Genomic DNA, 72,089 nt, shown 5'->3' on the forward strand with positions numbered 1-72,089 from the left:
ATGGCCAAATTTAGCCACAAAAATGAGAAATAACATTGTTTTTCTAGCATTTGACACAACAGTTGGGGATGCTCTTATCCAAGTACCGTTTTGTGATATCAAAGGATAATACTCGCAAAACCACAAACCATTGTGATATGTTATTTGCGGTGTTTATACAGACTATAAACAATTCCCCCTGGCGCCTCTGAGATATTGACATTTATCCTTGTTTGCAATTATGGGATGAACGCCTAATAATTTTCAAAATAACTTGTAAAGTAATTACAACACATAAATTGTATATAAAAATTCCGGCGATATCAATCTCAAACATACCGCTTCTTAAGCTCATTTACACCATCAATATGGGAAAGAGCATCAATCACGCCAACAATGAAATCATTCCCTGAACATTGTTTGAAATAGCTATTCAATTTTTAACAATATATTCAACACATAGGAAAATTATCTCTGAATTTGCTATAAAGACTATAGGAATTGCAATAGAAGGCTTTCAACATATAGATAAAGGAGAATCTGCACCAGGACTTTTGTCACGGAAAAAAGACGCTGAATCCATGGACGCCACTACTAATAAGATAGGCTTGGGCTGTCCCGATGTAATACTAATTGGCGGGAGTGAAGACAAGACACTACCCTTCAGATGTCAGAAACAGGCAACTGAAGGTTATAAGTCAAAAAAACAATGGAATGGTCCTTCAACAAACAATACTTCATAGCATGTAATATTACAGACGATATAGAAACTAAAATGTTCAGGTCATGACCAACATTAAGAAACATTGGCTTATACACCAGAAAACATGAAGGTATGGGAAAATTCCAATTGCAACAAATCTGTATCAATGAGAAATATTAGGAACTAGAGAGACAGTGAGTAAAACCATCCCATATGTCAATATTTTGGCAAATCAAGATATCCACCATTGAAAAAATCGTACTAAGTCCAGACAGAGTAAACTTCAATTCACATAATGTTACACATATAGCTTAAGCATTATACTTTCTTCTCCTCTAAAGATTCTTCATATTTTTCAGAAAACAGAACACATAAAATCTCCATCAACATAAAATCTTGAAATATTTCAAAATCACTAAATCATGTCAATCGCGTTGCCTCTTACTTAAACTAAGTGTGGCCTAAATTTATTATGAACCTCCCAAAATCATAATATCTCTCGAGATTTTGGAACTTTCTTTATTCTCAAATATGGATAAAAAATTGAAACATTTTTAACAGCAAACAAGGTTTTCATGTAGTATTTCTATTATCGCCATTTGAATTGAAAATCAACCCCATTATATATCTCATTATAATCTCAATTAAACTCCTATTTGTAACACATGCACAGAGAGAGATAGAGAGTACGATTTCTCACCTGTAGCCACCCAAAGGCAAACAAGACTGCTGCCTTTGACAAGATTCTAAATCATGGGTTCCCGCCTTCGTTGTCTAGTTAAAGATATCAAATTTAATGTGGATTGTTAAAGTTGAAGGACCTTATATAAAGCTTCCACCTAAAGTTATCAATATAAGAGTAAACATTTTACCCTGATCACAAGATCGAACTCATTCACATCTACACTATATGCTCGCTTGTTCTTCTCATTCTTACCAAAGAATCTGAAAATTTATAAGGAATTTCATTAGATGAGAATCTGAAATACAAGCAAGAATAGATGCCAATCAACATAATCTAGACACTTTCATTCCATAGATTGTGAGCAAAGAAAATCACTCTCCGGTGGGCATGCATGTGCCAAGAACAAGAATTTGAGGTCTTTACATTATTAGTTTATACACAATGGTTCAAAGATCAAAATGACCATTAAAGGTCTTTTTCTCGAGTTTAATGTTTCACAAACTTAGGTAACACCGTAACACAATAATTGGACTACTTATATACAAATACTTATATAACTGTGTTGGTCCTAATACTAAACTCGTACATTCTTCAATGTTGAGCATTAACTTATTAAATTGTGGGGAAATATACTAATCTATTCCCATTGGGAAAACTCAAAGTTGTAGGATATAGAAGAGATCTTGATGAATATAATTTTTCTATGCAAACACTAAATGAGGCGTCTTTAGAAAGATACCAGCAAGATCTTCCTAAAGATACCGTATCTCGAATGCTATTTTCGATACTCACCAAACTTGAAAGTTGAGATAACTAAGGCCCTTTGGAAAAGACCGATACATGGGTGAAGTTTTGTACTTAACATTAGCTTGGTAACGGTACATAAATATGACTCTAGATTCTAGAAACATTCAGTGCTTTATTATAAACACTCCATTGTGATACTTCAATAAGATCCCAAGATGTTGTTATGGGAATCAAAAGTCGCAAACCAAATTTGCTATTTTTACAGTCGGCCACCTTGGCTATTTTTACAGCTTACGGCATTACCTCTTGCAGGGTTACTGTACTATCCTGGGATAGAAGGAATACAGGAAAGTCATATTTGTTCCACATAATATTTGATCCCTGAAAAAATTGACAAGCTCCATCATTTCACCTTTCTAGAAGTTGGTGGAAAGGAGTGAATAGCTAAAAATATAGAAAGAAGGAACCCATTTAGGGATTCACCTCCCTATTTCTCATGCACTTCATGACTTACAGCTGGATTCCATATATAATCAACGTTCTTGTAAGGTGCAAATTTGACTTGTGGAAATTTTTCAACAGGCGAAAATCCTATGAAGAGAAAGTTTGAAAACTATTAACCTGTTTTGTTCAAAACAGAAAGAAAATTGAAAATAAGGATAAAAAACTACAGAGCTAACCTCTTTCCGTGGTTGGGACTTCAGTTCCAGATTCAACCAAAACACCAGCTACTTTCTTCGCAAAGTGATGATCGTTTAATACACTGAAATAACAACATATATTACTTAACATTGATAAGTGCAAAGAATTTGTTCAAATCAAACATCAGCAATATTGAGCACCATGAATAATATCTATTGGTAGCTTAGAAGTTATAACAAGAAGTAACATTGTCGAGATGGTTATGCAATTGTAAAAGTCCCACTGAGAAGTGCATTTGCTATTTCATCGTTTTGCACAACAACATCAATGTGAAGCATGAACTACTATAATAATAATAATAAATAAATAAAACGAGAACATCCATACCTGTTAAAGAAGTTCTCCATTTCATGGGCAAAGTAGATAGATATTGCCCATGAAGCTGCATGAAATATACACAATTCATGAATCAAATACCACACAAGCTGGAAGAACTGCATATATATATATATGTTTCCAAAGAAGATAATACTTACAAGCATACACCAATCGCATGTAGGGATCTTCAGATTTGTCCGCTAGATCTAATAAGTAGGAGTACTCCATTAACTGCACAATACATGAACAATATGGGTATAAGCAGCAGTAAATAAACCAAGCAATTTGGCTTCCTTCTTTATAATCATCACAGGCAAGCCTTGGAGAATACTAAGATGGCATACCTCAGCCATTTTCTGGATCATGGTCATTGGTTCAAATATGAGAACAGGAAGTGTGACCATGGAGGTGATATATGCGCCAACATAGTTTTGCATCATCCTCCAGTAACTATCACGATCCTGGAAAAATAAATATGGGTCAAACATAGTTCATAGTATCTTTTTGTGTGGAAAAAAAACTCTTGCTTCCATCTTCCTTTATGAGCTTCTTTTTCTGCATCTTCTGTTCCTCCGTCAGGGTTTATAACTTCTAGGCCTTCATAACCAATCAATCTGGAAGGAACAAAGATGACAAAATTATACCTTTAAACTATAGATGCACAATTGAGTTGAATTTTCACCATACCCATTAACAGATTTAAACCGGGTGCATCGAAAAACAGACCCATCCTCAATTCAACGAAATCAAGGGTAGAGCTAGTGGCTGTGACCAAAGTTTGAAAGATTTGGAAGAAACTCGGGCCTTTAACAAAGCCAATATTGACCCATTTGCTACCAATTACCTCCAGATGAACATATAGAACAACCATGCAACTTGACAGCTCCAGAAAAATGAGCATTCAATGCTATAATTGTCCAATCAAACGCGTGTTTCATCATACCCTGATGCTATCACTATCTAATAACATCAAATCATACATTCAAATTTTCAACAACATTAAACTCAAATTACATAGAATAACAAGATATTAAACCTGTTTTTACAGGGCTACAAGCTTTTCTCGTGAATATTCGATAATCGATATTCTCATTGTGAGCTTCAACCAGATGTGTATTAATTCTTCTAGGTCTTATATAAAAACTTGAAAATTTGATTTCATTGAGTTCCATTCAATCACAAAATTTGATTTGCAATTCAGAAAAAAAAAAAAAAAAAAAAAAAAAAAAGGTTATAAATAATATTTTAACTAACATTACTTGAACAAATAGGTAAATTGACACCTTCTTTCTATGGGGAGACACCTTCGTTTCATTAATGAAGATCTCTTTTTGTTTGGCTTCCCGATTCATTGATTTCAATATAGGGTGTAGAGGAGCTTGTAGCTGCAACTTCTCATCGGCTTTTGCCGATGCTTGCTCAGAAGACAATTGAATTTGGATGACCTTTAAAGTTAACCACATTTTTTCAATAAAGCGGTCAAACAATGAACCCGGACCGAGAAGTGGAAGAGTTCATGGAGAATTAAATGTGCAACAATTGGGATATGATAACAAAGAAACAGGTTTGGAGAACATCTAAGCTAGACATATTGGTTTGTAAAGTTTCATGCCTTTATGCGCAAAAGCTCAAGCCCGGCCGGACACGGCTGAACTTTATGAGAGCCATGTGGTTGAGCGTAAGTAGAGGGGCCGCTTATAAGCGGGGAAAGATTCTAGATACACTTGATGTCTTGACCGCATTCAAACTCGCAAATTTAAAATCGGGAGGTGTATTGATGAAAATTTCAAGGAAGAAAAACAGCAAAGAGTGAGTTTATATGAACCTTGGGACATCGGTTGCACATGCTTTCCACAACCAAAACTAATCCGAAGCAGCGGTTTTAGCGGCACTCTCCCCGCTAGTCTGGCGATCCATTCTCGCAAGCATGTAAGTATAACCGGAAAGGCGCCGAGTGGAGCATAAACCCTATTTGTCGAATTCCCATGCTCTGCGACTATCAAGTAAAAGAGACCTCATTTCGCAGCAGCTTCTCTTAGCTCTCTCTCAAGTTTCTCTATTTTACACTCTAATTCTCAAGCTTTACCATCGGTGAAGCTATTTCTTATCTTCACGACCAACTAGAGTGTCTTTCTTTTCAAAATTCACGAAGGTATTAGCACCACTACAAAAGTCAATCAAGACATCAATTTCCTTTATTTCTTCATTGCATGGACTGTTTTAGTTGACTCATTGCTTGTAGGTGAGTCCAAGCGTGTTTGAATAGACTTTGGATGCCTCGGTTTCTTCCTGGAAGGTACCACTTGCTGCAATACTTCCTTCATTACAACACGGAAGTGTAGCTTTGGAAGATGTTATGAACTTTTGGGTAGCATCCGGTGAAAATTTAGCGGATCCCCTTGTCTTACGTAGAATCATTTTCCTTTTCGCTTTGTTCTTCTTGTCCTTTCTCATGCCACCTCTCACCATTTTGCTCTCTATAGGAGCGGGCGCTATAAAAGAACTTCTTACTTCCTTTCCGTGCCAATTAATGCTTTCATCCCAAGCTCTGTTGTCCTCTGTTGAATGGCCAGAGTCATCGAGCTTCACAAGGGCTGTCTTCTCACTGCGTGAGGATCTTGCTCTGAGCTTGCATGTTTGGCTACAAGAGAATTGGTGTTGAAACCCTTTACAAGTTGTTGAGCATTTTCTTTAAACTTGTTTACGCCTTTGACAATCTTTTCATGAACCGGCCGAACCAAACCAGATACGTCCAAACTTCTCCTGGCATTTGTTGGATATCACATCCGCATCTGTACCTTCAAAACCAACAATGGGGGAAAAATTGAGGACTTACTTTTTCTTATAAGCTAAATGATGTTAATCTTTCTTCATGGTTCTTAACAAAGAAATATGCTTCTTTTTAGCTACTACACAATCTGAGACTATATATCCATAGGTGATGAAAAAGGACTTTCATAACGAAGTTTGTAACTGAAGTCACATGCTTCACCTCCAATCTTTCAGGCTCGGTTCACGAGGCAAAGATCCTATCCCATTACCCCTTCCGCGCTCACCGTTGTTGGTTACGATGCATCCTGCAAGTGAATATGAAAGCTGATTATGATCCCCATTGCACCTTCAATATTGGAGCTAGAAAGTATTCATCGGGTTTATTTCAGTTGACAATATAGTATGGGCACAACCAGCACACATTAAGACTAAGTGATAGGTGTCATTATTTGATCATCCAAATAACTTCTTTCAAGATGTAATGCTATATTTTGTGTGACGATCGAAAATTTTGCATTGGCTCACTACCGTTATAGATAGAATCTAAAAAATAGTGGATTCAGCATTACCAAGGGGATAATATCTAATTATGAAAACTGATCTGGCAGCATTATTTGCCTTTGTACCACGATCTCTTCATCATCCACGTCATATCTTTGGATTCCAAAGACATCTGAACAGTCTCCTATGCTATGCCGCCACAGATTATATAACAACGCGTCACATAGTAATAACAATTTTCTAATAGCTAAGTGTGAAATATCTTTGTCTTCATAAGAGTGGCAAGTTCTTTTCTACTTGGCAGTGTAAAATTTTGACTAAATTTTAGTTAATAGAATGCAACACTCTGTAGGAACTTGGCAACCTACATAATAAAAGGGCAAGGGTAGTTTTTCTTTCCTGTAGGAAGGTAGATGTGAAGAATAATTGGACATACCTAAGTGATTGCAGGAGTTCGATAAGAAAGTGCTCTTGGTGAATCCTCATCAGAAGAGCTATCAGAACTGCTTGCATCTTCATAAACATCAGAGTATGTGACTCAACATCACTTCGAGGGCCATTACCGTCTGTCTTAGATTGATGTTGAATGTCTTCTTGCAATTGCAGAAGCTGGGAAGCCCCTGGATCATTTTTTTAATCGTGAGTAAGCAAAATTCTATGAGTAAAGACCAATGAGAATAGAGCGGTAGAATGAAAATGAGATACCTTTTCTTTCTTTGTGACTTGTGACTTCGGATGTGCCCTTTATTCGAACCCGGGTTAGTCAAAAAGGCACACCTAAATATATAGCTTTCTTCCTAGCTCTTGTCTTTGCTGTCTCACATATATGTAACCAATGGTGTGTAGAATATCAACTCCAAAAGCTGTATTTTCAACACATAAGAAAAGAAATCATCTATCATACTCTGACCATTTTAGTCCCATGATTAGCTGGTTTGTGGTTGCAACCTTACTTTGTGGGCACAAGTCTAAAAAAGCGAGGGGTAAGCGGTAAGCCTCAACTCAATTTGAGGGGCCTCAGGGTGTGTGTGTTTCTCATTAAATATCACAATTCGGGCAGAAACACATACTATGCAGAAAGGCAATAGAGACAGATAGTACTTGTGCCTTGTAATCACTTGTTTCAGGAGCAAATGTTGCATTCCTTTCTCTTGCATCCTCACCCTCCACAGCATTTAACTTTTCTTCCAAGCGGTCAGAATTTTGCACTTTGGTATTTAAGCCCTCTATTTTGTCTATCAAAGTCGGACTTCTCTTGGACATCATATACTGTGAACCACCGGGAATAGGAAAATCTTCTTGCTTCTTGATAGAATATCCTTACGGTTTGCCTTGTGCGTGTCCCCCACGTAAACTCTCACACCAATTTGGTATTTCAAAGCATCCTCCTTGGTGTCGTCGGTGATTGAGATGAAGTTTCTCCATACCCGGCATTTTTGCGGTAACAACCTGTTCATCATTTTATGCGGTCTACTTGAAAGCCATCCTCTCCAAGAACCCCGACCACTTCCCTCTTTCAAGATATGGCGTATGGCTCACTAGAAGCGTCTTTGAATCTTTGTGAGTTGGCTAAAGGCCTAGCTGAATGCTGAGGATGAGGGATGATGATAGTAACCATATGATTCATGTGGATAACCACCCGGGGACGACCGGGGGTCCATAAGGAGGCATACTAGGCGGTCCCCTGTACCAAAGTCCATCGGGGAGGATTATGAGAAGGAATCATGTGATAGGGTCAAAATCTTTGAGGAGGCATATTGTGATTGGGATCTGGTGGGGTTCTCTCGCCACTTATCGCCGACCGGTGGCACTCCTTCTCAATATATGGAAAGTCATCTCTTTTCCAAGTATTAACAGATCCTTTATCGGTGGTTGCATCCGCAGATTCAACTTCGAAAATACAAGGCGAAACCAAAATCGTTCAATTAAAAATCTCAATTCTATCATTTAGAACTTCAAATTCTAAAATTTCAAGCGGATGACAATGGACCACGATCTCTTGTGTCATTGTAATTCTTTATAAAGAACTCCAAAATTTCAAATGAAGGATATCGGTCGCGGTGCACGGATAGAATAGTTAAGCATAAGCATACCCACCGATTCTGAAACTTGGATCTCCCTTTCGGTGTTCCTAGTCTGCTTTGAGGCTGAAGCGGAGTTGACCCACAGATCGAGACACGGAACATGTGATTACAATAATTAACAACTAATGGAATATGTAGTGAGAAACCCCGGGGCAGGGCCGCGATATGAATAGAGAAAAATCTATGAATAGAGAAAGTGACCACTGGAAAACCAACAACTTGTTGCATGATATGCGATCATATTAAACAACCGAGGAACATTAGGCGTGCAATATACCCATGCTTCATGAGAGCGGAAGTAAAAATCTGGACTCTGAGCTAAACGAGCTAGATATCGAGGTTTCTAAATTTAAAATACAAAAGGGATTCCGAAGGAGTCCGATTTTGATGGGTTTTGAGTTGGTATGATGAACACCCTATGTTTTGTTTTTTATAAGGTCAATGATTAACAATATTAGCTTTGATGGTAATTATAAATCTTAAATTGTTTCCCTTAACAATTTTTCAGAAAGAGGCAACAAACCCTAAAACTGAAAAAATGTCAAGAAAATTAATACTCTGCTGTTCAAGTATGGACTAATTTCTTATACGAAAAAAACTGGAAATTACCACATTACATTAAATATTAAAACATAAACTTAATGAGGTAAATATGCAAACCTTGTTGATCATGCGACTCGGTATTCTTTTTTCGATTACCAAGTGTTGGGAAATCTCGAACTCAAATCAAACCCATCAATCTTGGAGGATGGCACTCCCTATAGGCAATGTAATTATCGAAAATAATTAGACTAAGCATGATGAAATCAGACTTTCTAATTGCAGCATTGACAGAATCATATATTAAACAGCAAAAGCAAGCCATAATGTTCCAGCAAACCGCGATAGGTGAGAGCTCCTGTGTCTTGTTTACGCACTATGAGGGCGTCTTTGCCGCCATTGATGTTTTCGATTGTTTACAATTCAACGGATCAAACTCATCATCACAAATCATCATATGAGTAATGTAGAATCACCAAAGGCTTGCTATTTTAGACAATTAGTAGAATTCATATGATTATCTTAGTTGTTAGCACTTGATATAAGAGAAGCCGCAAGCTTTTCAAGCAATACACACACACAAGAAAGTGATGAAAAGAGTTCGAGATGTTCTCGTGGTACCTTAGTGGCTTAGCATAAGTCACCACGGACAACATTTTCCAACAATATGAACCTCGCATGCATCAAACAATTACACATTTATTAGTGATATAAATGAAAATAAGAACTTCATATTAAAATAGCTAATAGAAAGAAGAAGAAAATAAACAAAACTAACGGGGTTTACGCATCCCCTACTGACTACTAATTGCTCAAAATATCTCAACATCGCCATCCGCACTGCGGAAACTTAAATACATAAAAGGCCTTGGTTTGTTTACAACAAAGGCAAGTCCGACATAAAACCAATAAAAGATTTGATGACTAAAAGAGTTCATTATATTATTACAACTAGACAAGACTAACCACATAAAATTTCAAGGCATGACAACACACCCAAAAAGTTCCAAGTCATGGCAACCACAACCACATAAAAATATGTCTTGAGCTTCAACTAAAGCAGGAAGAGCAAAAAGTAGAGAAATCCAAAAAAGGTCTAAAACCTACAAACATCAATCATACTTCAATCGCCCATCAAGCCAAGCTATATACCCTCCTTCAAGCCAAGCATTCAAAGTTTCATTACCATCTTGTGGACCATCATAAACAGTATCATCGGGAACCAATACTTCATTAATATACACTCTTCTCTCTCCACCAACCAGAATTCTGCCATGACAAATTTTTGCACTTAAATCAATAGACCCTTTAGCAACTTCTGTACCAAACTTATCTAGTAATGTGACTCTAGGCTGTTCAAGCGACCCAAAAGCAGGAGTCAAGTTTTGAGGGGTTGCTAGAGAATGGCGTTGAGCGGAACTTGAACCAACTTCAGTTCTGGGTGTAGTCACACCCATATGTGCTTTGGCATTGGCATCACATTATTGCCCTGTCGTAGTATTGCCTAGTTGTTGTTGAAGGAGAACCTATGCGGGTATAGATGAAGACATGATAATTTTAAAGTGTGGTTCACATATTACTAACTCTAACCATTAACCGTAATTGCCAAGAAAAAACTGACCTTGAGCATTGATTTGACCTCAGACATATGCATCTCGACCTTTGATTTAAATGTAGCCACATCGGCCTCAACCTTTGCAACTGATGTAGCAGCCATTTGGTTGAGTAAAGTGCTTGCGACAGTAGCATGTTGTAGCTGCTTCCTAGAAACATTAGAACCAACTCCACGAACACGGTTCTTCTTATCCTTGCCAAGTACTTGATCAATGCATCGAGTCGATGTCTCCGTGTCGATCTCTCCGGATGCTAGTCTTCTTTCTTTAACTGCTTTCACTTGATCCTGCATTTATTTGTTTTTTTTTTTTTTAAAAAAAAAGCAATCAAATAGCCCAAAATATACCCGGTAGCAATCAAAAACTGAAGTTACAAAATAGAAGCGATAAAACTTCTACTCACATATTTTTTCGAGCACTTTCCAAAAGCTGTTCCATCACTGCGTTCGACCCTTAAGCCAATCATCAACTCGAGTTATTTTTTGCTTGAGGGTTTTGTTGTTACTTCTGAGGCAAATAATCAATGCTTAGTAATAGTGCTTCAAAAGGGCGACAATAGTATTCATATCTATATACATAATCAAAAGGGTTAATAATTTAAAAAATATCGTACCAAATCGTTATGCCTTTGGGAGAAGGTTCTCCTACCATTAGTACTACCAATAGTATTCATGGCCCTATTTGCCGCATTTTTAGCATTCCTTTCTTTTACTTTTAGTCGAAGCTCATAGTCGACAAAATCTACCCCAAAGAGCGGGATTAATAGCGGTGGGCAGTTTTCCTTAATTTCGCTTCAATGCTTTTCGACTTTCTCCAAAACTTTGCCTGTATGTATGTCACTTTCTATGTCCTAAGTTTTTTGAGAATAATTTGTCTCGACCAAGCGGACGAGCTTCAAAGTTTTCGACATTAAATTCAAATTCCTCCTATCATGAGTACAGTTTTGATAAGAAACAATATATTAAGACATAGCTTAGCTTAATGGTAAAGTTGATTATTTAATTAACACATTAAATAAATAAATAAAAATAATTACCGTCAAGGCTTTCCAAATTGCATCCTTAAAGCCACCATCCACTAGTCTCCAATCCTTGGTGTTGATAGGGATATTAAGCCTCACTTGGTTCCCTATTGCAGTTTTGAACTTGCTTGCATTTTGTCCAACAATTTGGCCATTAGGCCATAACTCAACAAGCACTTTCCCGGAGGGACCCATTAATTGTGTCTTCTTGGATGACTGAGAAGTACATTAAACTGTGGGAGAAGAGGCATCTGATGCAGTACGGTGTGCAGTTGTACCACCTGATTCCATTATTTAAAAATAGCCTAACAATTTCCAACAACATTTGAAAACAAATTATTAAGGATTTCATAACACTTAAAATATGACATAACCAATTATTCAAAAAGAACGAAAAGAAATAAAAGAATATGCACTATCAAATTAACCATAATATCCTAAATTAATTTTCCTAACTACTAGAAAATCTTAAGATGATCATAAAAAAAGGAAGGCAGGCATTTGAACATATTTTCAAAATTATTGCACACTACAATCAACGGCGTGGTTCTAGCGATTGATCTCAAATGAGGTTGCTCTGCAAAGTAGATTGGAAGTCTTCCGGTTACGGTGCTTCTAGCTTGTCCCGCCGTTAGTCATTCGCCTTGGTGAATGTATGACCACCCACCAATCAGGATATTTCAAATCCCTCGAATAGAATACTTGATTTGCTTCTTTGGCACAAATGGCTGGCTCATCTAACATTTTGTAGGAACTCTTGAGCCGATTAAAATTTACCACCACCAAGTTAGAGTCTAGGCATAACTTACATCCATTGGTCTTATCTTCCACCCTAACCCAATCACAATAAAACACCACTTCCTTGAAATTTGTGTAATTCACCTCTAGTATCTGTTTGATGACTCCATACCACTTAGCAAACGCATCGATAGGATTTTTATCTTTCCTACTTGATGTAAATGTAGTAATTGCACTCATGCAAACACCACAGTCTTGCGTAAGAACGGTTTCATCGTGAGACTTAGTAGAAAATACATAACCATTGATGCGATACTTTCGAAAAGTTTTAGCTTTGAACAATGGCCCTCGAGCAAAGAACCACAATTCAGATGAAGTGTCGCCATTCTACAACAACTACAGAGAAAACATACCACAATTCAAAAAGTGAAAATAACATAAAAACATAACTTACTATCCTAATTAACAAATACCTTATTATATAACCAATCGATAAAATCTGTTTGTATCTCTACTTCTGTCTTTGTTATCCCTTTTCTGCTGCCTCGGGAACTAGATTGCAAAGACTCACGATACTCACTACAATTTATTCAAATAAGTTAGTATATATGTGTGAATTTATTAATAGGGAAGTAAACATTCATGCCAAAAACTAACACCTGTAGTGATCATCAAGTCCATCGACTTCCAAACGGAAAAGTAGCCATCTACGGATTTGTACAAATTGCTCCTTCGACAAAATCACATCTTTACCTTCAAGCACAGAACCCTCATCGCTATATTCATCATTTTCATCTAGAAACACTTGACCATTGGTTTTGTGATTCTTGGGCTGTGAATTTGGAATGTACTCCATTGCATACCTAACAGACTCTGAGACAAGATACGACTCTGCAATCGATCCTTCAACAAATCGTTTGTTACTGGGTATATCTTTGCACTCCTTCATTGACCTAATTAAGTGATAAACCCATGAATGCATTTATTAATTTTATTTAAAAGCAAGGAAAAAAAGAATTGGGATTGAAAGAAGGATTATTTACCGTTCAAACGGATACATCCAACGATTTTGAGCCGGGTCCACACATCAATGCCTCATCGCCTAGATGCACAACAAGGTGAATGCTAATATCAAAAATGATGGTGGAAAGTACTTTTCCAGCACGCCTGGCGCCTCTACAACCATGTACTTGGCATCTTGGATTTCTTTCGAATTACAACTTTCGAACACAAAAGGTTAAAAATAAGCTTATCGATGAAGAGCTTTCCGCAAATCGGGATGAGTTGGAAAAGCATGTTGAAGTAGCACGGGCAAAAGATATTGCATAATCACATGATAGTCGTGTGACTTCATTACAAGCAAACCCGGGTGGATCAAGACTAACAATGTACTTTCAGATTAAATGAAAAACACGAAGGGAGCCTCAAAGTTTTCAAAGTTTTAAGGAAATCCATCTTCTCTGCTTTATCTAGGAAGAATGGTCTTTGTAGGTTTAACTTGTTTCCCACTTGCGGGGTCGGTTTGCATCCAGCGATCCGGTGTATGCCAAGTTCCCTCATATCCTCTCGTGCACTCGGATCAGATCTTTCGATTTGTCTTTCTTATTAAGGATCGTGTCTAGTATGTGCTCTGCAACATTCTTTTCAATGTGCATCACATCAATAACATGACGAACTTTGTGATAGATCCAATAAACAAGGAAAAACAATATGGACTTTCTATACCGGGCCGATGTAACTTCATTACCTTCATTGTCATCAACCACAATTTGACCACCTCTCTTCCGCGATCGGGTTTATACTTCACATAACTTCAATGTTTGCAAAAGTACATCGCCATTTAATCGTTGAGGAGGATTTCTACGCTCTTCTTTCTTGCTACCCACTAGCCCCAAGTACTTGCCGTTCCGAGCGGGTGATTGCCTTTAAGAAATATCACGGTAATCTAAGTATACATTTTTCCTACTAGACTTCAAATATATGGAAGGAGTATTGTCACCACAAACGGGACAAGCTTTGTAACCATGTGTTACGCGACCGCTAAGTTTCCATATGCAGGGCAAATCATGGATACCCCACATTAGCATAGCCTTCAAAGTGAAGTTTTCTCTTTTGTTCATGTCATAAGCCGACACTCCTTTCCACAACTCTTTCAACTCATCGCATACAATGGTTCAAGAAAAACATCTATGTCTCCTTTTGGTGCCTTTGGACGGGTATAAGTAAAGACAACATCTGAAACTCTGCTTTCATGCACATAGAAGGGGGGAGATTGTAAGGCACAGTGATAACAGGCCAACAACTATAACTAGTAGATTGAATGCCATGTGGATTAAACCCATCGGTTGCAATTGCAAGCCAAACATTGCGCTACTCATTAGCAAAGTTTGGCCACTTTTCTTTACAAATTTTCCACTGACCTGAATCAATTGGATGACGCATATAAGCCGCAGAAGTCTCTACTCGTGCATGCCATGTCATCTCATGCGCTATCCACGGTATAGTATACAACCGCTTGAGTCTTGGAATTAAAGGAAAATGTCTCAGTACCTTGTTAGGCTCTTTGGAATTCTTCTTCCCTTTACTCCCCTCCTTAACTTTAAACCTTGGTGCTTGGCTTTTCGGGACATTCTGTCAAATCTTTGTTCGTCTTCCAATATAAGATACAATTGTTCTCACATGTATGAATGCACGTAGCCTTCATCCCTAAGTCTTTCAACATCTCCTTCATTACCGGATACTTCTCAGGGAGGGTGTTACCTTTAGGCAACCATCGCCTCAACAAGGATAAAATCTTGTCATACCGGTTCGGACCAACCAAATTCTTTCTTTACATTATGAAGTTCTACAAGTCTTTGAGAGAGTTGTCTCGGGACCTTCACATGTAGGATACAATTTTTTCAGTTGCCTTTTTCTTATAATCGTAATACCTCTTTCCTAAGTCCGGTTCGGGAACATAAGGCTCATCAAATTCAATTCCCAAACTGTCATCACCTGCCCTTTGCATCACCATGTAATCCAAAAGCAGAGTCGACAAAGTTTCTCATCCCAATCCCAACATCCCCAATGGTTTCTTCCTCGGTGTCCCCATCTCAAACCCATCATCATCAGGGTTTTTCTCCAATATTTGCAACCAATGGAGGATGAACAAGCAATAGCGTTAGATAAGTCCTCACCATGTAAAGTTCATACACGATAGGACTTCTCTATACCTTTTGAGATTAAATGGTATCCAACCTCTTTATACGTCAACCAATACCTATTCCGACACTTCTTGCACGGGCAAGGACACTTCTTCCCGCCCAACTTCCACTCTGCAAATTTAAGAAAAACCTCAACTCCCAATGAATGGACTACGCGCGCCTCTTTTCGTTTTCACTCATCCATTCTTTATCTATTGGTTCGACATTCTATACTATATTTAGACACCAAGGGAAATAATGATCAAAGCATAAATAATGGACAACTAGCTATCCAAGTACAACCAAAAACAAGAAACAAACGGCATCATAAATATAAAATAATGAAACTTTATATACATAAAATAAAACCAAATAAAACCAATAAGTCCAATAAGTCCAATAAGTCCAACGCGTGCGCTAAATACAAACACGTTTAAATACTACGCGATTTCGCAAGATAAAACCAATGCATAAATGATCCGGAAGTTATGATTCTAATCATGCATAATTACTAGTTCATTAACCCCCATCTTGAAATGAGCTCCATACTCAAACCTATATAATCCAATTTAATCTTCTTCTATTTTCGATATGATTTAACCTTACTTTTGAAACAATGTCGCCTAACATATCACTAGTCGTTCATAGGATGTGCAAATTATACAAGCATTGTTAGAATTCAATTAGCAACCTCTTATTTTATCATCGGCATTGCAAAATATAAACTCGCATAATCTGATGAATTCAACCAAACTAAATATTCAAGTGTGCACAATAATGATATATCTTTCTCAACAGCATCGCAGAGAAAAAAAAAACTGGAGAAAGAAAACTACTTCAACAACTATATCTAAGATAACATCCAGTACTTAAGATTCCAAAAGATTTTAAATTTCAGCACTTGACAATGTGTAACTCAATACATTGAGTACAATACCATAAATTGTTTGTGTAACATAGAGTTACCATCATCATAAAATGTAACAGGAACAAAACATGTAATTTATTCTAAAAAACAAAAACATAAACCGTCGATTAAACCCCCAATTTACCCCTCTCTAACAACAGCATGAAAATTGTCATAATCAAATAGGAACATATCTTTTAACAACATGTTTCCCAAAGAAGAATAAACACTAGCGACCAAACCACCAATAACACTAGTAACAACCACAGTTCTAGGACCCGACGCAACTTAATAAAAAGCCCCAGTACCCAAACCAGCTAAAACATTATTCAACAACTATATCTAGATTCATTAAACAAGGTAGACTAAAAAGTAGAGTGAGCACCGATTGGAAGCTTACCGAATTTTGAACTTCCACTTTTGATCAGTCCACTTCGTTACCAATAGTCCACTGGAATTCTACAAATAATTAAACCAGGAGAATGAGAGAGAGAAAGAAAAAATTGATTTTTCAATCGATAAAAAAAACAATATGGTAAAAATTGATTTGACGAATCGGAATCGAGAGAGTCAACTCACTAACCTGGGGTTGTAGAAAGTTGGAGAAGTAGAGAAAGAAATCGCAAGATTAGGGTTCTTAAGAGAGTTTTTTCTTTTGTTTCCTTCCTAACTTAAAAACGGCGAAATTAGAATTGGCTAATTAAGTGTTAGCCAAAAACAAAAATGGGGGGAAAGAATGAAAGCCAAGCGCGCGTGACCAAATACTGGCCCACTTCCGGTTTTTTTTTTCTTTTTCAAATTATTTTAATTTTGTTGCCTAATTTTCTACTTTTCTCACGGATATAAGTGTTAGCATATCCAAAAAAAATGTGAAAATATTATTATATTATAATTCAAGATTTTAAGTAACACTTGCGGTCATAAGTAACGGATATATCCGTTACTTAATGAGTAACAGTTATTTCCGTTACTTATTGAAAATTTGCCCTGTTACAAAATAGCAGTTATGGTGTAGTGTAACTGTGCTCTATGACACATATAGGATAGTCTACGGTACTCGGTGTTCTCTGGAACATCTGGAATATCTGCATAAGGGGTCTGGAATATGAAGGACTCGGCCTAGGGTTGCCACTCAATTCGGGTAGCTCCTAAAAGCTCAATCTGTTGACGAGTGCTATGAATATTATGCGATAGATCCCCATACTCTCTCTGCCTACGATGAATCCCCCATGCTTGAATATGTCGAATCAGGTCATGGGTCTCATTCTCTTCCAACCTCTTCAACATAGAATGCATCACACGAAAATGTTCGTACCACCAATACTAAATCAATAGATAAAATACAATATCAATATATATATATATATATATATATATATATATATATATATATATATATATATATATATATATATATATATATATATATATAAACATGTCAACATTAATAATTAGATAAATAAATGAAATGAAACAATAACTTAATAAATAAGGCTTACCGGTATAATCCAAACAAAGCCACACAAATTGCCTTTAGCGGCTTTCGTCTCAACTGCGAGGTCTAGCCAGCGGTAAAGGTATGCCAAGATGGATTGACCCCCAACATAATCCCACATCCTCTCTACGCCGAGGACAAGTGCCATCCCACCGATCACGTAAATAACTATCAGCATATCCAAATAATACCGCACCAACAAAGTAGAAGAGGAAGGCACGTACATATTCGTGGATCGACTCCTTACCAATATGATAGTATTTCGGCTTCTCCTTGAGTCTATTCAAATATCTCGAAGTAAACCAACTCATATTTATAGCTCATCCCTTAAACTGCTCAGCCGATAATCTAAAAAACCCGTCTTTCTCATCATCTTCATCCAAATCAAAACCTTCAAAGAAACTCATCGCCGTAGTAAAAACCTCTAAATTTTCATTAAAATGAACGACATCTCCATAACCAATTGGGATACCCGTGAGCATTGTGAAATCAAGAGGGGTAATCCCAAGCTCGCCCCATGGGAAATGGAATGTGTGGATAGTTTGCCACTACCGCTCAACTATCCCAAACAACAACGCTTGATCATTTTGTCCCAAATTAGAATTCAAAAAGTTTCCAAATGGTGTGGCGGCTATAATGTTGGTAACCGTGACAAAATTAGGGTCTGTTTTTTATTTCATACAACGCCACCACGACACAACATTTGAAAGTGCACAACGCACTTTCCATAGGTGTACTTCCTACATTCAACCAACACGCAATACGATATAATTACAACTAATTTTTTTTTTAAAACAATGCGACAAATTCAAACTAATTACACAACAACAAACTTGATATAAACTAACATAAATAATAATAATTAACATAAAAAAAATCTAAAACTTACTTGAGACTCCGCCACTCGATTTGCTACTTGTCGGACCGATGTTGACGCTAATGGTGGGTGTTCCTCGATTTCTCAACGCATTTTGCGTTCGCGACGACGATCCTTTTTGCCCCTTTTTTTGGATATTTTAAAACTTCCAAACCATCTACTACGCTCTTCATGTGGTGAGGTTGGTGGGGATGCATTGGGGGGTGGAGAAGTCATTAGGAATAGAAATTTGTGATAAAAGGTTGTTAATGGAGGCTAAAAATCGCAATGGAGGCTGGAAAGAAAGTGAAAATAGAGCATGTTCGCGTCTGTTTATATTGACTCACCAGACGAGGTGTTACATTCCGTCTCGTTATAAAATACCAGACGGGACGTTATATTCCGTCTCAATCAAAAACCTCCAGACAAAATCTAACATTTCGTCCGAGATATTTTATTCACCTTTGCATTGCACAACTTCACCTTGGTTTTCACCGTTTTGGTGAAAATGGAGTGAATAAGTGCTAATATGGCGGTGGGGGGGATTATAGTCACCTGCATTGCAAATGCTCTAACATGCAAGTAGCTCTGGCTGGGACTCAAAATTCTGACCTGAATGTCAACGTGTTAAATTCTTTTCTTATGTGGCAAGTAACACCTTCACATGTGTAAAATCCACGTCATTCCTCCCATCTAAATTTTTTTAATGGCATTTTTGCCCTATCAGACATGATTTCTCGTGTCATCTTTTTTTTTATGAGAGAATGATCCAACGGTCAAATGGCAACCATCAAATGGTCAACGGTAAAATGATTTCTGTTCTTCCAGCATCACCTTCCTCAACCACTATCAACACCCAGCCACCACCACTTCCAACAACCATCATATTCTCGAAATTATCCCCATTAACAGAATCTATAAGTCTAGGGAATTCATAAACACAGTAAGTCATCGCCTATACTCTTCCCTACTGAATCTTGACTTGAGAGACAGACTTTCGCCCATTTTAAACAAATTAACACTCTAAGGGCATCTCCAATGGGGGGTGTAAACCGTATAGAGTGGAAATTTTATACCCCAAATATCAAAAAACTCTCTCCAATGGGAGTGCTAAACCGTAGGTAATAGTGTATTAGCTAATAGAGAGGGTGGGGAATTCCCCCTCTCGCTATTAGTTAATAAAAAGCCCGGACGTCCACTTTAAAAAAACGCGTCGTTTAACTTTAAAACTTCGGACGCCACTTCAAGGGCGTTTGAAGCTTTATTTTTAACTTTCGGACGCCACCCCAGTGGCGCCCCAAGTTAAATTAAAGAGGGCGTCACTGGGTGGCGTCCAGAGTTTAAAATCTATTTTTTACACTCTTCCATTGGAGAGTATAGAGTGTGGATATTTATGAAATTAGCTATACAATCTTATCTGATTAGAGGTGTAAAATCCTAATGGCACCTACGTGGAGCCTAGGTGGAGGTGTAATTTTACACCCCCCATTGGAGATGCCTAACACAAACCAAGATCCCTCCACTTTCTCTTACACAAGTATCCCAAACACTCTAACATAAGCAAAATCCCACGTCTGCTCCCTCTCCCACTACTGTGTTAAACGAGAGCATGCGCAAAGATGCCCAATCCAATGCTTACAAATTTCCCACGCCACATAACATTATATGATGTCCACGTGCTCAAATAAACAAGAAACTTACAATTGACAAAAATAAACATAAAGAAAAAGAATTAGCATAAATAATGGAGGAAGAAGAAGCATCTCAATGGATATTCAAGTGAAGAAGCAGAAGTGTATACCCAGATCGGTAATGTATGAAAATCAGTTGGTAATTACGATACCAAACTTCCGGGTAATGAAAATTATTGCTAGATCTATTTTACTGGCATTGAAAATTGTCGCATTTCCTTTGATTGAATATTTTATTCAAGATTCGGGAGATCAATCGTTGGTGATGGAGAGTGGTTTATCATTTAATCCGATCGATTCGGTTTTATTGCCTTTGATCTTTCAAGATTTAATTCATGGAGGCTTGTTTAAATTGGGCGTTAGCAGTGGGTTTTATAGTAGGAATGAGTATGAAAATCGAAATATTTTGATTGATAATGGGATTGATTTGGTTTTTGAAGTGTTTAAGTTCAATTCAATATTGGTGGCATTGCTACTGACCCTTCCAATGCTTTTGAGAAATTATAAGATTGTTTATGTTAGGAAATTCGACAGTAAAGATGATGGTTGTTGGACGTGGTGGTGGTGGTCGCGGGATGTGGGTGTTGATGGTGGTTTAGGAAGATGATGCTGGTAGATGAGTATTTTTTAGATGGTTGCCATTTGACCGTTGGATCATTCTCTCATATAAAAAAAGATGACACATGACAGGGTAAAAATGCCATTAAAATTTTTTGGATGGGAGGAATGACGTGGATTATACACATGTGAAAGTGTTAGTTGCCACATAGGAAACAAATTTGACAAGTCGATAATCAGGTGCCGGAATTTTGAGTCCCAGCCGGAGCTGCTTGCGTGTTACAAATACAAGATTTAAATTGCCTAAACTAAACTTCAGGTCTCTACTAATAATTTGTGACAAGTTGAGGGGTCAAAACTGGCTTTTTCTCCGGTTCAGTTCATTCCACTAACCATTCCTAAAGTTGATGGTCTTCCTCCTGGTGCTGAAACCATGTCCGATGTACCCATGCAGAAAGCATCACTTCTCGCAGTAGTATTTGATATCTTAAAAGGCCAAGTTGAGATTGCTCTTCACAAGCTAAAACCTGAGTCAGTTTTCTTTGATTTTGCTTATTGGCTTCCAGGTTTGGCAGTCCCACTTGGGATAAAATGTATTTTCTTTTCTTTAATTAGTGGTGTTTCAAGTGCTTATTTTCTTCTTCCATCAAGGAAACTTGAAAAGGGACAGCACTTCACTGAACTTGATTTGATTGAACCGCCACCAGGTTATCCAAGTGCTTCACCTTTTAATTATCTTCCTTTTGAGTTGAGAGATGCCAATTTTTTTTTTCAACCGAGTTTCAGGGATTTCGTTCTTTCATAGAATTATCACCTCTATGGCAGAATCTCCGGCACATTGTTTCATAACTTGCAGTGAACTTGAAGGCCCTTTTTGTGATCACATAGAGAACCAGTACAATAAGCCAGTTTTGCTAACAGGACCAATTTTGCTTCACGTAATTTGCTGTTGGAAGAAAGATGGGCCAAGTGGTTGGGTGGTTTTAAAGAGGGCTCAGTTGTGTATTGTGCATTCGGAAGTGAGTGCGTCTTACAAAAGGACCAGTTTCAAGAGTTAGTTTTGGGACTAGAGCTTACTGGCTTGCCATTCTTGGTGAGATTGAAACCTCCAGTTTCAAGAGTTAGTTTTGGGACTAGAGCTTACTGGCTTGCCATTCTTGGTGAGATTGAGGAAGCTTTACCTGAGGGGTTTGAGGAGAGTGTCAGGGGAAGAGGAGTTGTTCATGGGGATTAGGTTCAGCAACAACTCATCTTAAGCCACCCTTCAGTAGGGTGATTTGTGAGCCATTGTGGGTCTGGGTCTATGTGGGAATCTTTGATGAACACTTGCCAAATAGTTTTGGTACCCCATTTTGGGGATCAGTTTGCAAATACCAAATTCATGACTAGAGAGCTATAGGTTTCTGTGGATGTAGAAAGGAGGAAAGAGGATGGGTGGTTTACAAGGGAAAGTGTGTGGAAAGCAGTGAAATTGGCTATGGACGAAGGTAGTGAAGTTGGTGGAGAAATCAGAGCTAACCATCCAGAAATGGAAAGATTTCTTGTTAACTGAAGGCGTCGAGTCAACATAAGCAAATTACAAACCATTCTCAAGTGATTTCAACGCCAGGCAGTGTTAATAAGTTGCTCTGGAAAGAGTGTGGTTACGTTTGTATTTGATTATTGGAGTCATCTCGTTATTTTTTTTTCGATAATCTTTTTTTTTCGATATTCTAATTGGAGTCATCTCAAGTACTCTCTCAAATATCGTATTTTCCCTGAAGTTGAATTGTCTATGATATATGTTGGATAGCACCTTTACAAACCACCACAATTTTCACGATATATGTTGGATAGCACCTTTACAAACCACCACAATTTTCACCGAGCAGCGAGTTAATCAAGTACTGCCACTACCAGCATTCACATTCTTATTCATGTGATATTAGGATATGCCCTGTCTACGCCCGCGAGATCTCGACGCGCCAGCCGCGCCTTCGGTGCGAAACAACTCATCGCGGCGCAAGGCCAGCCCAATTGTCTATTATCTATAAACCCAATAGCATCAATTGGGTCAGCCCAATTGTCTATTATCTATAAGTCCAATAACATTAATTGGGTCAGCCAATTGTACAATATCATATCAAATTTGGAGGCCCAACAGTTTATAAACCCAGCCATAATTATTGATTTTTGGATGTCTACTCCTATTATTACCATATTTTTTTTAATTGAGCCCATGCTCATGTTTCCAAACCCATAAAAAATTCAATCCATAAAATTTTTAATTAAGCCCATACTCATGTTTCCAAGCCAAAATAAAATTCAACTCATAAAATTTTTGTATAATGTTGATATTTTTGTATGAGGATGGGTGAGGTGATAAAAACTGTTGCCCTATAAAAACTTTTTAATTCACCCTCCATGAGTTGAGTTATGGTGGGTAGCTTTAATTTTAGATTGCACCCAGCTACTAGCTTTGGAAGCCTTCGGCTTTCCCCCTTCCCCCTATGGGCCAGTTCCACCATCAACTTATGCATCTAGCTACAGGGAATGCTCGTTAGTAAGACTACAATGGGTCAGTTCCAGCACCCAGGCTTATGTGCGTAGTGTTGCCAGCTAAAAAAGCTACCCAACAAGAAAAACATGTTTTTCGTCATATCCATCATTAATCAAATAACTATAAATGAATAAATAAAATCAGACACAATCATCCATCACAAATCTCTTAACACATAGTAAAAAGTACTACTTATATCATATTAAGAAATTTATTTACATAAAAAAAATCTCAAATTCTAGAAACAATAAAAGACCAAAAAAAAGAAAAGAAATAATGATTTAATACTAGACAAAAGAAACTTAGAATGGAGGGGGTGGAGTGTAACCAATGAACGGCCTTCCTGGAGTATAAGGATCAACATCATAATGCACTGTGTTCTTCATCTTATCAAACCCATGCCTGAAAACTCCAAAACCAAATATAAACCCAATCAATATCACCAGCAATATTACCAACGTGCATATTTTGCACAATGAACAACCACAACACATTGTTTTCTTCTCCGAGATGAAAATGCTACTGTTTCGTAATGAGAAAAATAGATCTGGAGAAGAATGGGGTTTTTGTAGTTGTTTGATTTGGTGGAACTGGTGGGGTTTGAGTTGGCTTACGTTTTCAGGAGTTGTATCTGCAAAAGAGTTTTATTTGGAAACGGCCGCTTTTTTTTTGGTTTGTTGATAAGTTTGCACGCATACAATTACTTTGGTTTAACGCGATTTGGTACAACCGTGCTGCCGTGCATCGTCCAAACTTTATCCATAAATAATCGCCAATTACTCGGTATCGTGGTGATTTTTCATATTTCGGCTTGCGATATATATGGCATAAACTTTGCCACTAGCTAGAACCAATGGTTAAATGCGTTTTTTTTGGGTGAAGAGTTAAAATGTAAGTGTATTGAAGATTATATCGACAAACAATATGGATTATGAGTTGTGAACTTGTGATGTGTGGGAAATATATGACATCATGGTATTTTTGAAGTTTCACGTGTAACTACTGTTACCAATGTGCAAATGTACTTTTAATGTGATGATCACAGAGTGTTTTGATCAAATGAGAACAATAATGGTACAAGACCATATGGCTTTCAATTTGCGAGCTCTCCTCCGCCTCGCGGCGTTTCTATCTCTGTTCCAATTATATTTACACTACCAAGTGCCAGGTGCCAACCCATTAGAGTTTACTTTTTTAAGAGTAATTTTTTTATTAATAGTAATTTGGGTAATATCTTTGTGAGGCTGCATCATTGACCAGTCATTTCGTATTGACACTCATAACAGTCATGCATCTCAAAGTCATTACTATCTACAACATTGAAAAAGCACGAGGATCGACACCTCGCTTCTACTATTATAGCACACCTAAGTTCGTATTTGAGTCATAATTTGGGATTTCGAAATTTTTGGAATTTTGATAAATCTAAAAATAGAAATTTATCAAATTTCAATTCTTATTATATTGGGAATTTCAACTGATTTTAGAATTATTAATATTTCGATTTTATATTCAGAATTTCAATTTTTTGAAAAATTGAAATATTAGGCGGAATTCCAACGTTTTGTTCGGAATCTGGAACACTGATTTGAGTTATCACTAAGCTATCACCTATCATATCCATACATTTTTTGGGTTTTAGTTGGTACTTTTGATCTCTATAAAAGTGAAAAGCTAGCTTGCTTTATTCTGGAAAATGAAAAAGATAAAAAGAGAAGGAATATACCACTAAAAATGTACCCATCTAATTTTATATATACTTGGACGGTTGCCTTCAGTTGTTTCTTGTCATGCTTTTTGGCTTCCAACTTTCCAAGTGAGCTTTTTTACAGCATCCTTTTATAATATAATTGATATTTATTATATAGTAAATTATCTACATGCTTAATTATTAAATTGGAAATGTAGTTCAAATGGTACAGCATTACCATTGCTTGTTCGGAGGGAACGAGGTTTGATACCTCACTGTTCTCACACCTCCTGACCTCCTGACCTCCTGACCTCCATTTATTCTATTGTTTATTTTTCAAATTATAGCTTGCCTAATAATTCTTATATAGTTTAAGTACCAATTTTCAGGTTCCAGCATTTTTAGTCCGTCTGGGAACGAGATAGATGTTCGGCAATCGGAATTCAGTCATTCACACTTCACCTTAAACGCGTAGTTTTCCTTCACCAAATATGTGGCCCATATCATAATCAACATTCCGTTGAGTGGATTCTTTGTGGGTCACACTGCAAATTTGGTGCGCGTCTCCATCGAAGAGTCAGCGTTAGATTGCAATATGGGCCAAGCAGGCCAAAATGAGTTTCTGGGCTTGACCTCAAGAACTAAAGCCCAGGCCCAAAACGTTTTTTCGAAACAAAACGGAGGAACAGAAGAAGAAACGAGGTTGCTCCATTTTACTTATTACAAAATGTCTCAGTTCTGGAAACCCGGGACAGAAAAACCCCAAATTCTCGACGACGAAGAAGGCGGGATTCTATTCTTTTCTGCTCCTCCATCTTCTTCTTCCAGGTCCTCTTTAGTCTTTTCTCTCACTTTAACTTTATTATTCAATTTGTTTATTTTAATTTTTGAAATATATTTATACAGATTTGGGTATTCGAGTATTGAGAAACAAAGACAAAGATTACCGGTTTATAAATACCGTAATGCAATACTTTACTTGGTGGAAACTCATGCCACTAGTATTATTGTTGGTGAAACTGGTAGTGGTAAAACCACTCAAATTCCTCAGGTACTATTTTCTTATCTGTCTTGTGTTTAATTTTTACTGTGTTTTTTAAGAAACAAGTAGTAAAAGAGTTGCATTGACAGTTTGACACAACTCCATTAGAGGTTTACTTGTTTTTGTCTTATTATGAAGATATATATATATATATATATATATATATATATATATATATATATATATATATATATATATATATATATATATGTATTATGTAGGGGATTTTCGATTGGTAAATGATGAGTCATCAGATATCACAAAATCAACAATATATTGCCATCTTTTGTTTTGTTCTGTGTAGTTAATTTTCTTTATTTTCTTCTTTCACTTCAGTACCTCAACGAAGCAGGTTGGGCAGAAGGTGGGCGTGTTATTGCTTGCACACAACCGAGACGACTGGCTGTCCAGGTTTTACTACTTATATCTTATCCTTTTGCTCTTCATCTATGTTCTTAAATAGTTTCTATAACCATTCTTGGTTCCTAGTTCCTAGTATATAAGACCTTTAGGTTTCTTGAACATTTTAAATTATTTCTTTATATTTTGTGTCGAAGTACACTTAGGCTTACTGGTGCATATTATGTGTAAAACTTCAAAAATAGTGATATTATATTGCATAAAGTTAAATATTAGAAAGGACAGACACTCACTACATCGCTTATGTGCCTATGCTCTGGGCTCTACCCTGAGCCTGTAATTGCATAGCTCTCACACTAAAGAATCCTTAGTGGGTGTTTGGTTCTCATTTTTTCAAAAAATCATTTTTTTCTTAAAAAACATTTTTATGAAAAAGTATTTATTCTAAAAGCAGTTTTTCAATAAACATGTTTGGTTGTGATTTTTCTTAAAAACTATTCTATGAAATCAGATTTCGCAATATGTTTCTTGATATATTTTGGCATATCGTGGCATAAATCACTAAAGTCTAAGACATCCGGGGAGTTTTTTGCCTTTAGCACCCAAAGTGTTTCCTTCAAAGAAAAATAGTTTTTTAATTTGAAAAACAAATTTTTGGGACCAAAAAGTGTTTTTTGGATGAAAAACTATTTTTTTTTTTAAATAGAAACCAAACACATTTATTTTTTCAAATTTTTTTTTTTCACTAATAAACACTTTTTGGCAATAAATAAATAGGATCCAAACACCCCCTTACACTTTGCATTTTTAGTACTCCTCTAAATCTCAATACTATGTATAAAATCAAATTTGAGGTCTGTCAACAGTAATAAACTTGATTTTAGTTAAGTCACTGTTGTGCTTACTTGTCTTATATGCAGCTATGCTGTCGCTATCAATCTGTTGTTGATTATTTTAACTGAGAGAATCTCACTCAGGATACTGGCAAATGATTGTAAGTAGTTGTGTTGCATCTCCCACAGGAAAGCCGGCTCGTGTCAAAAGCGTAAGTTGAAAGACAACTTGTTGTGAATAGGAATAAGAGAGGTGTTGATACAATCCCTATTTTAAACCTATATACTATTTGTTTTTTCGTACTGTTCCACGAAGTTGACAAGCAGGTTGGAGAAAGTGATGTGTGACTTTCATTGGGGTTCAACTGAAGAGGCTAGGAGATATCATCTCATATCTAGGATAGAGTGTGCACACCTAAAGAGGTAGGAAGGATTGGGATAAGAAAAAAAAAAACCCAATGTTGCATTGTTGAGTAAGTTGATCAGTAGATTTGTTAAGGAAGAATCATGTTTGTGGAAGGAAGGAAGTTATCATTAACAATTATAAAGTGGAGGACATATTGTGGTTTCCAAAACTGGTTTTAGAGAGACACATGGTTGTAAGTTGTGGAGAGGATAATGAATAACGATGTTCACTTTTTGAAGCTCTGTAATTTCAAGGTAGGAAGATGTAAGGGTTTGGGGTAAAGCCATTGAAGGGGACTTTGAGGGTATTTTATGATGTCTATAAATGTAAAATGGGTGTTATAAGGATATGGTAGTGGGTTGGAAGCACCATCTCTTAGGATCTTCATCTTTGCCGCCGACTAGATGAGTAGAAGGTGGAGTCATTGGCTGATTTATTGACAATTAGAGAGGGTGTTGAGCACATATGATGAAACACATTGATTTGGGTTCCTTGTTAGTAATTCACCGAATTAAACCTATTTAACTAATGATTTCAAACTTTGGATGCCCAAAGCCCGAAAATTTAATCTTTTTGAATGTTTGAAAGATTTGGAAAAATTTGTGACCCTTGGGCGGGTAACAATTAAACTTGAAATTTTCAAGTATTCAATAATTTTTTCCAGAAAGATTTGGTAAGAATTCAAAAAAAAGGGGAGAAGAAGTTGTAAGTTTAAGGAGAAGATGTATGTCAAACAGAAATCTTGTTGTTCACGGGTTGGAAAATTGAATATGTATGTTGCCTCTTTTGTAGATTAAGGCAAAATTTTTATTTCATCTTCTTATTTCATTATCTTTCTCATCTCTTTTGTTATTGTATTGGATATTAGAAGTAAAATTAGAGCATTACTAGAGGCAAGAGCCCTAAGAGAGAGAGAATAGAAAGAGTTATTACTTGAGAGATAGGGTCTTAGAAGCAATTATTAAGTTGGCATGTATGACTTTGTACTTTTGACCCATGTGCATGAACCCATGGTGTGATGTAGTGATCTTTGATAACTTATGCTACTGTACTCGCTTGTTCACTCATGTGGCCTCCATACAAAAGTGCAAGTCTAATGTTTAAGTCTCAAATTAAATTATGTATTTCCCAAAACAAAGTTAAATGGTGTACACGTATACTAATAGTACTCACAAACCAATATAGTAATTTTCTTATTAAATATAGTGAATTATTGGATTACAAATTTTTGAAGGAAAACATTTAATTCATATGACGCATGTGTTGGCGTTTTGTGTATTTTTGATCGAATGTTTGACTATTTTTGGATAGAAAATCGAATAGAACTCGAATTATTCCTATACCAATTTGTTTCAGTATCCCGAATTGGTAACAAGGTCTGGGTTGGAGATAAAAGTGGCTTCACCTTCAAAGCATGTGCTAATGTGCTAATGAAGAAAAGGGTGATTGATTTGGTGATTGGAATTCTGGCCTGGCCATGGAATAAAAGTATGGACAAAAGGTGTTCCATCGAATATATGCTTTTTATGTGGACACTTGCTATGGGCAGGACATTGACTTCAGATTATCTGAAAATGAAAGGGATGTGGATAGCTAATAGACTTGTGATTTGTGACAGGGAAGAAGAGACTATATTGCATTTGTTTAGAGACTGTTATTTTGCAAATTAGATATATTATTGTTGAGATGTTTATTATAGTCTCACATGGGAATATGGGATGTGTCATGTGCCTTGCAGTATATTATAATTGTTCTTGGGCCTCTCCACTTTTATCACCAATAGGGTTTAAGTTGGATGCTCATAGTGTTTAATAAGAATTCAATAATATATACTGTAGGCTTACATTTCATGGACAGGTAGTGGATTGGTTAAAGGGCTGGGAATGTGATAATTTGTTGGAGATTGGTAGAATTTTGTGGTGTAGGTAATGTAGATCTTACTGGCGGAAGCTTCAGTTTAATTGAATCTACACTTTAATTGAAACACAATTAAAAGACGACCTAAAATTACTCTTTTATTGAATCTCTCAATCACAAATCACACACATAAACATAACTACTGAAACCCTAACTACAAGCCCGTTATTTAAAGTAAACTTAGAAAGCATAAACCAATAGGAACATGAGATGTGTCCAACTAACTAATGGACTCGAACCATGGGCTTGGACTCAACTAAGGGGCTCACACCCATAACATGACAGCAATGTACTAATGTTCTACATCACTCTCCCCATGTTGAAGAAGCTTGTCCACAAGCTTGTTGACATGAAAACCCACCAATATGCAAAATCTCTTTATTCTTGTATACATCACTCTCCTGGGGTTCGGAGGAATTCGTCCTTGAGTTTTAGCTTTGTATCTACTCACAAAGGGAATAATGCACCACGATGTCACAAATGTGCACTGTATTTCTCTGCTTTGCCGTAGAGAAAATGTCGCAATGTTGGGCAGAAAAGGATCCACATAACCACTGTCGAAGAGTACTGACCCGGCCCAAATCCAAAATGTCGCATTAGTGTTCCAGCAACTAATTAATGTTCACTAAAAGCCGTCCCAAAAGAATTTGTGTATGGGCTTTCTTGGACCTGTTTGTCACAAGCCCATCGTGGTGAACACTGCTGCTGATGGCATTTGTAATCACGCTCAAGACACAACACAACGGCTCCAGAAGTTCCTTCTTTCTTTTTGTTGTCATCGATAACAACCGGTTACGTTGGGCTATAGAAGCTCCACCAATGATGGGGGGTTTGGGCAGCAAAAGCTCCACCATAGCCTCCCTCAGTCGACTAGTTGTTTCTTCTAATCGATCAAACCTATTTTGCATTAACATTTCTTTCAACTCTTCTAATCGAGCAACTCGAACTCTAGGGGTTAATATGAATCCATGAGTTCTCCATGAATTCTTCATCTCTGACGTTGTAGACATATCTTAATCTACAAGAATAAAATTGGATTCGCGATGAACAGTCACCGAGTGAACAGTAACGCGGTGAATAGTATCCGATGAACAGTGTTTTCGGTGAACAATACCGTGAATATTAACCCCTGGAATTAATTTGCTCCGATACCAAATAATGTAGATCTTACTGGCGGAAGCTTCAGTTTAATTGAATCTACACTTTAATTGAAACACAATTAAAAGACGACCTAAAATCACTCTTTTATTGAATCTCTCAATCACAAATCACGCACATAAATACAACTACTGAAACCCTAATTACAAGCCCGTTATTTAAAATAAACCTAGAAAGCATAAACCAATAGGAACATGATATGTGTCCAACTAACTAATGGACTCGAACCATGGGCTTGGACTCAATTAAGAGGCTCACGCCCATAACATGACAGCAATGTACTAATGTTCTACATCAGTAGGCTGTCACCCACAATGTGTTAGTGCATTTGAAGGCAGAGGAATTCCATGATTTTTGACGAGACATTTACTAATACTGGGCGAGTTATATGTAGAATTGATCATTGTCTATGGGAGTGGGTAACATGATGCTAGGATGTGTGTGTGTTTTGGGGGGAGAGGGGTGGTGCTACCCTGATTTAGTTTCTAAATGAGTATGATGTAACTTTCTTACACTAATGATTTATAAATTTGTTTTACTGTTAAACAAAGTCCCTCTTCTAGGGAATACAGATTGTTACTAATTTCAAACTCCATTCAGGCAGTTGCGTCAAGGGTGGCTGAAGAGATGGGTGTCAAGCTTGGAGAAGAAGTTGGGTACGTCATTCGTTTTGAAGATCTTACAAAACCGGTGAGAACAAATCTTTTCATTCAAGCTTCAAGTTGTTTTGTTACAATCACTCTTATCACTTCATGCAAATATTTGTTACCAAATATTTGGTTATACATTAGTTACAAGTAGAAGTTGTGGGTGACACTACAACTTTTTACTCATTTAACTGTAGTGGCTTGTTACTCAGAGCTTGTAAACGTAACATATTTTTTCAATTTTTGGTTTCACAGGGTGCAACGAAGATCAAGTTTCTCACAGATGGTGTCTTACTTAGAGAAATGATGGATGATCCTCTTCTAACAAATTATAGGTACTAATTATGACTCAAAACCCTGACATTCATTTATCCATTTAGGATACTCTATTTAAATGTATTTGTTGACATGTTCCATATGCATAATTAGTTCTCCGTTCATAGAAAATCACACTGCTGACTAATTACATTTTCTTGCTAGATTGTCCATAATTTTTTCTTGAAACCCAAGGTCTAGCACAACATTCTTGAAATTGCTTTACCTATTACTCTTAGCGTGCTATAGTGTTAGTGCATTACCCTAAAGATTTGGCTCCTTTTTTGTCATTTTCTTTTTGAAATCGTTTGGCTGGGCTTCATTTTCATTTTTCAGCCTTATCCAGTTATCCTTTGCTGTACTAGGTAGAGAAACCTCACCATCACGTGTGCTGAAGATCTAAGGAAAATTCATGAAATTACAGAAATTTTAGATCCTTTTGGTTTTCAAAATGGTTGATCTTTTCGATCACTTTAAACCATTTTAGTTGACTACATTGAGGTCAGTATTGGTAAATACTTTAGGACTCAAATAGTTCTGAACTATTTCAATGGAGTATGCACAGAGAAGTTAAGTCAAGTTTGTGGTGTCAGGAATGCTGTAGGGATAAAGACAGTATTATTTCAAATTCCAACTAATTCAATCCACTCTCATTTGTGCCTCCATTCATGGTAGGATATAATGTTTGTTCGCTCTACTAGTGTTAATTGGTTGTACACTTGAAAGGTTCTTAACTAGTTTAAGTGGTTTCTCACTAAACCAAATTAAATTAGTAATAGTTCAAGAAAAGTGAAGTTCACACCAATATGTTTCCGTTATACATCAGCAGTAAGAATCCTTACTTAAATCAGTTTTCTCTTAACTGATTTTTCAGATCATGATATCTGTTATCATCTGAGTTTAGATTTCCCACAATCTTTTATCAGTGTCTTTCTTACTTGTTTGTCACAAACTGATAATGACTTCAAACTCTCCCCTAAATCATTTTATTTAAAGATAGCATTCTTTTATCAAATGGATGGCTTTGATTATATAAGATGTCTTATCAATCATGTTTTGCTCGAACACATCTTGAAATTTCTTGGCTCGGATGTTGTGAGTTCTTCCCCGCTTTTTGAATTAGTAGCCAATAGAAACTATTATAACTCTAACAGACAAGATCCAGGAGACATAATTTAACTACACCATTCTTTATGTGTTTTCTTTACAGTGTAATAATGGTAGATGAGGCCCATGAAAGGTCCCTTTCAACTGATATTCTACTGGGTCTTCTGAAGAAGGTATTGAGATAAACAACTTCGTCCTGAATAGTGATTGTTTTTAAATGTCTCCATCATTACTAAATTTTTTACTTTGTTTGGTTTAAAACTTTTTGTCATACCAGATTCAACGGCGCAGACCTGAGTTGCGTATTATAATCTCATCAGCTACAATTGAAGCAAAAACTATGTCATCCTTTTTCAATACCAGGTTTTCCACTGTTTGTTATTACTTTCAAAAGTTTTACTTATTTTGTTAAGATTACTGTCACTTAAGTTTTTCAATGCAATGCTCAGTAAAGTTGTTATATTTTCTGATATCCATTCCAAATAAATCATGTAATTGCACTATTCTTCTGAAATAATTTTCGCTACGTGGAATAATATGATAAAATAAAGTAGCAATATTAAGTTTTGTATGACGTCAAAGATACTAGTGTTTACCCCGGGCTATGACACTCGTGACATTTGGGCATTCAGCATGCCTCCATCATGCCCACGAAGCCGATGCCTTTTTGCTAATTTCGGCGTGTCCATGAAGGGCCATGACATTGACACATTTCCCACACTCCTTGACGATCCCTTTGACACATTTCGGCATGCCTCTGGCATGACCATGAAATGAAATTGCCCTTTCACATGTGATGTAATCAACAAGACTATCTATATAACCAAACAAAGAAGTTTTTTCAAAAGGTTATATAGATAGTCTTGTTGATGGAGTCTTGCTTTGTCATGTTTGGTTTCACTCATGTTTATGATATCTATTTTAATAGAGTTTATGACTATTTAGTACTATGTACTTTAATTTTTTTTTCTAAATGGTACCTGAACTTTGTTTTTCGTCTATTCGTACCACGAACTTTCAATTTAGTACCTTAAGACATTTTCCATCCAATTCCGTCCAATTTCACTAACGGTGTTAGTACTATTCACGTGAATAGTGTTTTCCATCTCACTATTCACATGAACAGTATTTTTACTATTTATGTAAACAGTGTTTTAAAATCAATCTTAAAAAATAAAAAACACTATTCACATGAACATTGTTTTTTAAAATCAAACTTAAAAAACACTATTCACGTAAACAGTGTGTGCTTTTTTTGGTAATAATTTTTAATCAATCTTAAAAATTAATTCTTTAATAAAAAATAAAAAAATTGTTAATGTGAATAGTGTTTTCAATAAAGAATTAATTTTTAAGATTGATTAAAGATTACCAAAAAACACTGTCCACGTGAATAGTGAAAAACACTGCTCACATGAATAGTGTTTTTTAAAGATTGATAAAATATCACAAAAAACACTGTTCATGTGAATAGTGAAAATATTTTTAAGTTTGATTTAAAAAAAACTATTCATGTTAATAGTGAAAAACACTGTTTACGGGAATAGTGCGATGGAAAACACTTTTCACGTGAATAATGCTAACACTGTTAGTGAAATTGGACGGAATTGGATGGAAAATGTCTTGAGGTACTAAATTGAAAGTTCGTGGTATGAATAGGCGAGAAACAAAGTTCAGGTACCATTTAGGAAAAAAAGTGAAAGTTCGTGGTACTAAATAGTCATAAACTCATCTTAATATAAAGCCCAGAGCTTGTACTGCAAGAAATAATTGCTGCTCGTCAAGCTTGAGATACGGGAATCCTATCCACAATTTAAGGATATCCACCATTATGCATATATATACATGCCTACATCATTATGGCTATATATGTGCCTTCATCCATGGTGTGGCAGACATGTTTTCAAAATATTCTTTGTGGGAGAAGTCTGTAGAAAAGCATTTTGTAACCTTGGCTAAGTATCAATCATAATAATAATAATAATAAAAAGAAGAAAGAAAAAAAAAACTTGGCTAAGTTTTCATTGTTACATTCTTTGGCCCTTTTTTGACAATTTGTTCAGTACATCCAGTTGGACTTGAGTAGGCGTAAAATGGGTTTGAATATGTTGGATAAGCATCTATCTGTGTGTAAATCCAGCCAGATTCAGACTGAGATTTGCATCATGATACTTCAAACCATTTTACATCCATCTTGTAATAGAGGAACTCAGCTATGATCCATTTGTGTTTTGTGCAAAAGAATGGTCATGTGGTTCAGCTGACAAAAGAGTGTATCTATGTGTGGTTCTTGTTTGAAATAAAGTAGGTTTTTTGCAATTAGGTCAGATCTTGAGTGGATTTGTGTTTTATTTCTTAATGTCTCTGAATTTGTAAAAACATACTCGACTAATATATATTATTTAGGTATTTGAATCTTGGTAGCACACTTTTTGTAGGAACTGTGGCTGTTTTCTCGGTTTTGAGTCCAACTACATTTACACTTTTCAGTTATCTTACTGTTAATCAGCAGAAGAGCGAATGGGAAGACGGTTGAAGCGATTGAACCAAGAAAAGACCCTGCCATTCTTTCAGTTGAAGTATGTTGGTTATTCTCTCTAGTTTAATATTATAAGAATTTTTTAGAACCAAATACTACGCACTGTAGAAAAAAAATATCAAAAATAAAAGTTGAAATTATTTATTTTAATATTCTCAGGGTCGAGGGTTTAATGTGCAAATTCATTATCTCGAGGAACCTGCTTCTGACTATCTCCAAGCTGCTGTTTCAACTGTTTTATCGATTCATGACCAGGTAGTTGAAATTTTAGAACTTCTCAAGTAATCATTGTTTCTAGGATTGATGCATGTGCTAGAAAGTGAACCATAAACAGAGTTTCCTAGATCCTGCGCCTCAACACTGTAGCAGTAAGTGCTTTGATGAGTTAACTCATGTCCGTTTCATTCTTTAATTTTTATCCATTGTAATTGGATGCGGACTCTCTCTGGGTGACGTGCTGATGTATTCCAAAGTCAAATTTTTGTAATAAACAACTTTTGCGACAAAGGCCCCTTTTGGTACAAAGCAAAGATTTAGAGCAAATGATTTGATTTGATTGGCAGACGTTTCAACTAGTTAATGCACACCATGATGTGATTCTGATTTAGAGTAACTGGTTATCTGATTATATCTGATGAAAAATCTTTTTAGAAAAGTTTTCCCATTGCTCCCCTTACGTAGTTTTTCCCAATAAAATTTTTCTTGGGGGGTGGAGAAAGGGTTTCATGTATGGCCATTCTCATGAAACTTTAAACCAAAATGTGGGGTTCCCTTGGGAGTTCTTCTCCATATGAACCAGACAGGCAGACATTATATTTGCTACTTCTGATAATATTCAGCAAAACTAAGATTTAGACGTTTAGTACAAATTTATATGTATGCAGTTCAGTGCGTGGTAATGCTCTAATGATGGACTGATGGTATGATCCTTATTCAAAATGATTATCTTGTAGTAAATCTAGTAGTTCCTACAACAGGAAGACCTGTTTTTGATTGTTTCTTCAGTTTCCTTCCATCTTCACAGTATTTCAATTTTTTTCGTTTCTCGGGTTGCTTCAGATTGTTTAATTCCTATTCTGTATCCTGATAGTTCATTTGTTAATACAACTACTGAGATCTTAAACCATCGGGTTACTTCTTATTTGATCAATATGTTCATCACTTTTAGAAACACTATGATAAATTTACAATAATGATCGCCTTTCTCATTGGATCAACATTTCAGCATTCTACAGTTTGCATACATAACCATGTTTTTATATTTATTTATTTATTATTATTAGTGTTATTGTTATAGTTATAGTTATTATTATTTTTATTTCTATTTTTACTTTTTCATATTTATAGGAGCCTATGGGAGATATTCTGGTGTTCCTTACGGGTCAAGATGATATTGATGCTGCTGTTCAATTACTTTCAGAAGAAGCTCAAAATCACAAAAAGCACTCTTCAGGTAGGGTTAGGGGTGTGCAAAAATCCACTCTATCCGACATAACCGACCGACCCGACCCGAACCGTGCCATATGGGTAGGTTATCTATTTAGATCGGTTGCAAATATGCTAAAACCGACTAGGTCGGTTCGGTGCTCGGTTTAGAATTGTGATAACCAAAAATAATCAACCCAACCCCACTATATACTAATATATTATAATATATATATTTAATCGTGGCTATTTACACATATATCCCCATATGCTTAATACATAAAATAAAATGTGAAGGATAAATTGGACATTTAAGTATTCAACACTTAAAATCTAGCATTCATTAGTCAAAGATATCGGCAGGAAGTAGTTAATGTAAAAGTATTCCCTTATAAACAAACCAAAAATAATAGAAGTTAGTGTTTTTAGGGCACAACAACCGCTACCTAAAAAAAAAAAAATGCAAGAAGCTAATGTTGCTGGCACAGCCGCCACCCCCACCAGTCTTCATATCATCAGTTTCTCCATTTCCCACCAGAAATCCTCCATAACTTTACTACTTATAGTTTTCCATTCCATTTTTTCTTTTGGCTTAATTCTCAACACGTAGGATGGGGAGCTCATATGGGAAAAAATGGTGTAATCTTTTTAGTTGGACTATCGTGTTGACATTCCGGTGGAGCGAAGACGAGTTGATCAATCATTGTCCTTTTACTGGATATAAAGATCAATTTTGATTTAGTGGAGAGTCTGGAGACGAACAATTTATGTTGAAATAGTCGGTTTGGATCGGGTATCGGTTATGTTAGAAACTGGTCGGGTTGGGTAGGTCCAAGGTGTCGGTTCGGTTCGGTTACTGGAGCACATAAACCGACAAGGTCGGTTCGTTGGTCAGTTTCAACCCAAACCCGACCCGACCCGTGCACACCCCTAGTTAGGGTGCACATTTGATACTACACAGCATGTCTCATGCTCTTGTATATTTGGTGCTAGTGTGGTGTCTTTTGCCCAAGTGATTAGGATTGATTTCTTTTTTAGTTTATCAGCCCCAAACGAAAATAGTTCAATTCAATTAGTTTGGAGTGTAGGCATGCTACAGCTTTCACGGCTGTTATGAAATTCAATGGCTGTTCATGTTAAAAGTTTTCTGAAGAGGAAATTGCATGAACACACTTGTATGTTGAACGGTATGGCATATGGTTTTATGATGCATGGAGCGATTATCAGCAGTTCACATCTAGAAAAAGGTTAATTATGGTTTATGGAAAATCCCCAAAACTATCATAAAACCCAAAAGAAATTTTAAAACTAATAATCTAACATGTAAATTCCTTGGGAATACGTGGGAAAAAAATCCCAAAAATAGGCCTCAATTCTTAGTTTCTTACTACTTATATACCATTTTTCTTTATTAAATTGTTGCAAAAAAATATAACAATATTAATAGGCCACTTTGGTTTGAGCCGCCCTGATCAGCAGTTCACATCTAGAGGTTAATTAATTTGGAAACTAGACCTTATTGGGATCGAAAATATAGGGGCAATAAAAAAAATAATATGGGAACTTGATTACATAGAAAACTTTCATTAACATAGAAACTATCTAAACTCGCATTTTACCATTAGCATATAGATGAGTAGTAAGTGATTTTGCTAAGTAGGAATTAGAACTAAAAGTTATTCAAAATCTCAATTGTGCGGTCACAGTAACTGAGAAGATGCTAAATGGCTTCTTGCTCTCTTCCACATGAAACATGATTCGTAAAATTTCCAGTTTAAGAATGATTATCTGTGGTGAGATTCCGTTCTCTAAACCAGCATCTCACATCAAAGAAATCTGTCGTGTGAAGGTTTCTTTACACTCCCAGGTTTTCCTCCCAAGGATAATTAGAGTTCCCAGACTTTCGAATTTTAGGAATTTCCGAATTTGTAACATGTTAGGATACTGAGGTTCCTTCGAGTCTGATCCACGAGTCAAAAGATGCTAAATGGCCTCTTGCTCTCTTCCACATGAAACATGATTCGTAAAATTTCCAGTTTAAGAATGATTATCTGTGGTGAGATTCTGTTCTTTAAACCAGCATCTCTCATAAAAAAAAACTGCCGTGTGAAGGTTTCTGTACACACCCAGATTTTCCTCGCAAGGATAATTAGAGATTTAGTGGCCCCAGATTTTCGAATTTTAGAAATTTGTAACATGTCAGGATAAGGATGTTCCTTTGAGTCTGATCCACGACTCAAAGTAATAGCATCTAACTTGGAGTCGTAACTGAATTGGGATGCCCCATCCCAATTCTCGTGTGGCGTTTATATCCATTCAACGAAAGTAGTGTATCTAAGGAGCACCAGCATTGAAGAGGCCAAAACTGAACCCCTTTTATCTTAATTTCATGCTTTAATATTAATTCTGAGGATCTCCGTATCTATATTCAACATGTGGGCAGCTTATTGCTGGGAGTAGTTGTATTCTCCTTCGGGACCACTGACCACTAGTCATGCTTCACTTGAATTCTTTTGGTGATGAATCGACTTCATGACCTCATTGAGTAGATGTAGAACTGTACGGTTAGTCCACATTATTGAGGATTTGTTAAAGATTAATGTTTTTCTTCCTTTCTTATGCTTAATCTTCTTGATTTGTTGAACTTTGTTTTCAGGGTTATTTGTTTTGCCGTTGTATTCAGGTCTCTCACGCGCAGACCAGGTTAGTTATTCATCATCTTGTACGTTGTAGTTGAGTTACTTTATTGGAGGGTAAACTTGATTTTGTTGGTGTAACTTATCTTTTGTGGTTTATTGTTAGGACCTTATATTTTCACCTACGCCCAGAGGAAAAAGAAAAGTTATAGTATCAACTAATATTGCAGAGACATCTTTGACTTTGGAGGTAATATTTTAGCGTAAAAAAGTATCATTTAAACAGGATTAGCAATAACAACATAGAGTCTAAAGCATTTCCCCCCATTCCCTTCCGTCAAAACTATGCAGGGAATTGTCTATGTTGTTGACAGTGGGTTTTCGAAACAACGTTTCTACAATCCGGTATTTTCTTCCCATTCAGTTGTATAGGTAAATGGCACATCTCTAAAATATTTTTAACTCTTTCCCTTTCTCTTTTGGTACAGATCTCTGATATTGAAAACTTGGTAGTTGCCCCGATATCAAAGGCATCTGCTAGACAAAGAGCTGGTAGGGCTGGAAGAGTACGATCAGGAAAGTGCTACAGGTATATAACACATGACAAGTTACTATTAAAAAACAAGCTGTCTATTACCTTATGTTTTGCTCAATGTAATTATGAAAATTGTTTAGTTACTCCGCTGTCTGAGACTTGTAATATTGCAATTTCTATGGAGTTTGTATCTTTAAGGTATTATGCTGTCATCTCTTAGTCATGGGATAAAACATCAAAGTATGCAAGGGGTCTACGTTTTTCAAGCTATTAAATCCAGGAGTCTCATGTTGCTTTCATTCGCAAGATTATCTCACTTTTATAACTGAACGGCTTTTTTGGCCTCATGTCCTTCACTAACATCAACACTTTCTCAACCTGTAGAAAAAGATAAAGGTTTCAGGTCAGATATGCACTAAATGTAGGATAGAGTGGATGAAATTTGGGGTCATTCTCTCAAGAGTAACTAGCAAGTAACAACTCAGGGAAAAAGTTCCCTACTAATGTGTCAAGTGTTACCAGTTGTAGATGTATACTTGCTGATGATGTCATTGGTTTAGCTTATCTGGTGTCTGACGTCCTAGTGTTCCCATAGATGAGTAGGAAATATTCTTCTATTATTTCTACTTTTTCTGTGTGCTATATACGTTTTTCTTCTATTTGAATGCCAAGTCCACGAGCCTCAGGTTAAAGCTTTTAAGATGACAAAACTGAAAATTGTATATTTCTTCTTGTAGCATCCAAAACTTAGTGGGCTGTTGGTCAATGGTCATGCATTGAAATATTGTGTAGTTCAATGATGTCTTGTCTTTTTCGAGAAAGTTCTACTATTCAACTTTTTGTCTTAAATCATATAATTTAGCCAAATCTGTTGCGCAACTCTGTATGATCTTGCATCATACTCCCTAAATAGTAATAGCTTTTGTAAATCGATCGACTGACATCTTCTCCTTTTGTGTTCTAATTGTACATATTGTTGACTCTCTAAGCCTCGCACATTATTGTCTTAGGCCCTTGGATTTTGATTTACTTAGCATCCACTTCCGCTGCACGAGTCTTGTGTTGGTTATGCTGTATGTAGTGGGTTGTTTTGTATTATCGTGTCAATGATAATTTCAATTGTTTTAAAAGTACTTTATGTTGATATGTACAGTCTCGTGCTGAAGGACTGCAATATTTTTCAATACATGCCAAATTCCTGTCCGCTGCATGTGTTGATATTATCTGAAAGTTTGTCTTTGAGGGTACCAATATATTGACGCAAAACGGCATTTTGTGCCAAATATATATAGATCTAAATGTTGGAGATTTCAATAAGTTTTAGAATATCCCATAGATGAGTAGGAAATATTCTTCTATTATTTCTACTTTTTCTGTGTGCTATATACGTTTTTCTTCTATTTGAATGCCAAGTCCACGAGCCTCAGGTTAAAGCTTTTAAGATGACAAAACTGAAAATTGTATATTTCTTCTTGTAGCATCCAAAACTTAGTGGGCTGTTGGTCAATGGTCATGCATTGAAATATTGTGTAGTTCAATGATGTCTTGTCTTTTTCGAGAAAGTTCTACTATTCAACTTTTTGTCTTAAATCATATAATTTAGCCAAATCTGTTGCGCAACTCTGTATGATCTTGCATCATACTCCCTAAATAGTAATAGCTTTTGTAAATCGATCGACTGACATCTTCTCCTTTTGTGTTCTAATTGTACATATTGTTGACTCTCTAAGCCTCGCACATTATTGTCTTAGGTCCTTGGATTTTGATTTACTTGGCATCCACTTCCGCTGCACGAGTCTTGTGTTGGTTATGCTGTATGTAGTGGGTTGTTTTGTATTATCGTGTCAATGATAATTTCAATTGTTTTAAAAGTACTTTATGTTGATATGTACAGTCTCGTGCTGAAGGACTGCAATATTTTTCAATACATGCCAAATTCCTGTCCACTGCATGTGTTGATATTATCTGAAAGTTTGTCTTTGAGGGTACCAATATATTGACGCAAAACGGCATTTTGTGCCAAATATATATAGATCTAAATGTTGGAGATTTCAATAAGTTTTAGAATATCCCTTGGTACACAGACACACACACACAACACACCCGCTTTTGAGTTGCTCCTTTTTTTCATTTACATTTTTATTCTCTCTTTTAGCCTATTCACTTTGTTGTTGACCAGGCTATACACTGAAGAATATTTTGTTAACGAAATGTCGGCAGAAGGGATTCCAGAGATGCAAAGATCAAATCTTGTTTCTTGTGTAATTCAAGTAAGTAATTTCATCCTCCTATGATGTACCAAAAAATTCTTCGATATTAAAAAAGATTCTTTTTCCGAAGTCGTGAATGTTAACTGAAATAATTATGAAACATGTTCTTTATTCTAGTTATAGTACCCAAAAAACGGATGAAGATTAGTTCGATCTGTGTTCTATGATATATTGATCTAATGCTTGAATATTTGTTGGTTGCTCTTTTGCAGTTAAAGGCTTTGGGCATAGACAATATCCTAGGGTTTGATTGGCCCGCATCTCCAGCACCGGAGGCAATGATCAGAGCTCTGGAAGTTCTTTACTCTCTCGGAATTATTGATGATGATGCCAAACTTACTTCACCCATTGGATTTCAAGTTGCCGAGATCCCATTAGTATGTCACTGTTCTAGTGTTCTTGCAACTTTCTCTTGGAATTCTCATCAAATCTATTTTGTGTTAATCAACTACCTAATAATGTAACAAAGGGAAATTTGTGTCAAATGAATAGAACAGGAAGGATAGTATTACTAAGGCACAGTAGTGCAAAACTGCAATGTCCTACGCTCTACTTCTGTGTTTTCTTGTGGATGATGAATTTTGAATGATAAATCTGATCTATCAAAAGAATAAACTGTTTGGTCTAGTAAGTTTTGATAATGTCTCGGTTTGGTTCTGTAGATTGGTACTGAAATAAACTTCTAGGTTGTCCTTTTATCATTATACAGGCAATTTTTTTGATTAAATAAAAAAGAATAATACTTTTTCTAGATTTCAGTTGATTTTGTTTGTTTTTATTTTTTGAACTAAGTATTGAAGTGGTGGTGTTGTTGCTTAAACATTTACTCACTTAAACAGTACCCTTCTAAATTCATCAAAAAGACATTGGGTCACAAAATTGAAAAACAGGTATAGTACAGTTACCACTTCAACTGTTACAATAGAACATCGATAAGTTAATACCCTTGGGAATGTGGAAAATCTACTAATTAATGTATATATAACGTATCAATTCATCTATTAAATAATAGATTTTTGTTTATCCAAATATTTTTTACTATTGAAAATTTATTCGATGTACATTATTATTATTATTAGAAACTCTATTCATCATAACGATCATATAGAATCACCTTACTCACAAGATGATTGTAAGCTCCCTTTTATTCGTCCTTTCGATCATAGGTTACATTCTATTGTAGAGTAGGATATGAAAGGTACAATGTACTTGAGACATTAGTTTTCTAATACAAGTTTGAGGTATGGTATAACTTCTAAAAATTTCTAAAATTAAAAATTAAAACAAATGATCTTTTACCATATGGCAATGGGGTAATTTAACAACCTCAACCACTACCAATTAAACACAAACTACTCTACAACATTACACATCATTGTTGGTCTCATATGTACATTGTTGAGATATTTGTTATAGTCCCACACTGTGAAGTCTTGCAATATAATATAAATGTTCCTAGGACTCTCCATTTATCACCAATTGTTTTGAGTTGGATTCCCCTATTTAAAATTTGGTATTAGAGTTGGCTATTGTGTTTGGCCGAAAGGGCACGTTTACTCCTCGTCACCTAAGTGTGTTGGCCATGTATTTGACTCAAGTAATGGCACACATGAGGGGGCGTGTTGAGATGCTTGTTATAGTCCCGGTTGGGATGTGTGAAGCCTTGCAATGGGCCCACTTATCACCAATTGGTTTCGAGTTGGATGTACAAATTTAAGATACTTCGTATTAATTAATGTATGTGATAAGTGGAACCTATAGAACTCTATAGGGAAAGTTTTGAAATCTATCATCTTACAAATCTAGCGAAATTATTAATTTAGTTGAGATCGGCAAATTTCTCGTATTCAACATTTGTCACAAAATCATTAAAGCCCCTAGCCGGAGGAACCCAGGAAAGGCCCAAGCAAAGAAACTGTAGCCACAAAGTAACCGAATATAGAATGAGAAGGGACGCCTGCTTTGGAGCATGTTGCATTTTGCGATTCTGTGGGGTATTTGGTTGGAGAGGAATCGGAGACACTTTGAGGGAATAACAATGCCTATGGAGAAAGTAGTGCTGGCCATCAAAGCACTTTTATGTTTCTAGTCGAAGGTGCATATTTAGATACGAACTGTACCTTTTGAGGCGTTTGTTTTTAGAATGGGAGTCCATTATGAGCTGATTAGACTATGGGACTTGCCAAATACGTATGTTTTTTTTTTTTGCATATGTAATGTAGGCTATCTCATCCTATTGTATCTTTCTTTAGATATATTAATAAAATTGCAATTTGCAGATAAAAAAAAAAAAATCAATCTATGTGGCCTATTTATGTAAAAGTTGGATATTGATTGCGGAAACAAATATATCCTATCAGGGGAAAAAGAAAGACAACTGTGTCATATACTTCTAGTACTTTAATATTCAGCAGGTGTTAGAAAATATTGGTGAACATAGTAAAGCATTGTAAAATTCGGAAAAGGTCTTGTAATATGTTTAAATTTAGAAGTTAGCTTCTAGTTCTTAACCCCTCCCATCATCTTAACTGCTTCGAAAAGAGAAAAATAAATTTTGATATGACACTTAGATTTGCTGAATCGGTATCGATATGTTATCACATCAATGTCGTTCATTGGGGTTTCGTAATTTAAATTTTTTAATAATATACGTTGAGTTGGGGAAGGGGAGAGTTTCCAGCCACTGTCTGTTACTGTAGATAGGCATGATTATATTGTAGAAGCTTGTTGATGGTTTTAAAGGGACATCTGACTTACGACCAATACATATATTATATGTTTATCTTCATTCAATTTTTTGTAGGATCCAATGATATCAAAAATGATTCTTTCTGGAAGCCTTCTTGGTTGTTTGGAGGAGGTTATCACTATTGCAGCAATTTTGTCTGTGCAGGTGATTGTCAATCTTCTATATAAAGCCTTACTCTTATCCCCATCATTGCTTTCTAATAGTATCAACAATTCAGTATAGAACTTTCCTGATTGGTAGTGAACATTTTTATGTGTCTATGTTGCAGTCTATTTGGGTTTCTGTTAGAGGGGTACAGAAGGAGATGGATGAAGTCAAACTACGTTTCGCTGCTGCTGAGGTTCTTTATCTCTACTTATGTTTAAGTTTAGCCCATCAGCTTCTTTTCTGAATTTGATCCTATTTTTTCTTCATACGAAAACACTTACAACATTTCTTCTCCATTCTACTACCTTAAACATATTAATTTAACGTGAACTAGGCATGCTTTGCATTTATACTAACACATAAGTGGCCTGGTGTCCTTACCTAGATCTCACCTCTTATCCATACTATTGGGGCATATGTTTAAGTTGTGTTTGTCCAACTTGATCTTAGGACCTATCTTCCTTGAAGATATATGTTTCTTCCCGCACAGGCATGAGCATCATTTTCGGAATTTCTTAACTATAATTACCATTGGAAATAGACGGGGTTGTGAAATTAAATACTGTTATATATGTGGCTGCCAGGTGCATAATGTCAATATTATTAAGTGCATTACTGAAACATGGATATTTGTTTAGGCATTAAAGAATCCATTTATTGAAATTGCTCCCATATTTTTCCATTGACCCTGAGACCTGTTAAGAAGGTAGATCAAAAGATATTTAGCTTTTGATTTCTGATATTAATTATTAGTCGGCATTCCTTGCTTCTTTTATTGTTTCAAGTATTCAGTGCCCTATCTAATTAGCTTCTTGAACGATTACACAGGGTGATCACGTAACATACTTGAATGTGTATAAAGCATTCCTACAGTCTGGTAAATCTTCACAATGGTGTTACAAGAACTTCATTAATTATCATGCTATGGTGGGTCTTGATCTTTAAGCAACTGTCTCCGACTTTAAATTGTCCACTTTGGGAATCTTGATTGCTTAAATGTGTGTTTTTTTTCCCTTGGTAGAGGAAGGTAATGGAAACCAGAGAACAGCTTAAAAGAATAACACAGCGGCTAGGTATAGCCTTAAAATCTTGTGAAAGAGATACACAGGTAAATTTTTGAATTTTATTGGTGGAAAAAATGTGGTGGTTGTCTGATGAATAATTATGATTTAATTGTTGGAAGGAATACATAGTTAGTATGATGTACTTGTCATATAATCATACAGAAGTTTCTCCTTGCGTGATCTTTGCGAAATTCCCATACTCCAGCTGATACTTCCCATCGTCAGTGTGATATTCTTCTCTAAGCTAATTTTGTTTGTGATGGGCTGGCCCCTTGACAATTTATCACTATTTTTGTTTTTGGAATTGACTTTAAACCTGTGAGTTGATACAAATCTACAATGATCTCTCCTTAAACAATCATTCTTCCTTGAGATATATGCTCCAGTGTTATCCTTTGACATTTAGATTCTGATGAAGGGAATCATATATTCATATTATTATTTTTAATGGTGTAATGGCGTTGTGTGGAATACAAAATATTTATGACACTTCAAGTAACAGAATATTAATTTTCCAGATTTAGTGCTTTTTCCATCTAAACAACTTAGTCAGCTCATGGACTTTTAAACATATGATGCATTTATTATGGAATCAGCTTGACCACTGTGCTGAAGGGAAAGTATTAGAGTATTCCCAACGGTGGACTCAAATTTGAAATGTAAGCTGCTTTATGTGCTTTTGAGTATTGAAAGTCATAGTTCCCCAATGGTATATTACTATATTGTTGTGAAAGTCATATCTACACAAGGTGCGGCTGAACTTCAGAAGGGTGACATCCAATGTTTGTTTTCACTAATATTACTATTCATACGGCTAAACATTTGCCGCAGGGTGAACTCCAATATTTGATTTAAACAATTCCACTCTTCATACGGCTAACTTTAGCCACGTGGCGAGTGAAATGAGTTCAAGTGCCTCACTGAAAACTTAAAATTGGTGTCAAGATTGAGATAGTTTTTGAGTCGCGAGATTAGATTTTAGGATTTTGAGTCCACTATTGGGGGTGCGTATCAGAAAGGTCTGCTCAAATTTGAGATTTGGGTGAACCATTGGGGATGCTATTGCCTTCTGGAATGTGGGATCACATGGTTGGGTCATTGTGTACAATTTGTACGTCATTTATCTATTTTGGTTATGAGTTTACGACTGGTTGTCGTCTTGTCGATTGATACTTGTAACTCTGGGATAGATCTTATTTCTTGTGGTGGCTTTTTTACTTTTTAAATTAGTATGACCCTGCTAATGTAGCTTTGAACACTGTTCAACTTACTAAAGATAATCCAAATGGCTACTTCAACCTCTTTTTCTCCAATTTTCTGACGTTTTTAAGCACGCAGAGAAACAGAGAGGACAGAAAACACAGATTCTGGCATTGCATTTATCTAGTTGTCCAGTTTAGATTTCTCTTACTATTCTCTGCTTAAACATTGAAATTTATGGGTGCCGCTGAGAATGTGCCTCTGTTGTACTACATTCATTTAGTAAAGTTCTAATTATCTAAGAACTAAGACATGTAAACACATTCACCAATTCAGTTTTCTTACATGACTTGCAAATATCTGTTTCTCATATTTTAGGATGTGTGCCTTTGTGAATATGCACTTCTGTTGTGCTATTGAGGTATCTTCTTATATCGTACTTATTTTGACCTCCTTTTTTGAATCGTCTCATATCTTTCAAGCTTGACTTCTCTCTTCTATGAGTTTGGGAAGTCCTTTAAGAGATCCGTGAGTACTAGATTTTTCTTGTTCAATGCCATTTCTTGTTCCTTCAGTGTCACCTGAAACGATAGTTTGGCTAATATGAGGAGATTAGAAGGGTAGGGGTAGGGGGAAAGGAAAAAGGGAAGAACGAAGCAATGGGGGCCTATCCTAGAGAGGAAAGATAGTAAAACCTTTCTTTATTTGTTAATGCAAATCCAGAGAAGTTAGTTAGTATGAGTTTCCGGCTGCAACCTACATAACTTTGTATATATTTAGTCATGTGAAAATATATGGGAGCTTGTGCAGTAGGAGGGCCATGAGGGAAGAGAGGGCAACTTATTAAGAGCATTATCAGTCTTGGGGTTGGTTCATTGTCTTATTTCTAGAACTCATGTATGATAACGTTACTCAACTTTGTGACTACTATTTTTGCTGGTTGCAAACAACCCCAAGTTTTCAATTGTAAAAATGCCCAGATCTGTACATACGTCGGACTGTATCTTTATTTTCAGTTGAATAACAGAAACAATAATGACCTTACTCCATTAAGTTCTTGTGTTATTCATGGAATATCTTATTCTACTTTCTGATTACCATAGCGATAGTTTTGGATGTTAGCATCATATTCTGAATTTGATTTAACATAAGACGTGGCAATACTTTTTACCTTTGCAGGTCTTAAGGAAGGCAATTACTACTGGATTTTTTGCTAATGCATGCCGATTGGAAGTAAGCAGCAGCATGTTGGGGCGGTTGATACTGCACCTTAATTAATTTTTGGATTGAATTTGATTTATGTGTACATATCGTTTCTATACCATTGATGGCTTCTCTTGTAAACTATCTTGGGTCAAATAAACACCTGTACTATTGTCGATGTAACACATGCACAGCAAAAAAATAATATGAAAAAAGAAAAAGTACTTGCTCATTATGTTTTATGAATATAATGTGTAAAAACTCTTTCCTCTGTCACTCATTATTGGATAGAGTTGTCACTGTAGAACCAGTAAGTCAGTAACAATTATTATCATTACAACATTTGCAAGCAATCTGTTTGATGCAAGCTAATACTGACATATTATTCATTTCTGTCAAAAGGCTTTCAGTCAGGCTGGAATGTACAAGACCATTAAGAGCTCTCAAGAAGTATATATCCATCCATCATCAGTGCTATTCAGGTTAGTGCTTATAGTTTTTGTTATGTATGTTGAAGTTTTCATATTACTTTGCTCATCATTAGTGCAAATATATCAGTATATCGTAGATACCAAACGTTCCTATCAAGAACCCAGTTGTTTTCTGAAGATTTGAAAGGTAGAAACAGAACATTCCATTTAAACTGCTGTGACTGTCGGACTTTACTCCATTCCTAGCGGAATGGCAGTCCGATAGAACCGTAGAAAATGGTTTCCGTTGGGTTGGTAATATTCTGTCTAATCAAGCGCTTACTTGAGTTTGCAATCTAGTAGAGTTGAGGCTCCCTCTGCTTTTAGACTCGTTTGGAAATTGGTTGTGTGTTTTGGAACCTCTGTCAACTGAATCTCGATTCTGGGGTTAGCACTTGGTGCATGTGATAGGCGTCCCCTTTATGTGATTTGTTTTGTTTTATTATAATTATTTGTTGCTAAGGTCATATTAGTAATTTTCTTTGGTTAGCAAAGAAAACCGTAGTTGGTTGTTATAAATAAGGGCTTGTAATTAGGTTAGGAGTTAGTTGTATTGTGTTTATGAATTATTGAGAGATTTTCAAAAAACGGTGAGATTAGGGTTTTGCAAAGTGTAGATTTTAATTATTGCTTCCGCTGCTTCAATCTACATTAATTATGTTCGGCCTAGTGACTGGCTAGTCCCTTCACTCCACTGTTGTTGTTCGGTCAGTTGCTAACTCGTTCATTCGTCCTCTCTGACCTCTCTAGGGGTCCCTTTGTGCATGTCGTTATGAATTTATGATTGTTTTGTTCTCATCAGTCATCAGATTTGTGAAATAAGTAAAAGCCAGTAACATCTGAAGTCTGCTAATTGTTTGATTGGAATAAAAAAATAAAAAAGCAAACTAAATCTTTGAAGGTCTTTAATCATATGAATAAGTGTTACTAATTTCGTATGACATTTGAAATTCCTTGTGGCACCCATTTTGAATTTCTGACCGTACAAATATGTAGCTATTGTTTCTAGGGCATACATGCCAAAAGTCAGGTACTTGTTATTCCTAGCGGTTTAATCTCTATGTGTGAACTGCTCAAATTCCAAGATTTCAAGTATCTTACTGAAAACCACCAGAGTGTATATTGTTGATTGTTTTTCTCTGTAGTCTCTCTCTTAACAGGGGCAGTATATCTGAGGTTATGAAGGGATTCTCTTTCGTGGGTCACTTCCTAGACTCCTCTATTATTATTATTATTATTATTATTATTAAATCCGGATGGAACTACATTAGGATGTAAGGGATGAGGAATAGCCAAAAAGTAATTTGTTTGTCTCATTTTGCAAGTTTTTAGGTGTTGCTACAGGGATAGACTTGGTTAGTTGGTTGTAGTTAAACCGTTGCAGTGGATTTCTGAATTAATGAGTGAGTGTTTTCATTCTTTTGTTATTTTTCTTAAGGGTGTGCGGGGAAGGGGATTAGGCAGATCCTGACCAGCACTTATAATTAATGAAAATCTCGATTAGGGTTTTAAGAAGGGTTATTTAGACTTTAGCCCCAAAACTATTGAAAATTAGGGTTTGACACCAAAAAACACCGAACCAGAACGGGGTTCAGTTTTCTGACTGGTGGTTCAAGAAGTAAACTTTCATATGGGCAGAATTGGCCTTCTTCTTTCCCAAACCACCATAGTTATTATCAATTTCTTCCCCAAACCAAAAACATATTCATAAGAATCATAATAAAAGCCTGAATCATCGCCCGTCAATACTCAAATCATCCTCATCGTCATCTCTTCTTCCTCTTCCCCCTTCTCTTAATTCCCTCTTCCCCAACCTCATTATCACCGCCCCCATTGTTGCCAAATTACTTCTCCCCAAAACAGGCGAATTAAAGCTTGTTTTGTTGTTGTAATGCGCCAAAGACATTAAATGAGTGGAATTAAACTGATGGGTATTGTCTGAATTGCAATTTGAAGTAGTAGTAGCTAGAATTGAAGAAGGGATCATTGTCGAAAGCGTTGTTGTCGAAAGAGAGGAGGGATGAAAAACAAGAGACGGAAGAAGATAAGAAACGGGTGGTTAGAAGTTTTTTTTTTTTTTTGAAAGTTAGCTAGGGTTAGGCAGACCCTCACCTGTATTCATTGAATCCTCCTAGAGTAAAATCTACCATTGATCTCTTCACTTACAATCTTTTCAGAGACGGGTGGTTAGAAGTTGAGAATGGTGGAAATGGAGTTTTAGTAGTTTTTTGCAAATCTGGAAACTGATTAGAGGAAAGAGAGAAGGATAGGTTTGTGGGAAACAAGTTATTAAGAAGGGAAAATATTTCTCATTTTTCCGCAAGAAAATTTTCCTAGGGGGGAGCGGTAGGAAAAAGGTTTCTAAAGAAAGGTGGGTAAATGCAAATTTTCTTGAAAAAATTTCCTACATACTTTTCATGAATCAAACTCTAAAAAATGGTAATTTCCTGGGAAATGAATATTTTGCACAGGAAAATAGTGGATCGAGAAAATTTCCTACGTACTTTTCATGAATCAAACTCGAAAAAATGGTAATTTCCTGGGAAAATCAATATTTTGCACAGGCAAATAGTGGATCAAACAGGCCCCATGTGAATTCCATGAATAGTGGATCGAGAAAATTTCCTACTTCTCATGAATCAAACTCTAAAAATGGTAATTTGCTGGGAAAATCAATATTTTGCACAGGAAAATAGTGGATCAAACAGGCCCCAGGTGAATTCCATGTGGGAAATTGTTACGTGCAAGTACTCCATTTCCTACCCAATCTTCAAGAGCCGCTTGCAGTGAATTTATGCAGTGAACAACAAACTTTTATCACATTTAAGGCACCCTTTAGGCCAATCTCATTTTAAGCTTCATCTATTGCTAGTATGTGGTATTTGGTAACTACTATTTGCTATTTGTTATATGATGTTGTTATACTGTTATTTTCAACATAATAATCTTATACTAACATAGTAACGTTCCTTCTAATTCAAACATAATTATTTTGTATTTAACTTGATGTTATCCCTTACAGAGTTAATCCAAAGTGGGTTATCTACAATTCTATTGTCTCGACCGATCGGCATTATATGCGCAATGTCATAGCCATTGACCCATCCTGGCTAACAGAGGCAGCACCTCAATTTTATCACCACCAGAGAGGGGAGAAAGTTGCTTACTGATTAAAGGTTAATCCAGCTGGATCCAGTAACTGTAGCCAGGCCTTATAGAGCAGTGGATCTGATGTTAGAACATAAATTTTAACTAGTGTGTTCAGTACTTCAATTACTACTTTGTGGTATTCTTGTAGATTACTGTGGTGTTACTGGAGGTTGCTGTTGGGTTTATGATGAAATTTCATCATCCCTTGTTCTTTCTGGAACGATGTTGTATATATATATATATATGCATAATGAATTTTCAGATATGTCTTGTAAGACCTGGTGTACGTGTTTATTCGTTCAGATCTCTTCTCAAATGCAGTTAACGCTCAATTTTTGCTCATTTATTAGTTATTTTTATACAACTTCTGATTTTCACCTTCGAGCTTTCACAAACTTACACAAGGGTAATGATCTCAATGGTCCATTCCTGACGTATATATCCCTAACTATCTAACTGGAAGGGGAATTTTCAGTTCTCATCGTTTCATGTTTCGATAGTTTCCAGTAATATCTCTCAAGCGTTGATTTTTTTTTTTTTTTTTTTTTTTTTTTTTTTTTTTGATAAAACCTTCATAGATATATTTATATTAAAACCTGCATAATAGCATCCGGAGAAAACATATAAAAGTTAGTTGGTCCATATGATCTAGCCCAGTCAGCCAAACTCATAGACCAAGAGTTACCAGTTATAGAAGTGGTTCTAAAATTTAAATGGTAAATATTAAATAAAATTGTTATATATACAAAATATCTAAAACAAATAAAAACATAAAAAGAACGATATTTAAAGAGGCATGAATGCTTTCTATCATAGCATTCTAGGTCCAATTTGAATTTTTTTCAGGCTCCATCAGAATCCTAGTAACTTCTTTACTCGGAATATTTGGATGTATTGCGAGCTTATTTCCATTTTATATGTGCACAAGAAGATTATATTTGGGATTATGCATCATGCAAGCATGCATCGCTTAGAGAGAGGGAGAGAGAGAACCTGGGTCACTAACAGTTCCTTTGACATGATAGCCAGATAAAAGAAGTCGCTTAACAAGCCAAGATGCTAGATACCCTGATGCCCCTGTAACACATACTTTGCCTTTGAACATATCCTGATCCATTGTTTTAGTCACACTAAAAAGCATTCACGATTGAGCATGCCGTTATAAGAAGAAGATAAGAAGAACGCTATATGCATGAGCATTCAAAATAATGGAAATCCGATTTCAGGTTAGAAGTAGGTGCCTCATGTAAACGTAAAAGCACATGAGTTTACAAAAGTGTCAGGTGCCGGCCAGTTGAGGTTTGTGATATGTGATCGTCCCAAAAGAACAGTGTAAAGTTGCGCTGAACTAAACCCGAGCCCGACCCTCTCTTTCTCTCTCGACCAGGCACGTACGTATGAGGAGACATCGAAGAATTGCCAAATTAATTTTAAATAGGGCGGGGGTATTGAGACCCCACCTTATGGGACTAGCACCCTTTGGATGATATATGACATATATTATTCATTTTCTAAAGAGAAAAATAGATAATATATGACATATATGACATATATCATTCAAAAGAAATGCTAGTCACATAAAGTGGAGTGCTAATACCTTGCTCCTTTTATTTTAAATTTTAAATAGGGCTGCGGTATTGACACCCTCATAAATGGGACTAGCACCCCTTTGACCAATTCAAAGGTACTAGCACCCCTCTATTAAATACACCAAAAACACTAACGGCAAACAGTTACCGCGGAATCGCACAATCCACGGCATCGGGTTGTCGTGAGATCCCATATCCCACGGAAGGTGGTTGTGGGTACTTTTAATTCTTTTTTTTTTAATAGTCACCGTAAAAAAAGTTAGTTGCCGCAAGATGATTTTGTTTACTAAAATAGAGTCTTTGCTTATGTTAATTATCAAAACTCTTCTTCATTAATTTAAGGGTTAACCCCTAGATGAGCCAATTTTTAGATGGGAAATTAGGGTCTCCCCTAAATACACACAAAAAAAGTCAAAGTGGGTTGACCGAATTTTTTTGTGTGTATTAGAGAGGAGACCCTAATTTCCCATCTAATGGGGAACTTAATTGGCTCATCTAGTAGGGGGGTAACACTAGTTCACCTTTAATTTAATCACAAAATTTTCTTATAGCATATGAAAATATTTGTCATGAGATAGCAAAATTATGGCTCGATTGTACTTTTTTTTGTCATGGTTTTAGTATTGTTTTTGGAGTGTATAAAGAAACTTTAAAGAAGAAAATGAGGTATCCATATGTCGTGTGTGTTCAATACGCAAAATTTGAAGTGAAAAAAAACAAAAAACACAAAAAAAATATGCCACGACAACTGTTTGTCGTGGGATATGGGATCTCGCGGCAACCCGATGCCATGGATTGTGCGATCTCGCGGCAACTATCTACTGTGGGATATGAGATATCGCGGTAACTGCCTGCCGTAGAACTATGAGCATGTGGGGTGTAAAAGGACATATAAGAAATAATCATTATTGTTTTACTTTTTGTCCAAAGGGTGCTAGTCCGATTTTTGTAGGTGCCAATACCGCGCCCCTTTAAATAAAAACAAGTGGTTTGGTGAGTTTGGATCACGTCATATTTGAAAAGTCACGTAGGTCCGGCGACAAGAATATTATGATGATGACACTGAGTAAATGAACGAAAGCTTCCAAACAGTTTTGTCAATTTTTGTAGACGTCTCCTTTCCAATCTACACGAGGAGAATTGGAGAAATATGTGTAGATATCTTCTTCACACCAACAATTATCGGGTTGTAGAAATCTGCTGTAGACGCAAGTTTGTCGAAATAGGTCGATATATGTGTACAACATTGTCCATTGAGTTTGTTTGGAGGTTTCATTATTTGTGTTGAGATCTGATTTTTTCGAAAAAATAAATTTATTTGTGGATGCACTTTTTAACATATAGTTGTTGCCACAGTTTTTTAAAACTACAAAACCTAATTTTTAGAGAAGTAAAATTTCAATCCACATATTTTTTGAATTTAGCCATGATATTTGTGTAAACATAAAGAAAAAAAATATTGAATTTTAAGTTGAAAAATAATTGAATCGACTAATTGGATTTTTGTTTTCAAAATTTGATCCGATCCGATGGGCGTTAGATTTAATTTTTGAATTTTTTAACATATAGTTGTTTATTTCATATAGTTACTAAATTAAAACTATTGACCATATAGTTTATAAAGGGTTTTTTTTTTTTTTTTAGTTAAAAAAAAAAGAGGTAGAGAAGTAAAACATTATCAATATGATATTTGCATAAAACCCAATTTCAAGAAAACAATATTGTCTTTCTAGTACATGTTTCTCTCTCTTATCTTTCTATTTACTGAATTAATGCATAAACATAAAGAAAAAAAACTTGTTGAATGAATGATATATTAAAAGGTTTAAGTAATGTTTGAAGGCCACAATAAATAAGAAGGGTTTAATTTAATTTTAGAAAAATCTTTAATTGTTTTATTTGTTTTGAATTAATAAATTTCAAAATGATTGTTAAATGAATGTATTAACTGGATAAAAAATGGTTATCCTAAAAGAGAATCCGATTATATAATTCAAATTTCCGATTTACTTTCGAATTTCGCTAATTTCAAATTTTCCAAAAAAATCCTGATTTTCTGAACTTTTTGAATTTGGAAAAGAAATTGTCATCCGAAAAATAATTAGAACGGATTTGGAAAGAATATTGCCATCCGAAAAAAAAATTGAATTTTTTTTCTGAAAACCCTTTATTCGATCCAAACCGATCTGAAGTCACTCCTAACTATGAGTCCGTTTTGAAGATGCAATTTTGGAGAAGCTTTAAATTCCCGAAGAATAAAATGTAATAGTAATAAAATGCATCAGTCATAAAGATTTTTTTAGTTATTTTTCTTTAGAAAGTAAAACAAAAAAATTTAATAACAAAATAGCACTGTTTTCTCAATGATCGAGCTGAGATAGCCTTCGATACCTAAATAGTTGAAATATCCCTCTCTCTTTTTTTTCTCACAAAACAGAAAAATAAATAGCCCTAAAGTTGCAAAGAACTGAAATGGCCCTAAATTTGCAACGAGCTAAAATAACCTTAAACCCTTAAATCGCCTTGAATTGCCAACGAGCTGAAATAGCCCTGCCCATTACTAACGAGCTGAAAAAGCTTTAAACCCTGAAATAGCCTAAAATAGTCTTAACCCATGAAATTGCCATGAACGAGCAACAAGCTGAAATAGACATAAACCCTAAAATTGCCTTAAACTAGCAATGAGCTGAAACAAACATAAACCCTAAAATAGCTCTGAATAGCCCTAAATCCTAAAATAGTCTTGAATCTCAGACAAGTTAAAATAGCCCTAAACCCTGAAATAGCATTAGAATAATTATATGTATAATTATTTCCATTTTAAATATATAAAATATTAAAAATATCCAATTCAAACCTTGTTATGTTATGATTCCGATGTAAGTCATGTAAGTAGCTAGAATGTATCGAGATGTGAAATAAATTAAGAAATAATATTGATGGTATTTCGAGACAAGTGAAACACTTCCTTTTTTTTTTTGTCATTGTGGAGTCGTCTCGATTATTTGTTGTCATGCATAATATATAACAAGTTACAATGTTGAAAAAAATAAATAAATAAAAAATGGACAAATCATTTTTTCTAAACCAATTTATTTTTGCATTTTTTTTTATAGAAGTTTTAGATCTTTTCTAGCTCTTTCATTAATTTCCGATTATTTTTTAGGGTTATCACCATCTCTGAATATAATTGAGGTGGTTGATTTTTAATTATTTGCTAATTTTTCATTAAGTCATCCTTAGTAATAAAGAAAAGGAGAAAAAAAAAATTTGACCATCATTGTATCATAAGATTGTAGTTGATTGTTGAATTGGGTATACAGTTCATGGTTATGAAATTCATATAATGACAATTAAAAAACCTCAAACCCCAATTTATTTACGTACCTCCAAAGGAAAGCTATGATTGTTATTTTTTTTGAAAACATTTGTTGGGTTTGGAATTCCATAATTTAACTAAAATTGTGACGTAATGAAAGATGTAGATGTTGCTTTTCCTCAAGCCAAAATGTGGCCTTTGGAAGTGAGCTTTAGCCTTTAAGGCCATAATCACAAAAAAAATCACTATATATTCACAAATTATAAAAAGAGCGAAAATCTAGTATTATAACTCAAATCGAATGAAAAAACGACAAAAACGTAACCAAATAAACATCAAAACTATAAATAAATAAAAGAATAGATTCATATTGAAATAAATAAATAAAATCAAATAATAAAAATCAAATTTCACAAAAACTGTGAGTACTAAATGATGAATTGATGATTAACCATTTAGAACTCAAAAGTGAAGACAAATGGTTAAACTTGAAATTAGTGAAATAGAACAAGTGAGAGAGAAAATTTTAATGAGAGAAGTGTAATGACAATTTCTTTAATTAAGACAATTTAATTAAGAGAGAGAATAAGAAAATGCATAGAATGTGGAGATTGTTTCACTAAATGTGGGATTTTCCGATTTGTTTTTATTCTTCCAATGAAACAATTTGATTAAATGAGCACACTCCTACAAAAACTGAAATTACTACGCGCTTGTAGCCATTGGATTAATATTAATACATCGAGATGTCATTTGTGCGGTGGACTATTGGATTGTATAAACATTAATTCATCTCGAAATTTAGTGCGTGGATAGAAAACTCATTTGTAAACAAATTGACTATCATATCCTTTTTTTAGCATTTTTTTTTTCTTTATAAAATTAGGTAATAATAAACAAATATGTGGATAAATTTGAAAGCGATGTTGCTTTTTCCTTAAGTTGGAAGAAGAAAATAAAAGAGAGAAACTACGGAATAGATAGAGAAAAAAAAAAAACTCGTAAGAGAATGAATGTGAAATAAGCGAAAAGTGCAAACAATCGAAAATGCTACGGAGACAACTACTGTCAACCGTGTTTGTGACAGCCCAATAAACAGATGCCACATTGCATCGATGAAACATGTAGCTCTCTCTTCCAGTTTTTCTTTACGTAGGAATAACCAAAATTTTAAAAAGAAAAAAAAACATATCAGATGAAACTAGAGGCAAGAATTTCTCGATGACTTTCTCTCTCCATTAGCCAACAACGAAGACAAATATTGATGGGGTTTGCTACGTAGGAGATATATCTTATTCTAAAAAAACAAAAAGAAACCAACAATCAATTAGATGCTTGAAGCCTTAAACCATCTTTTAGACCCAAAGTCCCAAATAGCAACTGCCAAAAGTTTAACAAATCAATGTGATCTCCCCATTTATGATTTTCTCTAGTTCTATCTAACTCCAAACATTAGGTTAAAAACAAACTTGATAAATGTTAACAAACACTATTAACATTTCAATATGAAATCAACTGAATGGGAGGAAAGGTGAGAGGTGGATTAGAAAGTTAGAAAAATAGCTTCTTAAACTTCAAGTTTAACAATGGCAAAACCACTAAAGAGATTTTCATCGAGAAGGACGAGGACAGAGAGAAAACAAAGAGAAACCTTTTTCTCTCTTTATTTTATTTCAATTATGATTTATTTTTCATTTTTTATCTTTTACTTAACCGGATGAAAAAACTGCCTGTTTCATCCATGCAACATGGCATACCTTTATTGGGCTGTCACAAATATGGGTGATAGTAGCTGTCCCGTAGCATTACTCGTAAACTATTGAGGTGGTAGCCAGTTTATGTGATGGGTTTATTTTGGTGGCTATCCTCTTAATCTGAAAAGTCTACATTTATTTTATAGTGGCCTTTATCAAACTAGCTTATTTGTGTAGGAATTTTTTTTTTTTTTTTAGTGTTGGTAAATGGACCCAAAACGGGCTCTAAAAAAGTAATTATCATCATTAATAATTTACTGATTATTTTTCAATTTTTTTTCAAAATATCCTTATTTTTTCAATTTTTTTCTAACATTTATTTTGGAATATTTATTTTCAATTTTATGTACTTATTTTAAAATTTCCAAAGTTTTTCTGAAATTTCCGAATAATTTTTTTATTTGTTTTCCAAAATTTCAAATATTTTGATATTTTGAGATTTTCAATTTTTTTTTTTAATTTTTCTGAATATATTTGTTCATTTCTCCTTTTTTTTTTTTTTTTTTTTCATTTTCCCAAAATTTTGGTCACTGTTATGATATTTTTAAGGGGTTTTTTTACTTAACCCCCCAAAAGTAGACCCCCTTTTTGGAAATCATTACTGATTGCCCCCATTTCAGAGTTAATTTTCCATGTTGACAATTTTGCCCTTATGGCAAATTTGTAAAAACCCCCATTTTTAACATACGTCTTTGAAATTTTTGAAAATTCAAAAAAAAATAAAAAGAAAATTTGAAAACTCAAAAAATCTAGAAAGTTGAAAAAAAAAAAAACTCGAAAACAAATTAAAAAATATTCGATAAAAGGAAAATTAAAAAAAAATTTGAAATTTTCCAAAAATTGAAAAACAAATCGGAAAAAAAAATTTGGCAAAATAAAATAACATCGAAAAAATGCGTAAAAATTTGAAAAAATAATAAAACAACTCAAAAAATAGGAAAACAAATGAATTTTATTATTTTTTCAAAATTTTTGAGTTGTTTTATTATTTTTTCAAATTTTTATGCATTTTTCAATTTTATTTTAAATTTTTCTGATTTTTTTTTTCATTTTTTGGAAAATTTCGGATTTTTTTTTGAATTTTCCTTTTATTAAATATTATTAAATTGTTTTTGAGTTTTTGTTTTTTTTTTTTTCAATTTTCCAGATTTTTTAAGTTTTCATATTTTTTTTTCTTTTGAATTTTTGGATTTTTCAGAGACGTATGTTAAAAATGGTGGTTTTTACAAATTTGACATAAAAGCAAAATTGTCAATATAGAAAATTAACTCTAAAATGGGGGGCAATCAGTAATGATTTCCAAAATGGAGGGTTATCTTAAAAGGGGGGGTCTACTTTTGGGGGGTTAAGTAAAAAAACCCCTATTTTTAAATTAAACTTATTATTAGTCTCCTAAAATATATGAAACCCTAAACCCTATAATATATATATATCAGTTGGACAGCGCAATTGGACATAACGATGGCTCTCTCATTTGCACCTCATGAAGGTTTTAACTTCCTGCTAGCACCATTATATTCTTTCATTAAACTTTTATTTAAGGGGATGATTATATGAACTCCACCTTATAGTGACTCCAAAGTTACTCCATTCATATAAATAGACTTACAAAATGAATTGAAGGCTAATGTTTTGTGAATATATACATCGCATGATGAAGAACACCTTTACAAAAAAATCAACTCAATTGAATATGTATAACTTTGTCAAAGTTGTTATGAAATTAAAGAAATCTGGGCCATTGGATAATTTCGTAACTTTCAAAATGATTTTTGATAAGGTTGTACATCTTCAAATTAACTGATTTTTTGTGAGGGTGATCTCTATTGTATGGAAAATATCTCGGCAAAAAATCAGCTTCTAATTCATTGTATTTAGTGGTGGAGTAACTTTGGAGTCACTTTAAGTAGATGCTATTACTTTGAGCCGTGGATCAGACTCAAAGGGACATTTGTATCTTGACATGTTACAAATTTCTAAAATTTGAAAATCTGGGCCCTCTAAATCTCTAATTATCCTTGCGAGGAAAACCTGGGCGTGTACAGAAACCTTCACATGGCAGTTTTCTTTTATGTGAGATGTCGGTTTAAAGAACAGAATCTCACCATAGATAATCATTCTTCAATTGGAAATTTTACGAATCATGTTTCATGTGGAAGAGAGCAAGAGGCCATATAGCATCTTTTGACTCATGGATTAGACTCGAAGGAACCTCGGTATCCTAACATGTTACATGAACTCCACTTAAAGTGACTCCAAAGTTACTCCACCACTAAATACAATGAATTAGAAGCTGATTTTTGGTCGAGATATTTTCCATACAATAGAGATTGTTGGAATCTTGAATGAATTAGAATCTTGAATGAACCCATGACCGTATGTTTCTACTACTCTCTAATGTGGGGGGCTTTACTCCCACATTGGTTACTAAACTTAAGTCACTTGAGTTTATATTGCTTTGTGTCCTTATGGAGGGATAGTGTAGAGAGATATAAGGAGGTGCTCGCGCGCACACAAGGCCACCTTGGTTTGGGGGCTCTCGGGAGGTGGGAGCTCCAGAAAACCTTAGTCTTGGCGTGTGCCCGCACACCGCCGCTAGGGGTGCAAATCCACCCATTTGGGCTTCGCGTGGGTGCGAGTACTGGGCTTGTTTTTGCAAATCTCTTTTTGTTGGTTTCAAAAACAGCTGTTTCAAGAAAAACCAAATCACGCTTTTCTTGCCCTAGGATAGTGCGTGCGTGATTCTTGCCTTGCCTTGCATCTTCAAGTTTCTATAAACCAAAACGTTTTCCCGTTTTCAAAGGATGAAAAAATATATCTGATTTCTCTTCTCAAATAAAAACCATGTCTGGAATACTGAGAGTTCCAGGGGTTGTCATTTGCTGGTGACTTACCCTTCCACTGTTGTATCCTGGGAGGCATGCGCTTGAGGCTGGCAGCTTTGTTACCGCCGACGTTTTTCGTCTTAAGAAAATTGTGCCGAGCACAATCCTCAGTGATAAGTTTTATTTGAATTCTTATTACTTTTTTTTCTTTACTAGTTAATACAATCTTAAGACGAAAAATTAAACTATTATCTAGTATTGTATTTGTGCTTGTTTGTTCTTTATACTGCTGAAATGGAGAAACCCAGTGGTAAGTCTGTCAAACCTGAGATTTTTTATGGCAGAAATTTCAAGTGATGGCATATGAAAATGCGCTTTTATTTGACTACTCTGAAACTGGTTGAATGGATTTCGATTGAGAAACCCATTTCAAATGGCGATGAAGAAGAACCTGGTCGTTCTGGTGGTGTGGAAAGATGGGAAAAGAAGGATTATTTATGTCAAAATTACATACTTGACTGTCTTTCTCTTGAATTATATGATGTCTATGCTGTGTGTCTGACTGCTACAGAGTTATGGAATTTACTTGATAAAAAGTATGCTATTGAAGATGCAGGTTCGAAAAAATTTCTTGTAGGAAAGTTTCTGGACTTCAAAATGGAAGATGGGAAATCTGTTGTTTCTCAAGTGGAGGAGCTGCAAATCATTGCTCATGAGATTCTGCAGGAAGGGTATAAAATCTGTAAAGGTTTCCAGGTTGCTGCCACCATTGAGAAACTCCCTTCTTCGTGGAAGGAGTACAAAAATAGTCTTAAACATAAGAAGAAAGAGATGGCCTTAGAAGATCTGATCGTCAACCTTCGGATCGAGGAGGATAACAGGAAGGTTGAACTCAATGTGGAGACTTCAGAAATGAAGGATAAGGCTAACCTGGTTGAACGTAACGCTGTTAGTTCTTCTAAGTCTAAATCATCTAAATTCCAAGCCAAAAAGAAACCTTATGTGAACAAGAATAAACAGTCCCAACCTCACTTTAAAAAGAAACTTTACAATCCTAAAATTTATTGCTATGTGTGCGGACCACGAGGTCATATAGCCCCGGACTGTAAATTCAAAAAAGGTCCAAATGATGGGAAGAAAGATAAGGCACAAGCAAATGTAGTTCAGGATGGTAACTTTTCTACTGTGGTTACTGAGGTTAACTTGGTGAGTAACATGACTGACTGGTGGGTAGACACTGGGGCTACCAAACACATCTGTGGCACTAAAAGTGCATTTGCGTCCTTCACTCCTTTGGGAGAAGGAGAAAGTCTGTTCATGGGTAACTCATCTGCTTCTAAAGTTGAAGGAAAAGGGACTATTAATTTGATGTTCACTTCTGGAAATGTTCTTAATTTGAAGGATGTTCTTTATGTTCCTGATATTAGGAAAAATCTGGTTTCTGGTTCCTTTTAAGTAAGAAGGGGTTCAAACTTGTCTTTGAGTCAGACAAATTTGTTCTGATTAAGGGGGGAACTTTTGTGGGTAAATGTTATTTAGATGAAGGCTTGTTTAAGCTCAATGTAACTGATTTTGAATTTAATAAAGCATCTTCTTCTTCTTATATGGTTGAGTCCTTTGATCTGTAGCATAGTAGACTTGGATACGTTAATAATGTTTCGATTAAAAAACTGATGCATCTAGGCAACATATCCAAGAATACTATTTCTGAAAACAAGAGATGTGAAGTATGTGTAGAATCTAAATATGCTAGGAAACCTTTTAAAAAGGTAGAAAGAAATACTGAGTTGTTGGCATTGATTCACACTGACTTATGTGATCTTAAAGGTTACATGACTAGAGGAGGTAATAAATATTTTGTTACATTCATTGATGATGCTTCACTTTTCTGCCATGTCTATCTTCTTAAGAGTAAGGATGATAGCTGTGCTAGATTTATTTCCTTTAAAACTGAAGTTGAGAACCAGTCAGACAAAAAAATAAAAATAGTTAGGTCTGATAGAGGAGGTGAATATTCTGGTCCTTTCAATAAATTTTGTGAAGATAATGGTATTATACATGAGACCACTACCCCTTATGCTCCCCAATCCAATGGGATAGCAGAGAGGAAAAATATGACTCTCAAAGATATGATCAATTCAATGATCAATAGCTCTGGGGCTTCTATGAACCTATAGGGGGAGGCTTTGCTAACGGCCTGTTATATTCTGAATAAGATACCTTTTAAAGACACAAATAAAACTCCATATGAGATGTGGAAAAATAGGACATCGTCTTATAAATACTTTAAAGTGTGGGGGTGTTTGGCTAAGGTGTCTATACCAACACCCAAGAGGACTAAACTTGGCCCTAAAACTGTAGATTGTGTCTTTATTGGGTATGCACAGAATAGCAGCGCCTACAGGTTTTTAGTTTTCAATTCTAAAAATAAATTTGTTGATGATAATACCATTATTGAGTCTAAGGATCTTTGTCTTTTTGAGGATAAATTTCCATTTATTGAGAGATCTCGAGGGACTCCGAGTTCTTCAAGACTTGCTCCTAGAGTTCGAGAAGATTCTTCTGCTGAAGATGAAATTGAACTCAGGAGGAGCAAGAGACCTAGGACTAACACTTCTTTTGGACTTGATTTCCTTACTTTTTTGGTTCAGAGGCCATGTCATCTTCTGATGCTATATTTTGGAGGGAGGCCATTCTATGTGAATATGAGTCCATTATAACCAATAACACTTGGGAGCTGGTTGAGTTGCCCCCTGGTTGTAAAACTATTGGAAATAAATAGTTATTTAGAAAGAAACTTAAGACAGATGGATCCATTGATAAATATAAAGCGAGATTAGTAGCAAAAGGCTATAAACAGAGAGAAGGGTTTGATTTCTTTGATACTTACTCTCTTATGACAAGGATTACATCTATCAGAATGTTAATAGCTTTTGCTTCTACTCGTAATCTCGTAATTTACCAAATGGATGTTAAAAAGGCATTTCTAAATGGGGAATTACAAGAGGAGTTATATATGGATAAGCCAGAAAGTTTTGTTTTAGAAGGCCTTGAGAGAAAAGTTTGTAGACTAAAGAAATCTCTTTACGGTCTCAAACAAGCTCCAAAACAGTGGCATGAGAAATTTGACAGTGTATTAATATCTAATGGTTTTAGTATTAATGAGGCAGATAAATGCATTTATTGTAAATTTGAGAAACAATCTAGTGTAATTATCTATTTATACGTGGATGACATGTTGATCAACGGAACCAGTTTAGAGACCGTCAATAAGACTAAATCTTTTTTGAGTAAGCATTTTGACATGAAAGATTTGGGTATTGCTGATGTCATTCTTGGCATTAATATAGTGTATAATTCCAATGGAATTACTTTGACTCAATCTCATTATGTAGAGAAAATGCTTAAAAGATTTAATCAATTTGATTGTGTACCTGCCAGAACACCATATGATCCTAGTATACATTTGACAAAAAACATTGGATAAGGTGTATCTCCTTTAGAGTTTTCTAGGGTTATAGGTGTAGGAACCGTTATTTCAGAATGGCTATTTCTACAAACCGCGAACACCACGCGTAGCGGAATTAATGGGTGTCCACGATTTGTGATTGGAAAACATACCTTTGAGAATCGGTTTAGATAACTCTAAGAATCCAAGCTTTATGAAATCCGAAATCAACCTCTTGATCTTCTGTTGTATTCCTTTAGAATAGATTGGACGTTGTATGGACAACGATCTACCAACCCCCTTCTTTCTCTCAAGATCAGAAACGAATTCAGATATACTTTTCTTGCCACTTTTTCAGAACAATGAATAGTTAATTTCGGCCAGAGAGAGATTATTCTATTTATAGGCTACAAAAGGACCATGAGGAGAAATTAGGGTTGGGCCTCCTGACGGGCTTGGGCTTCCCATGTTCGCCCCGAACACACGACCCAAGTTCATCAACAAATGGCTTATTCCACTAAAGGCCATTGTTGCACTACCGCCCTAATCCCAAATTACGTGTCAGCATTTATGGGCTCCATATTATATGCTCGTTGATCTCCCCGTGTTTAAGATATCGAATGTCCATTGATTAAGTCAAGTTACTGACAACTACATTAATCAACTTCTTATGTCCTTGAGTAGTACCACTCAACCTCATTGTCATGTCGGAATAAATCCACCTGCAGGGTTTACATGACAATCTTTTTGAGCTCTTCAAGGGGACTTCTTGTGGGACACGGATTCCTTCTATAATCAACATCACACCTTACATACAATATCATTATCCAATCCATCGAGTTTGTTGATTCACAAATGAATCTCACTCATTGATGATTTAAAGCAATGTACAATGCATGTAAGTGCCCGTTATTATATCTGGATTAGGAGGACAAACATTCATAATAACAGAGGTGTTTGTTCTCCTATATAGTCAGTATAATGAAAAACAACCTCACTTGGTCTGTTCAATACACACAAAGTGTACTAGTGTAATCCTATAGTCAAGATAGACTAATACCAGATTATACTACAACTGTACTAATGGTTTGTCCAAATCCATCTAGATTGTGAACGATTATTTATACTTTATAAGGTACTGATGATATGATCTTCTGTGTGTTCACACCATATCATCTACAACATAAAGTATTAAACACATGCATATAACTAATAACATATATAATATGCATAACATTTGCCCATATGATTTTCATTCAAAAAATGAAGAATTAGAGTTAATACAAAAGTACTGCTTTTAGTATATAACCCTATCAACAGGCAGTCTCATGTATCTTATGAACTGCACTAGACCAGATATAGCTTACGCCCGTGAAAGCAAACTTAGTAGATACACCATAAATCCCAAAGAATGAGCATTGGGATGCTCTTATCGAGTATTGAGATATTTGAAATATACTTCAAATTATGGTGTTCATTATGGCGATATCCAAATTGGTTTTGAGGGGTGCGGTGATGCCAATTGGATTCGATTCTCGAGGAATCTAAATCCACTAGTGGCTATGTGTTCACTATGGCAGGGGGTGCAATGTCTTGAAAATCATCTAAGCAAACTTGCATTGCCCGTTTCACTATGGAATATGAGTTTATAGCTTTAGATAAAGCTAGTAAGGAAGCAGAGTGAATCAGGAATTTTTTGATGGATATCCCGCTTTGGCCTAAACCTGTTCCACCTGTCTCTATTCACTGTGATAACCAAGCTGCTATCTTGAGGGCCAAAAATACTTCCTATAATGGGAAATCTCGACATATTCGTCGAAGACATAACACTATGCGACAGTTGTTAAGAGATGAGATCATAGTTATTGACTTTGTGAGGTCAAAAGAAAATTTAGCTGATCCTTTAACTAAAGGCATGGCTAGAGAGCTGGTTTTTAGTACATCGAGGGGGATGGGGCTAAAGTCTATTAAAGACTAAGCCTATTTATTTAAATCACCGATAACTGACACCCAACCTTTATGAATGGAGATCCCAGGATCAAGGTTCAATGGGGAAACAAGTTATCTGCGTGATTTGTGGGGGTACTACACCTAGAGTGAAAACTCTGTACCCATCCCTATGATGTAGTAGTACCTTCTGTATCTTTTCAAGGATAAGTGAATACTCTTAATGTTTTCTATAGCTGGTTTTCCAATGGGGAGTAATGATACAGTACACTCCTGATAGAGGCACCTATATGAGTGAGGATGTAAAGCCGCTTCCTATGAGAACTTATAGGCTTGTTTTCTAGAACACTCATGAAACCTGGGAAGCTCATGGCTATACGAGCACAACTGAGGGAACTCTATGATGTTTTTTGAAGTTATGTGTGTTACCTGTTGACTTGGATTACATATATGTTGAACAGTTCAAGACTAAGGTCACTGGTCAACTAGTAATCCCGACAAACAAACACCAAGTGAAGGTTCAAGTCGTATGACACATTCAGCCCATTCATAACTTCTTCATACTCCAGACATTCTTGTTTTTTCTTCTGTTTCTTTATAATTTCATTCATGTGGGGGATTGTTGGAATCTTGAATGAAACTGTGTCCTCATGGGTTTGAACCCATGACCTTAAGTCTCTACTACTCTCTAATGTGGGGGGCTTTAGTCCCACATTGGTTACTAAACTTAAGTCACTTGAGTTTATATTGCTTTGTGTCCTTATGGAGGGATAGTGTAGAGAGATATAAGGAGGTGCTCGCGCGCACACAAGACCACCTTGGTTTGGGGGCCCTCGGGAGGTGGGAGCTCTAGAAAACCTTAGTGCGCGTGTGCCCAGACACGTCGCGCGCAGGGGGGGTGTGTGCAAATCCACCCATTTGGGCTTTGCGTGGGTGCGAGTACTGGGCTTGTTTTTGCAAATCTCTTTTTGTTGGTTTCAAAAACAGCTGTTTCAAGAAAAAACGAATCACGCTTTTCTTGCCCTAGGATAGTGCGTGCGTGATTCTTGCCTTGCCTTCAGTTATGCTGTTGTGTCTTCAAGTTTCTATAAACCAAAACGTTTTCCCGTTTTCAAAGGATGAAAAAATATATCTGATTTCTCTTCTCAAATAAAAACCATGTCTGGAGTACTGAGAGTTCCAGGCGTTGTCATTTGCTGGTGACTTACCCTTCCACTGTTGTATCATCCCGAGGCGGCGCTTTGAGGTGGCGGCCGTTACCACGCCCGTTTTTTAGTCTTTAAAGAAATTGTGCCGAACACAATCATCAGTGATAAGTTTTATTTGAATTTGTATTACTTTTTTGCTGTACTAGTTAATACAAAGATCACCCTCACAAAAAATCAATTCATTTGAAGATGTACAACCTCATCAAAAATCATTTTGAAAGTTATAAAATTATCCAATGGCCCATATTTCTTTAATTTCATAACAACTTTTGACAAGGTTATACATATTCAATTAAGTTGATTTTTTGTAGAAGTGTTCTTCATCATGCGATGTATATATCTACAAATTATTAGCCCTCAATTCATTTTGTAAGTCTATTTATATGAGTGGAGTAACTTTGGAATCATTATAAGGTAGAGTTAATATAACCATTCCCTAACTTAATAGTTTGAAACGATATATAGGTTGGGATAGTTTAAGATTGGATTGGGATTTGGCGTCACGGTTGGTAGAGTTCATTTAACCAATCCCTTCAATTTTTCTCCGTGTTCCATGAAATTGACATTTCGCGGCTTTAGCCCAGTATCTTATCAACAAACAAAGGTAATAGCCCTCCTGTCCCAATCTCTTACACTCTTGGTAGTGATGAAGATGCTCGAAAACTGAAAACATAATTATATCGAAAAAAAGAGCAAACGCAAATATAATAACTGCCCAAAATCTCCCTTGACCAACACAGTGAGTGACTTCTTAAGCCAGCTACTGAGAACGAAGAACAACAATCGCTTAGTTGTTCCACCCAAAAGTTAGTTGCTTAGGCTAAGTCCAATGGTTTGGTGCAGCAAAACACCAAACCACAATAGCACAGTGGATACTGTTACTGGGATAGCGAAATCAAACCCAATGGTTTGGTTTTTCATCCACTAGTGATACTGGCGTGCAGCAATAATATCCACTTTTATTATTTAAAAGGGTAGGATAGAATGGTAATTATACATAAATTAAATTATTAAAAAAACAAAAAAATAGGAATCAATTCTAACAGCTATTGGGAGTGGCGGGTGGAAAATAATAATTGAATTCTAACCGCCATTGGGAGTGGTGTGTAGGTTATTAATTGAATTAAATCAAATTTCTAACCGCCACTGGCTATGGCGTGCAGAATTATTTGGATTTTTTTTGCTGGCCGCCACTGGCTATGGCGTACATAGCATACGCTATAACGTTAAAATTGACTGCATAAATAGAGAAATTTATAAAGATAGCGTTGGCGGTATAACATTTTAACGTACCATTGGATCACATTTTACGTGAAATTTGGTGTTTTGCCGCACCATTGGACTTAGCCTTAGACAATTCAACATTTAACTAACACGAAAACATGGTCCCATAAACCAATAGTGAAGTACGATTCGAAAATTTAATCAATTCCCTTTCTCATCCTTCTTCCATATAAATGAATTTCTTTGGGTTAGAAAACTACACCTGTGTGTGGATTCCACTGAATGTAACATTTTTTTTTAACGTAACATATTACCGTAAGGATGTACTACAATTAATGATAAGCAGAAATAATGACGATAATTCGAACACAAGAAACTTAAGAGTAAAATTACTTACCGAATCCACCCCCTTCAACAAAAATTATAAAGGATGTGCCAATTTAATTACCTCAATAAGACGAATATCCTTTATAAGATAAGAGTACTAGAGTCCTGGAGGCCTCTACCAAACCGTAGCATCTGCTCCGCTTATTTATTTTCAGAAGACCTACTATCAAATATCAATACTTTAACTGAACCTAAGAGTCTGAGTGGCAAGAGTTTATCTTTTTCAAAACAGTCTAGAGATATGTGAACCAAAGACATACCTTAGACCCAATACACTTCTCAATTTGACTTCTCAAACTCCCAACCTCCTCTTTAGCAGCCTTTCTTGAATTCTTTTCAAGTCGGATAGCCTGTTTGAGCTTGGTAAATGGGGATGTTTCTTGTTAGGATTTTGAACGATGATTTATTTTTGAGCAGTGGCAGGGTTAAGTGGGGATGAGAACTAGAAGATGAGTCATTCATGTGTAAGCCAGCCCCTGAAACTCCAACGCTTGATTGATATAAACCTTTGCTTAACTTTACTTCCTCGTTACACAGACTTGCCAGAATCTACATAAATGTCACATTTTGCTGTCACTCCCTTATCCTTCTTCCGCTCCTTCCCTTCATCTCGAGTCTTGTACTTCTCAACACTGCACCTTTCCCTCTGCTTTGATACGGACTTCTCCTCCTTGAACTTGTCGTCCTCATCATCTAAAATGATCCGTTTTTCTTGACAACTTCCTAGAAATGAATCAGCAGGCAAGTTACAGGTACTGCCACTCAGACCCTTTGTAGCTGCAACGCCCTCCTTATCGAGCTCAGGAATAGCTTGTCTGATTTGTAGCCGTTGAATTGAGCCTCTGGTTTGCTGAAGATAGGACTCAAGGGTCAACCTCCCATCGTTGATGTAAGTATGTTTGATTGTTTAATTGTATCTGACAGTGTTTTTCTTTGATTATTCTTATGCAATTGCATTTTGGCATCATCTTCTGTTATCTCATCTATGCCTTCCATACTTGTTGCAGGCTGAACTTTTTCAATCTGTCAAAGTTGATGACTGCTTCTGGAGCACAGGTATGACTATATATGCCATAGTTTGCGGATGTTATAGTGGATACTTTGAACAAATAGCTACTAGTTGCATAAATAAAAGTTTGAACCCTTTTGAATCAATTAGCTCAAGGATTTTAGAAGCACCATTCTACTTTATGTCTTGTTAGAATATGGTTTGGTATGATAAAATCCAACACAATTGTTTTAGAGTCTCTTCGTTGTCTTAAGATTCCTGATCCTCATCCTCATCCTGATCCCTTTGAAGAATCACTGGGTGATCCAGTTTTCACGCTGTTTTGCTATGACGAGGATTGTGTTACGGTAAGTATTATTATTTTATTTATTTATTTATTTATTTATTTTAACATCATTATCCTATACTTGTCTTGACTTGCTCATTGGATAATAGGACGGCAGGAGTTTGGAGGAGCCGACGCCGGAGGAGGTATTGAAAGTAGATGAATGTTTATGATTATTTGAAGAAATGCTGGTTGTTTTCTTTTTAAAAAAAATAGACTTTTATGTATAGATGTTGTTGGTTATAACCCAAGCAACTAGGTATTCACAATCGAACATAACATGTCGTGCCCACATATTTAAGAGGTCACATCACCTCCACCTCATACTTTATATGTTACTACCTTTATTGAGGATCTATCTTCATTCCATCTAAGTAACCTATGCCGACCTGACCAGAATGCTATCGTTTCCATCCCCGACAATGGATGCGTATCTGGCTCTGAAGAATTTATAATAATTACTTCTGGAGAATCATTCTTTAATAATCTATTTAGTGTGCTATATGTAAATACAAATAGTAATATTACCACTGAGTAACATAATTCATAGGATCTTATTT

General features: G+C 35.7%; 2 protein-coding genes and 1 pseudogene across 12 annotated transcripts in view; all 3 read left to right on the forward strand.

Moving 5' to 3' along the window:
* Nucleotides 1-20,700: 20,700 nt before the first annotated feature.
* Nucleotides 20,701-22,836, forward strand: LOC147505469 (cyanidin 3-O-galactoside 2''-O-xylosyltransferase FGGT1-like; annotated as a pseudogene).
* A 3,018-nt stretch (nucleotides 22,837-25,854) lies between these two features.
* Nucleotides 25,855-52,769, forward strand: LOC147505470 (RNA helicase family protein). Of its 5 annotated transcripts, XM_086558005.1 has the most exons (24): nucleotides 26,010-26,149; nucleotides 26,228-26,372; nucleotides 26,700-26,774; nucleotides 27,701-27,768; nucleotides 31,638-31,727; nucleotides 31,940-32,019; nucleotides 33,210-33,279; nucleotides 33,384-33,469; nucleotides 35,619-35,685; nucleotides 35,805-35,900; nucleotides 36,993-37,098; nucleotides 39,727-39,773; nucleotides 39,873-39,956; nucleotides 40,058-40,111; nucleotides 40,195-40,295; nucleotides 42,421-42,511; nucleotides 42,724-42,888; nucleotides 45,315-45,404; nucleotides 45,529-45,600; nucleotides 46,236-46,334; nucleotides 46,429-46,515; nucleotides 48,851-48,904; nucleotides 49,277-49,356; nucleotides 52,367-52,769. In XM_086558005.1, exons 4-24 carry the CDS (start codon nucleotides 27,712-27,714, stop codon nucleotides 52,512-52,514), a joined length of 1,824 nt encoding a protein of 607 aa, XP_086414131.1. In that variant the 5' UTR covers nucleotides 26,010-26,149; nucleotides 26,228-26,372; nucleotides 26,700-26,774; nucleotides 27,701-27,711; the 3' UTR covers nucleotides 52,515-52,769. The 5 variants fall into 5 exon arrangements, with proteins under 5 accessions (XP_086414129.1, XP_086414126.1, XP_086414127.1 ...); XM_086558003.1 differs by lacking the exon at nucleotides 27,701-27,768 and having other exon boundaries at nucleotides 25,855-26,149; nucleotides 35,616-35,685; nucleotides 48,851-48,927; XM_086558000.1 differs by lacking the exon at nucleotides 27,701-27,768 and having other exon boundaries at nucleotides 25,869-26,149; nucleotides 35,616-35,685.
* Nucleotides 52,770-70,310: 17,541 nt separating this feature from the next.
* LOC147505471 (uncharacterized) overlaps nucleotides 70,311-72,089 on the forward strand; it is a 4,058-nt gene continuing 2,279 nt past the window's right edge. For 2 of the 7 annotated variants that reach the window (XR_015193334.1, XR_015193332.1), the window contains exons 1-4: nucleotides 70,311-71,084; nucleotides 71,203-71,251; nucleotides 71,496-71,551; nucleotides 71,640-71,675. Coding sequence is in view for 3 of the 7 variants with exons in the window: in XM_086558006.1 (XP_086414132.1) it covers nucleotides 71,083-71,084; nucleotides 71,203-71,251; nucleotides 71,459-71,551; nucleotides 71,640-71,675 (180 nt within the window). In the remaining 4 variants the exon portion in view is untranslated. Of the gene's footprint in view, nucleotides 71,085-71,202; nucleotides 71,252-71,438; nucleotides 71,552-71,639; nucleotides 71,676-72,089 lie in introns of all 7 variants that reach the window. The other 5 variants (XM_086558007.1, XM_086558008.1, XR_015193333.1 and 2 more) reach the window with 4 other exon arrangements.

The sequence above is a fragment of the Coptis chinensis genome, chromosome 4 (assembly GCF_015680905.1).
Source record: "Coptis chinensis isolate HL-2020 chromosome 4, ASM1568090v1, whole genome shotgun sequence".
Classification (NCBI taxonomy): Eukaryota; Viridiplantae; Streptophyta; class Magnoliopsida; order Ranunculales; family Ranunculaceae; genus Coptis; species Coptis chinensis.

Excerpts from the sequence above, each read along its gene's own strand:
- LOC147505470 (XM_086558000.1), top strand. The coding sequence starts at position 25,917 with ATGGGCCAAGCAGGCCAAAATGAGTTTCTGGGCTTGACCTCAAGAACT. Across the intron at positions 42,512-42,723 it reads TTGTTTCTTGTGTAATTCAA|TTAAAGGCTTTGGGCATAGA; the intron begins GTAAGTAATTTC and ends GCTCTTTTGCAG. Across the intron at positions 46,516-48,850 it reads CTTGTGAAAGAGATACACAG|GTCTTAAGGAAGGCAATTAC; the intron begins GTAAATTTTTGA and ends TTACCTTTGCAG.